Source organism: Zonotrichia leucophrys, chromosome 21 (assembly GCF_028769735.1).
Source record: "Zonotrichia leucophrys gambelii isolate GWCS_2022_RI chromosome 21, RI_Zleu_2.0, whole genome shotgun sequence".
NCBI lineage: Eukaryota > Metazoa > Chordata > Aves > Passeriformes > Passerellidae > Zonotrichia > Zonotrichia leucophrys.
Genome location: NC_088190.1, coordinates 2,096,873 through 2,160,229, shown reverse-complemented (window position 1 = coordinate 2,160,229; position 63,357 = coordinate 2,096,873). Strand labels below are relative to the sequence as shown.

At 46.9% G+C, this 63,357-nt stretch overlaps 3 protein-coding genes across 5 annotated transcripts in view; 2 read left to right on the top strand and 1 right to left on the bottom strand.

Annotated features, from left to right (window-relative positions):
• The window catches only part of GABRD (gamma-aminobutyric acid type A receptor subunit delta), a 14,348-nt gene extending 14,070 nt beyond the window's left edge, over positions 1-278 (bottom strand). The window contains exon 1 of one of the 2 annotated variants that reach the window (XM_064730576.1): positions 1-278. This exon is cut by the window's left edge and continues 135 nt beyond it. The gene's annotated coding sequence lies outside the window, so the exon portion shown is untranslated. The other variant, XM_064730577.1, reaches the window with a different exon arrangement.
• Positions 279-6,809: 6,531 nt separating this feature from the next.
• Positions 6,810-45,129, top strand: CFAP74 (cilia and flagella associated protein 74). Of its 2 annotated transcripts, XM_064730782.1 has the most exons (39): positions 7,046-7,129; positions 7,772-8,153; positions 8,539-8,629; positions 9,055-9,207; positions 9,401-9,499; positions 10,919-11,023; positions 12,639-12,812; positions 13,411-13,521; positions 14,671-14,773; positions 15,484-15,641; positions 16,141-16,348; positions 16,750-16,932; positions 17,576-17,746; positions 18,211-18,329; positions 21,005-21,071; positions 21,477-21,566; positions 21,686-21,859; positions 22,624-22,771; positions 23,656-23,768; positions 24,282-24,404; positions 26,066-26,187; positions 29,457-29,585; positions 32,471-32,558; positions 32,906-33,079; positions 34,241-34,374; positions 34,966-35,218; positions 36,708-36,815; positions 37,429-37,604; positions 38,748-38,882; positions 39,273-39,382; positions 39,729-39,784; positions 40,024-40,143; positions 40,289-40,441; positions 40,741-40,870; positions 41,412-41,566; positions 42,482-42,620; positions 43,381-43,502; positions 43,755-43,889; positions 44,607-45,129. In XM_064730782.1, exons 2-39 carry the CDS (start codon positions 7,799-7,801, stop codon positions 44,718-44,720), a joined length of 5,298 nt encoding a protein of 1,765 aa, XP_064586852.1. In that variant the 5' UTR covers positions 7,046-7,129; positions 7,772-7,798; the 3' UTR covers positions 44,721-45,129. The 2 variants fall into 2 exon arrangements, with proteins under 2 accessions (XP_064586853.1, XP_064586852.1); XM_064730783.1 differs by lacking the exons at positions 7,046-7,129; positions 36,708-36,815 and adding an exon at positions 6,810-6,844.
• Positions 45,130-49,317: 4,188 nt separating this feature from the next.
• Positions 49,318-53,021, top strand: TMEM52 (transmembrane protein 52). The gene is made up of 4 exons (XM_064730822.1): positions 49,318-49,587; positions 50,343-50,387; positions 51,575-51,744; positions 52,413-53,021. Exons 2-4 carry the CDS (start codon positions 50,356-50,358, stop codon positions 52,721-52,723), a joined length of 513 nt encoding a protein of 170 aa, XP_064586892.1. The 5' UTR covers positions 49,318-49,587; positions 50,343-50,355; the 3' UTR covers positions 52,724-53,021.
• Positions 53,022-63,357: the final 10,336 nt, after the last annotated feature.

Genomic DNA, 63,357 nt, shown 5'->3' with positions numbered 1-63,357 from the left:
GCTCCAGTGGCTTTGCCATTCTTGCCTGCTGCGCTAAGTTGAGGCTGAGTTTAAAGCGATGGATGGTTGCTCAGCAGCAGCAGCCCCCACAATCTCCACAGTGCCCGGGAGCCATGCAGGCAGCCCGGCACGGAGCAGGGAGCAGGGCAGCTCTCCCCTCCTCTCCTCTCTTCTCCTTCCCTCTCCTCCTCTCCTCTGCGGGTGGCTCAGTCCCGCCCGGCTCCGCTGCCCTGCTCCCGCATCCCTCCCCTGCCGCGGGCTCTTCCTCCGGCCGCTCTGCCCGCCTGCGAGGCTGCTTGCCGAAAATAACCTCCAAAAGGATGGATTAATCCCACGGAGCGGGGTGGGAGCAACTCAAAGTGCTCCGGAGCCACTAATGTCCTGCGCGCATCGTGCCGGGGAGGAGCGGAGGAGCTGCAGCCCGAGCCCAGGGCAGGGGCGGCCGGTCCCGGGGCGCTCGGGGGCGCGGAGCCGCCGTGCCCGCTCCGCACGGGGCATGTGAACCGCAGGCACCGCCGCCGCCGCCGCCCCCCGCCGCCCCCCCGAGCTCCCGGCAAATCCCGGCGGCACCGCAGCTGCAGCCCGGCTCCCGGCATCGCTCCGAGCGCCCCGCCGCTGGAGCCGGGGACCGTGCCCGGGGAAATGCCGCCTCTCCGCTGCTGCCTGCGCGCTGTCCCGGCCCGCCGGTACCACCGAGAGGGGCAGAGCCCGCTCACAAACTTCTGCCTCGCCGCTCTCGGGCTCCCGGGGGGCTGCTCTACAGTGAAACGCTCGGAGCAGTTCCCTGCTCCATCCCGGGCTGCCATCGTCCACCTTCCACCGCTTGTGCCTCGCGAACTCCCGGTCCCTCCGCCGGCTCCCGGGCACCGCCGCTCCCGGCACGGGGCCAGCGCGGCCCCGGCCACGGCGCTGCTCGGGACCTCGGGCTCATCTTGACTTGCAGGTCAAACTCGCTTTTCTCCTCCATATTCGCTCTTTCCTTCTCTCCTCCTCCGCCTCCTCGGCTTTTTGGTGCTGTTCAATCTCGAATGACAATTTTAAAACCAACCCACAAAGGAAACAGTGTGAAGGAGACATTTTCATAAAACAAAAATGATTGTGCAGGTACCTTAAGCTAATGGACGGAGGCACCTGGGGTACAGTGTTGGATTCATCTTTTTGTCTTCTTAGCTGTGTATCGTTATTTAGGAACAACATTTCAAATGGCTACTGAGGGATGGTGGGTGAGGGGAATAACAGCCCCATGAAATCCAGGGGACCAGATGTACACAACACACACACAAATGTAATACAACAAATACAGGCACGTCATAAACCTGTGAGAATAATGTAAGAGGTAATTTTCTTTCTGATCTTTTCCTCCCTCTGCCCATCTCAGTGGCAATCCTGCAGCTAACATCCAAAAAGGAGGAAAAGACACAAATTTAACTCTAGGAGTCAGATTATTGCATGATTTTTTTTTTTTAGGAGGTAGATTGAAAGATTTTTAATGGTATTTACCTGGTGACACAAAGAACAGAGTGACTTTGTCTCTCCATCAACACATTCACACTTTTGGGGATATTTTCAGCTGAGATTTTTCATATTTTTCATATTCTTAAGGCTGATGGTGCTGTGGGCTACGCACCTATGCTGAGAATTCCTCAGCGTTGCTCTCCTCTGGCTGGAGAGCTGTCACCTAATTTACCAGTAAAAAAGAACAGTTTTCTATATCTTCAGCATATAGCTGTAAAAATATCCCAAAAATCCACAGAGGCACTTTGGACATTTGGATTGTGTCTGAGTGGATTTTATGTGTGGATGACACGTGTAAGTGAGTGATGTGTGCATTTGTGTGTTGATATAAGCACACCATGTTCTGAAAGGACAGACCTTGCTACAAAAGTGACCACTGACACTAGTAAAAATACAATGGCAATCCTAAAAAACATGTGAGAGTTCTCTCAGATTAAAAATCACATTTTATCTACAAGGATCTTATTTTATCCTCATAAAGGATGAGGACAAATGTTTGGTGATTCAGTTGGTTTTACATACAATACATATTTAAAATAGATTGGTATATATATATATATATATATATATATATATATATATATGCACAACCCACAACCCACTCAAAATAAATAACTCCTATTGCCAAAGGGAAGAGAGGAGATAAAATAATAAAGGTCAACAATACATTTAATTTCCTATAGTTCTAGTTAAATATCCCAAACTCATTACAGTCAATGACAGATTAAAATTGCTGAGACATAGATTAAGAAACTATTAAAATTGCCATTTAAACATCAAAACAAAACAAAATAAATAAGCTCTCCAAATCTTTCTCATCTAATCCTCTTGAAAATAATTAAAGCTTTCCTTTAGCTTTAGCTCCCGGCTGGGAACTGTCAAATAGTCTTAAAAAGATGGCCCATGATACTCAATGTTTGCTAAGCCTTGTTTTCACTCTAACAAACTTCTCCTCGCTCCCTGTGGCTGCAGGCACCAGCTCCCATGGAAATGTTGGGGGCTTGCATGGGGGCTCAAGGACCCTTGGGGACTGTGTGGGGTCCCTGCAGCTCCAGCAGGACCAGGCTGCCAGCTCAGAGTTACACAGCTCAGGCAAACTTTGATCTGGGCTGTAGTAAAGCTGGAGTAGATCTGTGGAAGCAACACACACCCTTCAATCTGTTTCTGTAGTATTTGTCCGTGCCAGGTCTAATGCTAATGGGCTCCACCCACATCTGGATAATTTTACAATGACATTTAATGATTACTATTTATTAAATCATTAGTTATCACTACTATATCAACAATTACTAATTCTTGAAGTATCTACCCTACTCAAGCACTAATAAAGGTCACAACTTTGAAGTATATTTTACTACACTGAAGCCAGAAACCCACATTTCAGTATCTGTCAAGAATTTTTCTTCTGGAACGTGTAACAGGTATGAATTCTCCCTGATCACAGTCATCCATCCTTCTGTAACTGCTTCCATACAATCATTCTTTGGATGGTGTCATTTGATGGGATTGAGGAGAAGCATGCTCAGTGATTTGGGTCAAAAGATCCGTTTTCAGTCATTTATTACTCAGGATTTTGAGACTGTATCAGAAGGACATTATTTCATTTTATGGCTGCACTGCATTACCTGGTATTCTTACCAGATCATTTTCTAAATAGAACAGGTGGTTTTACTGCCAGAAAAATAAAGATATCATATTGTCACATATAATTTTAAGAGGCAAAAAATGTACCACAGGGATAATTAGTCTCACCCTCCCATGATTCCACCTAAGCAGCTCGTGAAAGACTGTTGTGGCAACATCGCCAAATGTCTCTAGATATATAAATTACACACATATGCCTATTTTTGTAAATGAGATTTGGGAATATCAGTAGCAATTGCATGGTGGAAATATTTAGCTCGTTTCAGAGGTTGTACTGTACTTGCACTGTCTGAACGTCCCCCAGCCCCAACACAAACGTGTCTGTATTTAATCAGTATCTGGATAACCACAATATTAATTTCCCTTTCTCCTTAAGTACTAGGAATATAGTTTTTATCTGTTTCTAAATGTTCTGTAGAACATCTAGTTCCTCCCTCAATCTGCATAATTTTTTTTATAATCATGAAGCACACACTGCAGCCAGACACTTTGCCCTCCTTTTCTTTTCTTTATGCAACAGATTTGGGATGAAATTTCCCCACTTTTCCCCCGAGGCAGAGCTAATTCCAGGACCAGGATGAAGTTTTACCCCAGCTCTCAGGGGTGCACTCCCAGCTGTGCCATCCCAGGCCATTCCTCCATCAAGTGCTCTGACAGCAAATGCCCCTCTCATTTTCTGTCCATGCATCTGTAGGGATGAGTCATTGGAAGATGCTCATCAATGTTTGCCATTATTTACAGTCCGACAAATCAATGTTTGCCATTGTTTACAGGCCAACATCGATCCCTATCAAACAACAGGGCAGACAAGTTGTGTTATGTAATTGATACGAACCACCCTGCCAAAATGCAGATTCCATTATTGGCATGTCTTCCTGCCTAAACGCCAGAAAGCTCCATAGATGAGCTCCTGTCACCTTGGAAACGTTCGGGAGGGAAATGCCAAGTGCCTGTGGAAGCGCAGCGTGCAGCCACACAGCGCAGGGAAGTGGCCAGCTCTGCTGCCTCCCCAGCTGATCCTGAGGTGCCACTGCAGGGACTCCACAGAAATGCCTCTGAACTGAACCCTGGCAGAAAACAGCAGGGATTTCATTTGCATCTGCTCACTCCATTTCCCAGGTTCTCCAGGATGGATCACTGTGGTCCAGAACCCACAAAATCTGGAAGAGCTGCATCAAGCAAAGCCTTTTTTGTACATTTCCAGGAGCTTAAACCCTAAAGATTCACTGGCTTCCAGTTGATAGACGTAAGTTGTAGATTGAGAGAGAAGAACTTGGCTGGGGAGCCATAATTTCCTTCAGAGGAACTGCAGATCTCTTCTTCCTTTCCTATCTATATCAGAGAGAAAAATCTACATTGTCTTTCCCTAAAAACACATTATTCACCTGACACAAAACCATGACCCTTGTTGATGTTGCTGTTATGAAATTGAAATAATTCAAACAGTTGTAAATTGGGACTGAAAAAATACCCTGAAGAAAAATATCACAAGAAACTGACAATCAGTGATATTTCCAGGTGTTCTTCTGAGTGTTTTCTTGAGGGGAAAATCCATGCTTGGATGTTTTTCATCCCAACTGGAGGAATGTGGGAACTGGCAGGTTCAGAGTTAACACAGTTATAACTATTCCAGATCTGCAGAGAGAGCTATACAGTTAATCACTGCATATTTTTAGCCTACATCTTGTAGCTTTAATCCTGCAAATGTCTGTATGTAATTTGTTTTATGTAATATGAATAGATGCCATAAAATCAAGATTCCACCATTTATAGAGCTAAGAATGTCTGTGTATTTCTCAAGATTGAGGACCTACAGCATAAATATGGGACAATGCACTGGTCACTGTGAGTAACTTACACTCCATGGTGTGTGTGCCAGTGGAAATAAATGCTCAGATTAGCAGCATGTGCTTGGGATCAAAACCTAGACCTTACTCTCATAGCAACGATAACAATTACAGAAATATTGCTTACAATTAAGGAACGTTTTCAACTAAATAAATCTGAGAATGCATCTGTCTCTGTGTACAGAGCAGGGTGTATTTTGGTGCAGATGATGTCTCAGTATTTTAATAACTGAATCCCTGGGAGTCTGTGAATAGCTGGGTTTCTCTGGCACGTCATCGAGGCCTAGTGCCAGGAGTGAGGGAGCTGCTGTGCTGTGGACCCAGCTGCACTGCTCCTTGACTTTGTCAAGGTAACACAAGGAGGAGAACAGAGAGGAAACCCAGTCAATCACCAGTTTAGATAGAATGGCCTGGGTTGGAAGGGAGCTCAAAGCTCACCCAGTGCCACCCCCTGCCATGGGCAGGGACACCTCCCACTACCCCAGGTGGCTCCAAGCCCTGTCCAAGCCAGCCTTGGACTCTTCAGGAATGGGGCAGCCCCAGCTGCTCTGGGCACCCTAAATCTGGTACTGAACACTTGATACCAAACACACAGGCTCAGGAGATTCCACCCCAGGACAGAATATTCAAACTGGTTCATTTTATGAACACAGACATTCACTATGAGTATGTAAATCACTGAAATAACATCTAAAGGCTTTTCATGTAGTGATTTTGTGCTTATTTATAACAATTACAGAAGTTCATACAGAACCTCTAGAGCTGCAGTTGCTGTTGAAGCCAGAGGACCTATTCAGAATGTGACATAATAAATGGGCAGCATGAGCAGTACATGATTTCTGCTGTAATAACCTTTAATTAGTAACTAGTGGGGAAATGCTTTTGTTAGGATAGTACAGGCTTACTTCTGAAAAGACATTTGAGACAGATTCCTTTTGGATTAAAACTTGGAAACCTTCAGTATTCTAACATAACTGCTCCAGCCCCAAATCCACAGGACTTCACATTGCAGCAAGATTAAAGGGTTTTAATCATAATGCCACCAACTTGCTTAAAATTTAAAAATGTATTTGAATAAGCATTAAGCTGAAAGTTCACTGAGAATGTCTCTGGCTTTGGTTACCTGAAACCACCTGAACCAGATATCCCAGACAGGCAGCACAGGTAGAGGTGCTCCCACCAGGGTAATTACTGACACTAATACGATGGAATTGTTAATGTCACTGTATTCCAAAGTGTAAATCATTCTTCTAAAGAACGTGCAAAAAGCGCATCAGTGTTTCATATTCTAATCTGCCTCTGAGAATAAATAATGTCAACAATCGTCAAGTAGGAAAACTCCCCAGAGAGCTGCTCAAGATGGGTCAAACCTCAAGAACTCAATGATCTGAACAACTGCGAGGACCCCAGGGACATCGGACCCACACCCAGGGACCCCCGGACACCGGACCTGGAACCAGGGACCCCGGCCCTCGGACACCGGACATCAGCCCAGGGACCCCGGCCCTCGGACACCGAACCCCGGCCCTCAGACACCGGACCTGGACCTAGGGACCCCGGCCCTCGGACACCGGACATCAGCCCAGGGACCCCGGCCCTCAGACACTGGACCCCAGCCCAGGGACCTCGGCCCGTCCCGGCCCGCACCACCCCGCGGCCGGGGGGGGGGACGCAGCGAGCCGCGCCGGCAGCGCCGCCCCGCGCCCGCGGCGGTTCGGGGGCGGATCGCGGCCGTGCGTGCGCGGCGCCCCCGCGCGCGGTGGTTGGCGCCGTTGCCGTGGCAGCGCGGGCGGCGCGGCGGGCCCGGGCCGTGAGGAGCCGGGCCGGGGGTGAGCGCGGTGAGCCCTGAGGGGACAGCGCCGTGAGGGATCAGCGCCGGGAACACCGACACTGCCCCGGGGTGTCCTGTGGGAGGGCTCGGGCCTGTGCTGTGCATCTCGGCCTAATTTACCCCAAACTTTGTTCTTTGGGAGTTGGAGCCACACAACCTCACAACGCAGGGGTTTGGCTGAAGGCGTTGGGGCCGCTGCTGCATTGGCTGCGTTTGATGTTTGTGCCACTTCTTAGTGCCACCAACATCCCTAAATCAGTAGCCAAGCGTAGGAATCCTACTTGGCTTTAAGGTGGTTTCTATCATTTACTCATTCTTCCATACTTCAAATCCTGGGGTTTGTTTTCTCTGCTCCTTAACTGGAGAAAATAGATGCTCTTTTGTTGTTGATTCTTCTTGAGTTCTGCAGAAGGATTTACATAAACGCACTCAAAGATGAGCCACCTTCGTTAAAATTAATCATATGTCCAAGTCCTTCTGTGGGTAAGATGTGAAATGCTCAACCATGTGGTAATAACTCATTCTAGATGACATGCAGAATTTACTGCATTCTAATAAATTGTAACAACATTTGGGAAGAGTTTGCTTTGCATTGGAGAACTCCACAAGGCTCAAGGACAAATAATGTTTGTTGGAGTTGTGCCCAAATAATCTGGGATAAAATCATGGTGTAAGTGGATAAAATACATTCAGAAAGTTTGTTTTATTAGTGAGCTGATTGTTAAAAGAAAAAAAAGGCAGAGTCCTTGCTTTTCACTAAGAGATTTATTATAGTTGATACTCAAAGTGTGTAACTAGCACAGAGATATTGTATCCAGTCATTTCACATGCATTAAATGCATACTGAATGCTGCGAATTCACTCCTGAGATAGTCACCACTACTGCAAGTTGTTGGATATTTAATGTGGAAAACATGTTCTTTTTTTTATTCAGCCTGGTCATTTGGAAATAACTGTCACCATGGAAGACCAGGAGATCAGTTTTAGTGAGGGAGAACAGCAAATGTCTCCTCTAGTGTTCCTAGAGGAGGAGGAAGAAAGACAAGAGGAGGAAGAAGAAAAGGAAGAGGAAAGCAAAGAAAGAGAAGAAGAGGAAGAAGAAAGAGAAAAAGAAAGGCTAGAAGAGGAAGAAGGAGAAAGACAAGAAGAGGAAGAAGGAGAAGAAGAGGAGGAAAAAGAAAGAGAAGAAGAGGAAGAAGAACAAGAAGAGGAAGAAGAGGAAGAAGAAAGAGAAGAAGAGGAAGAAGAACAAGAAGAGGGAGAAGAAGAGGAAGATGCAGCTGATCAGCTCTTTGACTTGGAAAAACACTGGGAAGGTGAAAATGAATTGTTTTGATAACTCACAAAAAACTGACATTAATGTAAACTTAATGTAAGATAAACATGTTAGATCATTGGCCAGAACCTGACAATACATTATCCTCCCTTGTGCCCCTCCCTATTCTTGTCTGGGATTTTCCCACATAAATGGGATTCTTGGTGACACTTCCACATGAAGGCAGAGAAGATTCTCCTGTTCTTTTGCAGGTGTATCATAGTCCTGTGTGTTTTGCCATATGAATTTTTTAATGTACACTGCAGTAATGCTATAAAATGTCACATCTGATTCTCCACACTGTGACTTGACAGCAAATATAGAAAGCTTTTAAAATTTTAAAATTCAAAGTCTCTTTATTAAGCTGTTGTTTCAATATCTGCTAGAATATGAGCTGGAAGAAGAGCTGGATGTTGGTGACAAGATGGAAAACAAGGACACTTTTGAAGAGGCTGGAGACCAGTCTGATTCTACCATGTAAATACTTTGTTCCAGTTCAAACAGAATTTCCTCAGTGGTGCTGAGTGATCAGCTGTGTATGACATGGCTTAAACTAGTTTAAAATGTTCCTGTTCAATTGTAAACTATTGTTCAGGAACACTGAAATTGCAAAGCCAAGGTGGGATTGAGAGGAGCCCCAGGCATTTTAAAACAAAGACACATCATTAGTGCTTTCAATGAGGGTATAAATGTTCAACTTTAGATATCCAATACTGAAAATCCTGGCTTAAGTCTATGCATTCAAACTTCCTGTGCTGTTTGTGTTCATTTTCTTCATTATTTATAATGTTCTTATTTATAAGTTCTGCTAGAATAAAACAAAAGCAGAAATGTAAGGATGTCAGACAAACTTCACATTACTACAGTTTCACATTGTTTCTTTCTTGGTTGTGTGTTCCAAGTCAAAGGCAAAGCTCAGAACACTCTTTGGGCAAAATTGGTACCATTCAGCCTCTGAAGTCTGCAGACAGAATTCACTTATCAGCCTCACTGAGAAGCCTCCAATTGTTCAATGACAAAGTCAAGGAAAAGAAACTGATGGTCCAAAAAACCAGGTTAGTGTTTAATAAACATAATCCATCAGCACAAATCCCCAGCCAATACTGAGATACTGTGTCCATCATAAATACTGGAGTTTATAGAACTATGTATCTGACAGGAGTCCTGGCTGTGAATCTTGCCCCCAGAAAAAGAGTTTTACTGAGAAAAGAACCTACAGAACATAACTGGTGTGTTTGTTTCTTGCAGTGACACGCTGAGTGCCTGTCGGCTGCGGAGCAAGATGCTGGCAAAGCAGCTGGATCATGTAGACATGGAAATAGAGAGAGAGGAGGAGGCTGGCAATGTGTAGGTAGAGAGTATTTCTGGATACCAAGGATTACAGGCATCCACTATCTTCATCTGTGTGTAATTAATGAGATAAGAGCAGGAAGAGGTGGAAACTTGGGAATGGGTAGGAAAGAGGCATATATTTTAAAATGTAACAACAGGTACTATGTCAGCCTAGCCCACTGCTGTCAATCGTGTCAATCTTCTATTCAGTCTGATGAATCAAGGTGCTGTGACACTCCTGGAGGTCATGGCTTTGCTTCTGGTGATTATTCAGTCAGGATTTCTATATATGTGTGCGTATTTATTTTTATAAATGCACACATACATGTGCCATTCCTTTCTTGTGTTGTTCTGGAATGCAGGAATGCCTTTCAGGAGTAGCTCTGCATACAGGAGCTGCTCTGAAACACTTGTGCTATCAAGTGGGAGGCAATTTACTGTACTCTTCACATTTGGTTTAAATAGAAAGCAGTGGGTGGCTTGTGTACCAGGAGCCAGAGGCTTGTGAACAAACTTTGCAGCTGCATTTCTAACCTGTGTTAATCTCCAGGTTAGAGCAGCAATGAATGAGAGAGGAAGGCAGGTTAACTGCCAGAATGGCAGAGCTGCTTAAACAAAACTGATGAGCTGATGCAAATGAGCCTCCTGAGGTGGTGCAAGTGGGATTTCAGAGACAGTAACAAATCCCAGCAAAGACAGAAAAGCAGTGCAGTGTTTATCCTTATGATGGGTCACATGGAGAGGTCTGGATATGGAAAAAATAGCAATTCTCCCAATCTCTTACATTTAGCAAGTGTCTAGTGGAGTGAGATAGATTGATAGATTCCTGGCCTCTCAAGTTCAAGAACTTTGTGTTTTAGCAATAATGCAAATCCTGGCTGCCATTAGCACTGCCAATGCCAATAGAGAAATGTTGAATTTAGAGTAGCTGCAGGTAGAAGATCCAATTTTCATTTAGAGGATGGGAGTTTATGTTGAGCATAGTCAGGCCACTGTGGATCCTGTAGCACACTGTCTGCTAGTTCTCCTGGGGAGAGAGGGAAAATAACTGTGTGGGAATGCTGCAGTTGTAGGCTAAGTGTATGGAATATTGTAGTACCATTTTAAAAGCGAACTCAGTCTAGGTTCTCTCGGTTCACCTACGCTTATCTTCATGAATAATACTACTTTTATCAGTTGGAGAAGTGAAGAGTTGCATTAAGCCACTGGTCAGTGCTTTTGAAATTCTCATCTGTTCCTTTCAACCGGTGTGTAAGAGTTTAAAGAAAGCTCTGCCTCAAGAATGGACACTTAGAAGGTTAAACAAGAGGCTGCATGAATTGCTGGCATTCTGCTGAATAAATCTGAGCCTTAGAGCTGTGCTTTATTCTTGCTGACCTTGCAAGGGGGGCTGTGTTCACATCTCTTCCTGACGGGCTCTGTCTGACTGTGCAGCGCAGCCGTGTCCCGCCTGCAGGCCGTCAGCAGCCGCCTGTGCGCCGAGCTGGAGAGAGAGAGGGAGCTGGAGCTGAGCCTTGCTCTGACACTCAAACAAAACCTGTAAGTGAGGCCATGAAGAAAGTGTGCAGGGAATCTTTATTACCTTCTTCATATGCTCTTGGATGGATTCAAAAGTTAATCAATAGAGAAATTGCTTGTAAATACTGAACTACATCAATCCAGATCTGTTGCGGTGTGTTGCAATGTCCTGTTTTACCTTCTCCCTTCCCCCTCGCCCCTCGCTGAGTGTGCCCTGTCAATCAGGCTAACATACCAGCAAGGCGTCGTGTGATAGGTGTCCCTCGTCCCTTGAGACCCTGCCCCTTCACCTGGTTGGTGGCTCACCTGTCCCCTCCCCTTCCCCTGCCCTGAGCTTAAAATGTTAATGAGACCATGCGGCCCTATTCTGTTGGAGGAATTGTCCCAGTGCAGACCTCTGCACCCATGGAATAAACATCTGGATATAACCCTCTAGCAGAATCCACTCCCTTTCTTATCTTCACCATCGCCAGAAGCTCTCTCTCCTGAGGTAAACGGAGTCCTGACAAGCCTGGACTTGCGTCTTGTGCCCCGCTGCACTCTCCAGCAGCCAAGGTATCTCTGGGGTAAAGCACCACAGTGCTGCCTTTGGCCCAGCAGCGAGGGTCAGAACTGGCCCAGGCACCATCTAACTGGTTATATTGGGATTCCTATTCCAATCCAGATCAACTTTTAGCCTGCATGGTTCATCCCTTACAAAGCTGGATGATGTGGCTCAGAACCCAAGTTAGCTTTGCACATGTAAATAAAGTTTTGATTTTATTATGAGAGGTGCATAAATTGTGACCTATACAGGTCTCATTTGAAATGTAAAATAAGATGGACTAAAGTAAATCTGTCTGTGCATGAGCATAAATACTTGTAATTTATGCCTCTTAGTGGTTTTATAGGGCATAAAGGAAAAGATAGGAAATGAGCATGATGGAGACATTGTAGCAATACTGTGTATTTTTATGCCAAGCTAATACTGCTGTTGTAATTGATTGTTCACACATAATAAATTACTTCTTTATATCAGACAGAGTAAAACTGCTTTTGCAGGAGGCAACAGGTGAGTGTGTTTATATTTTGGTACCACAGGTACATCAAAGGAGGAACACAGGCATGAGCTTCTAGCTGTGATTAGCCAAGTGGTTAAGCAGGATACAGTGTGTTCTGCTGCAGTGTTGTGTAATAGCTTTAAAATGCTTGACTTGTTTATTGTGTGATTAGCAATACACAGAACAGATTAATGTACTCAGCTCTATCATATCTGGTTCCTTCAGCAAAGCACAGAAGAATAAAAGCTGTGGCCTGTCTCTGAAGTTATTTATTGTTGAAGGAAAAGCTATTTTTAGAATTTTTCTTGATTTTCATATTTTCATCTAGGTAAATGAGAGAAACAAAAACTTGAGGTTTATTTTTTTACCTTTTTTTTGGACCAATATTTTTCATGTCTTTGAAAGGAATATTGTATTAGATATGAGCCTTAGTCTGTGTCAGTAAAAGAGTTTGATTCAAAATATGTTTGTAAATATTAAAAGAAAACATGGTTACATGTTTATTTCCCCCATAGAGCCTTCCCTACTCAATTTATCACCTTAAAGTGAAAGAATATCAGTATCCCAGTGAAAACAATTCACACTTCTTTTTAAAGGCTTGAGATGTGGCAGATAGAAACTGAACAGGAAAAACACGACATCCTCCATGAAAAACTTCAAAAAGATGAGGAGGAGCTACAGATGCAATACCAGGAGGAGAGAGAAGTGAGGATTTGGAAGGAAAAAATAACAGCCCTGCAAGCAGAAGGAACACGTCGGACTCGAGAGAAGTAAGAGCCTCAAAGTCAGAGCCTGCTGCCTTTCTTGTTTTATTTTCAGCCAGTTCTCTGCTGCAGGTGCTGAGTTTAGCTGGTTCAGATACTGCTGCTACTGTGTGTCTTAGCTGGGTGAGCTTCAGGAATATTTGATGAGGAAATGGAATTAAAATAAGAATTGGCCATAGCCTTGCAGTTATGCAAGTAAAGATTTCTGATCTATGGGAAAAAACTGAATGAAAATGAAAAAACTACAAATGCAGGGGGTTTTATCATAGGAAATGAGGTTTATTGGGTCAGACTAACTGCATGTGTCTGCAGTGCTGTTGGTCTCCAGGACCTTCTGGGCCTATGAGTCCATTGAGATTTCCTGGAGCAGAAGCAGACACCAAAAAGCACAAAAGTGCTCTCCAAAAGCAGAGCAGAAGTGTGTCAGTCTGTGGCTTTTGTGAAGTTTATCACTTTGTCTGTAATGTGGGGAATGTGGAGAGTGGACAAATGTCCTAATTTCAGCACATATTAATGAACTCCCCAACCCCACCCTGAGGTCTCATTGTGTTGGAATCAAATTTTCCTTAGTCCTGCTGCAACTGTTGGTTTGTCTGTTTTGCAGAAGAGAGAAGGAAGCCCAGAGGGAACGTGAAGAAAGAAATAAAAAACTCCTTGAGGATGCCAAAAGGAACCATGAGAAAGCAGTCTGCTTCCTGAGGCAAAGCATGGCCAGGTGGGGCTTCACTCCCTTCCTGTTGGGCATTCTCTGCTGGGCAAGGCTTTATCCCCCAGTCTTTGAAAAATAATGATTTTTCTCTAAATTGTATTTTCTGTTTCACCTGGAAATCTTGTGCCAGGTACAGTGTGGTGAGGCATTGAGATCTTTTAGGGCAAAAAGGATGTGGAAAGAAGAAAATCCACTCAGTGTCCTGTCATGGCCTCCACATTCCCTGGAGTCTCTGACCTTGGAGGCACTGATGATGATTTGAAGCATTTTATCTGTATATGTGCCATTAACTGAAGTAGTACAGCTAAAATCCAGGTTTGAAACCTGCCCTGTGCCATTCTATGTCCTCTCAGAAATGTGGTAAAAAAGCATCAATGGATTGATGGGCCATTTCCTTGTGCTGCTGCTCTGGTTGATTTTAAATTAGATGTTCCTTCATAGGTTGATGTTTGTGTTATTACTCTGGTGTTGAATTATTTTGCTGCTGAAGAAATGGAACATTCGTTACTTATTTTTATATATATGTAAATATATCTTAATATATAAATAATAGGACTTAATTGTAAAATGATTGAAATAATTGTACTGTTTCTAGGCTGTTTTATTTTTTATTAGATGGTGTGTACAAACTGATCATAATTAAGAAGAACAAAATCAAATTGTTTTTTTTTTCTTGACAAATATATCAAACATATCAATCCTAATTGTTTTTATGGTTTCCTATTCCCAGGTTTGACTCCTGCCCACATATTTCCAACTTGTAGAGTTCTCAGGGTTTATTTTTAGTGTGGGTACATGTGCTTGGCTTCTAAAAGTTTGCTACATAAGGTTTAGATACTGCTTATATGAGCAACACCTGAATTCTTTATTTTAGCAGCCAGTCATATGTCATAACATGAAACACATTCTTCATATCCAAAATTTTTTTTAAAATTAAAGTTGTTGAGCAAAATATTTGAAAACCTGTTGGCACTTGGAGCTCGAGCAGTGCCGTGTTTGGGGGAGCTGCAGCTGCTCCCTGTGCCCACAGCAGTGCCCACCAAGCAGGGCTGTGCAGCAGCAGTGGCTGCTGGCAATTACTCCCTGGCAGCTCAGCCATTCTATTACCCAGAGCTTTCCAGGATGAGAGCCTGAAGGATTTTACTTTGCTTACAGAATTCATGAACAAAATGCAAAGGAAGAAGCGAAAGCTCAGGAGCATATGGAGAGAAGGATCCAAGCTGTGCTTTCCCTGAAAACCAGCATCACTTCCAACAGGGTACTGCTGCTGGGCTGGGGTGGCAATGAAGTCACTGCCTCCTGATGCTCAGTTCTCCTTGCAGAGCTGTGTGGGGATTTTTGATCACATCACTGACCAAACCCCTTGAAACTGGGGGGAATTGAACCATGGCAGGGATCTGTGTGGGCAGGTTTTGACATTCTGCTGATGCAGTTTATTCTGTCAACAGTCTAGTTGTTCTGGGAGGGGAACTCTCTGGGAAATAATGCATGCTAAAAAAAGTTCTCTGGAAGTTCAGCCAGAAGGATTTCCAGTTATTTGGATCCCAATGCAGAAATATTCCACATGGAGAAAACATATGGAAGAAAAACAGTTATTTGAGAATTTAAATAGTATAAATTAGGAATTTCTGAGCTATGCTGCTTTGCTTTTCTATTTCTGTTCTGTAGGATATGAGGGAATGATCTTAATTTAAACCTGATTTGTTTAGAACTGTTATCTTTTCATATTCCTTCACTGAGCAGCATTCCAGGGGCAGGCTGGAAGGGTAGAGAAGTAGCTTGGACCCAGTCAGAGCTTTCTGCATCTCAGCACCCCATGGCTACAGAGAATATTACAGACAGTACCTTCTGCTTCAGAGGCATCCCCCACAAAGGGATACTTGGATAAGGGGACCAGCATTAGATCCTCTGTTTTATATTCTTTAATATGTGAATCAAACATGTAACTGGTTTGTGTGACTCTCATAGGAAAAGCTCCAAACTCTCCAGGTTTTGAACAAAGCAAAGGCCTTGGAGGCAAAGAAGGAGGAGATGAAGATGAGGGAGGCCATCCAAGCAGAAGGAGGCAATGTTATCAAGAAAATTTTTCTCCATAAACGACAGCAAGAACAGGAGAAAAGGAAAGAGTGAGTGTCATATCCACATCAAACTGTGCCTGCTCCCTGGAGCTCAGTCAGGTCCTGAGGGCAGAACATCTCTGATGGTGCTGGAGGGGGTGAGCTCCCTCTCCCACTCTGTGTGACACTGGCTCAGTCTGTTCCTGAGCCCTGAACTCTGCCCAGGGCTGCTCTGAGCTCCAGAGCCCCGTGGGTGTTCTGTGATCGACTCCTCCACGAGGGGAGTGCAGTGACCCCAAACTGGAAAGCTGAAGTAACTGTCCCTCTTCCTCCCCTGAACACTGTGAAAGTCTGTATCAGCCTTCTAAAACACTGTAGCTGAGTATATTTAGTCTGCAAAAATGTATAAACAGCCTCTGAATCACTTGGTGTCTTGGCAGAAATTACCACTGAACCCAACTTGCTATTTAGCTAAAAGGCTCCAAGGCACTGGGTTGTAGTTAATATTATTGTTAAATAACCATAGTTGGGTTAATGGGTTAATATTTCTTACAACTTTGGATTACAGAGCTTTTAGAGAACAGCAGAAGTCAAGAAAAATGGAGATTGTGTCTCGAATTTTGCAAGAAAGAGCTCCTCCTCACAAGCAGAGCAAAAGTCAGTCCCCTGCTAAGGCCATTAAGGCTCGTGGTAAACTTGAGGATCCTTTACTGCAGAGCAGGAAAGCCTGGCAAAGTGAGGAGACCTGCAAACGTGCAGATGGAGAAATATCAGAGGTAATCAAAGGCCTAGGAAACAACTCTCTTTAGATTGTCTTGTTTTGTTTTGTTAAACGTGCAGGTCATTGAATTCTGTTTAAAAATAGCACAGGCTACAACCAAACATGAGACAGTAGAGAACAAGTGGAGAGGAATTTCCCCATCAGATCTCTTAATATCTGTTAGTTTCCTTTTTCTTGAAGGAAATAAAGTGACTTTTAATGTAAAATTTTGTCTGTATTCAGTGTTTTAAGAGGGGATTGGCCTAAGTTGGCAGCTTTGACCTCTGAGCCAAAGGCCAAGAGGCAAAAAGCCAAAGACTGTAATTTTTGTGTTAAAAGATCTCCTCAGAAATTGATAACTGTTGAAGTAACTGTAATTTTTAACTGTATCTTCAAAACTTGTGTTCTTCCCCAAAGCTGGGGTGGCCTCCATTAGTTCATTCCTCGGCTGGGGAGGGAACTGCTTCCCAAGGAGAGAGTTCTGAGGACACAGCCCAGGATGTGCTCCAGGAAAGTGGTGATGAGGACACAGAGAGGGACAAGACCCTGCTGGTACCTGAGTTCCCAGGACTTTGGAATCTGGAATTTGACTTGCACAAGGTAAATGTTGTGGTGTCTCCTGTTAGAAACAGAAAAGAACCTTGCTTGAAACCAATAATTGTGTATTTTGCAGTTAAAATGCAGACATGATGTTATTACATAGATGCAGAAATTCAGATGTGAGAATATCATCAGTCATTGCTGTTTGACACTGTTCTGGAGGAGTTTGTGCTCTCAAAGAGAAAACAGTGCTTTAGGTTTAGTTCAGAAATCTGTGAAGACATAAATCACATTATGTTTACTTCTTTGAATTTAAAAAAACTTCAGAATCCATCAAAAAGAAATCATGTCAGTACATATTCCTAGACCAACAGAGAAGCACTGGACCATGACTGAAACATTCCAGTGAAGTCAGCTGATTTTTTTCTCAATGTTTAATAAGTTGAGAAGAAAATAAAACCCTTAAAGTGCAGAAAAGCTAATTCTGCCATGAAAAACATGATTTTCTAGTATTGGGTGATGAGAAACTGCAGAACAGACAGCTGAGAATCCATTAAATTCTTCATGTTGAGGTTGGGATGCTGAGTTTGACTGGAGAGAGCCAGACAGGTGCTGGAAGATTCCTTTTGCAGATTTTTCTACTGGAGCTGCAGATTCTGTGCTCACACACAGATCTGGTGGTTTTCTGCATGTTCCTTTTTAGGTGGCCAAAATTGAAGATCCAACACAGTTGGCTCTCAGGACAATAAGGACACAAATGGCTAAGAAAGAAAAGGAGAAACTCCAGACTGGAATTCTTTACAAGCAAAGTGTGCCTGCTCAGGAGCACAAGGGCTGTGCTTTCCACAGCAAACCCAGCTGCATTCATTTCAAGGTCAGTGGCCATTCTGCATGGAATTGTACAGAGCAATCTGCTGGAGCTACATCCCAATGTCTTCATCAAAAATCTGTTGCAACTTTCAATAGGTTTGTAGTGAAATTTGAAACTGCTCTTGCCTTTTTCTCTAACAATCTCTTTGTTAAGTGGTAGATTAAATAAATTACTTATTTTTACTATCTAAACTATAATTACTTCATTTTTTAGGGGAGTTTAAATACTGTCAGAAAGGTGAGCTGATTATCAAAGCTCCTGTTGGATTGTGTTGTCTTCTTTGAAGGGCAGCATGACTGTACTTGTATATTGTTTGTAAATACATTATTACTGTAAAATAATGTCCTTAAAGAAGTGGTGACTGCCATGCAGGTAAATCTCAGTTAGTTCACAGAACTGTCAATAACTCAGACCATGAATGTGACATCATGTCTCTGACACTCACCTGGTGTGTTTGGCTTCCCAAGGATTTTGATGTTGGTCAAATCTACAAAAAGAAGATAATTTTGACAAATGCATCCTACAGTGTTAATTACTGCAGGCTGGTGGGAATCAGTGAATGTCTCAAGGACTCCATCAGTGTTCAGTAAGTAAATTCACTGCAGATTTGTTTGACCTTTGTACCTAAAGAACCCAGTTCTGCAGCAACTGAAATTTCTGCTTGTCATGGGTTAACCCTGCAGGCAGAGAAACTCCACAGAGCAGCTCCTCACTCCCTCCTCAGTGGGATGGGGGGCAAAAAAGTCAAACTTGTGGCTTGAGATAAACACAGTTTAATTCAACAGAAAAGGAAGGGAAAAATTAATGAAATAAAGGAAATCAATCTCAGAGCAAAGAACACTTCAATTGCAATCCTGTGGTCTTTCCCATCAATCTATTCCTGTAATCCTGCTGCCAGGTTATGTAATGAAGCACTGTGTCTACTTGGGAGATTGCAAATTAGTCTCAGTTTAACTATATTGATAATTTTATCTCACTGTTTATAAATAAACAAAAGGAGGTATCCACAAAATGTTTCTTTTTAGGAATTCAGACTCCAGCTCTCTCTGGAGCTGGATTGAGCTTTTGAATATATAAAAGGCAAGTTGTGAAAAGTAGTATTTCTCTAAAAATTGAAGTAGTGAAAAGAATTTATTTAACTGGAATTCTATGAATTCTAAAAGTGAAAAAATGCTTAAGTTCCTGTGTGTGAGTGAAGCTTATGGACAAATAGGAGACATGGAGGTGAATTCCTTTGGCTTACAGAGAAGTTCAGGTTTCAACCCTTCTGCTGGCCTGGAGAAGGCTCCTGTGGGACAGTTTAGTGACACCCCAGGGAATAAATGAGTTGTTTCACCCCTGTAAATCATTTCATCTCCAGAGCTCCTCTCCCAGCTCACTGCCCACTGTCCTTGTGGGGATAAACCACCCCTGGAATTTCTGGATCATCTGATAAGGACAGGATGCCCCAAGGTGAAGCCATTCCTTGCCCACTTTGTCCCCACCAGAGTCCCCAGGAATGTGAACAGAGAGTTCCTGACTGAACATCATCCCTGGAGAGCTGGAAAGTCTGGGTCCAGCTGCTCCAGAGGTGTGGAGCTCTTCATTCCCAGCCTGTGGAGGTGGATGATTGAGCAGGACACAGCAGAGCCCTTCAGCTCCTAAACCTGCTCATGGTTGGTTCAAAATCACGTGTGGGGATTTAATTTTGACCCACTTACACGTGTCTAATTTCTGGGACAAAGCCTGAAGCTGCTAATCCGACAAAATGAGGGTTTCCTGCTCTCAAAGATTGATTTTTTTCTCTCATTTAGTATGTTGGACAATTGCATATGGTAATCAGCACCTCTGGTTTTTCACCAAAAATTAAACAATGCTTTTTGAAAGGCCTAAGTCTTTCCTTGCTGTAATTGCCTTTCAAAGTATTCTCCAAATATCAAGAGTTGTGAATGATTTTTCAATGTCTGATAAATTAATTAACTTTTTAAAATTCAATTGGTTACCCTTACATTTGCCAGCAGGACAGCTAGCAAAAATAATCTAAGATTTTATTCTCCATTTTCACGTTATTTATAATTTGATCAGCAGAGCACAGACCTGTGGACACTGATCTCTATAAAGCTTATCTCTGGTAGAACCAGACATAAATTGTTTGTTACAAAATAGTTTTGCCAAGTATTTTGAAAACACCCAGCAGATCTTGTCATGGTGTCACTGTCCTTGAAATCAGTGCCCAGGTATTTACAGACAGCACCTGGGAGCTGTTATCAGTGACAGGGCTGGATTTGCTGATAAAAAGCTTTATCCCAGTGCTTCAAATGAGCAGCATTCCACCCCAAGGAACCTCTCCTTAGCACAGTGGCTCTGTGTGGGTTTCTGTGTCTGATACTTTGTGCTCTAAATCAGAACTATTTTATCAAGGTAACATTTGAAATAAAGAACCATTCCTTCAAGTTCTCCTCAGGAGAAACAACCAGGATCTGTTCAGCAGGTCAGCATGCAGGTGCTTATTCCCTGTCTGCATTTTAAGCTCCTAAATTCTGAAGTGTTTCCCTTTCTGAAAAAGTTTCATTTTGCTTAGGTTTGAGTTGAATTTTGTTTTGATAAAGCTGTGAAGGGCGAGTGTGTTCCATGTCTCCCTTGGCTTAGGGGCTCCCATGGCTGACAGCACTTCCTTATCTCCTCTGGCTGCTCTGCCAGGCTCCAGGGGTGCCTCAATCATTTCATTTACAGTGCAGCTGGGAGATGTCTTGTCTTCTGCTGGGCATTTTCCCTGCCTCACACAGACCATGAAATGAGTGGCAGATTCTATTCAAGATAATTTTGATACAGCTGGCAACAAGCAGCACATTCTCTAATCATCTGCAGCTCCCTCCTTGGGTTTTTCCTCTTCATTTTGTGCTTGGACAGGGGAGATGTTACAGAGCAACATTAAAATGGATAATGGGAGAATTTGCTTCCTAATTGTCTGACTGGGCAGTTCCACCTCTTCTTGCTGATTTTGAGCCTCAGCTTCACCTCCTTGGCTGCAGTCCCTGTCTTGCCTTTTAAAAGCACTTGGAGTCGTTCTGAATAAAACCTTAATAAAGAATCAGCCTTTGTTGTTTCCCAGTTGCAGCAGGGTTCTGGAGCCTTTCATTAATCTGTCACTCATTCTGACTTTTCTAATAATTAGTCCAAGTGAGGGGGGGAAAAAAAGCAATCTGCCATTGTTACCAGAGCAGGAGCTGGGTGTTCCATCCACAGCTTTAATTTGGAGTTTTATTTTCATTATCTTCATAGTTTTGACCCACCTGGCAAAATGTCTTCTGGGATGTCCTGTGAATTCCTGGTAACATTTAAGCCAATGGTAAGTGCACAGTGAGGAGAATCCTAGTAAAGGCCACTAGTCTGATTAAAACCATTATTAACTGAATTTCTTAATGGTTAACAAGAAAAAAAAACCCTACATTTTTAGAAGAGCTACTGTTGCACAGGGACAGCTGTGTGCATGTTCAAGCTCTGATAAATTGTCATAAGGCAAATTCTGAGGACATGTTTGGAAAAATGCCTCCAAATGAGAGCAAGTTTCCAAATATTTATAATCTTGCCCAGCTCAAGTTAACCAAGCTGTCACAAAGACTGTTTTAAAGTGGAAACATGGAATCAGTAAAGATAAATTTTAATATGGTACTCAAAGAATGAGTGAAAATATTTTTCATCAGGCTAAATCTTCTGAAATTACTTAGGGGTTTTTTTCTGTTTTGTTTTCTAGATAAATAAAGGGCTGGAAGGAGCAATCATGTTTATGGCCCAGACAGGTTCTTTTTCTGTTCCACTGAAATGCACAGTCAAAACCTGCATGGTAAGAGACTTCTTTTGAGCATGTAGATAATATAATTATTATTATAAAAAGCTGATGCTCACTTAATTGACATTAGTGCTATGTAGGCCAGTGGTAATTAATGGTTTGTTTTCTCACAGCTGGCTCTGGATAAGGAGCTCATTGACTTTGGCAGCCTTGTGGTGGGAGAGACAATTTCACGGCCCATCACCCTGACAAACAGCGGCGCTCTGGGAGCCACATTCCGAGTCTGGGCGTCACCAGGTGCCACAAGTACCCTCAGAGCAGCAGCAAAAGCTGCTCCTGCTATCGTGGTGGGTTCAAAAGCACTTCCCTGAAGGAATAGAAATGTTCTGCTTTGGAAATGTGGTGCAGTTTGTGCAGTTTGTGCAGAGTCACAAAGCAGCTCAGGTCAGAAGGACTTGGGAAGTTCATCACGTCCAACCTTTAGTACATTTGGGTTGCTGTAAATATAATCTGTTAGACCCAAATATTGGAAGGTAAAAGCAATTCTCTTGTGAGGCATGGGGAAACCAGCAATGCTGATTTTTTAAAGTATTTTAGTAATTTATGTCACGATTCCCATTTTCTCCACATTCCTGACAATTAGGAGAAAATACTTCAGTTAAAAGAGGAGATTCTGACAGAGTCATTAAAAATCTCAACTCGTGGAAGGCAGAAACATGTGAACTGCTGCAAAACTAGCAATCAAGTGAGGGGTGTGATAAAGAGAGGGCTGGTTTCACCAGACTTAGTTTTGACATAAAACTGCCTGGGTTTCCACTAGAAAAATGTTGGTTTTGTTAATTGTAAAGTAACTGGCATTGCACTGCACTGCTCCTGTTCCATTATTTACCTGTTTGGGGCAGCCAGCAAAAAATCCAATCTGCTCATTGATAAAGGTCTGGTAGAATGTGCAGTTCTTGAAAAGTGCAACACATTTCTCCATTTATAACATGGAACTATTGCAAGAAAACACAAATCTGGTTTGCATAAAACTTTTGCTGGGTAGAACTGGAGCTGGTGCAAGGCAGAGGAGCAGCCATGGGAGAAAATCCATCTCTGTGTTTCCCAATAGGTCACTGAATATCCCAGTGACTCTGAAGAGGAAAAGGAAGGCAGCACAGGCCCTGTGGCAGCTGGGGATCCAAACCAGAGCTGTGCTGAGCCCAGGGAGGGAATGACCCCCAGTGCAGCCCAGGAGCCCAAGAGAAGCAGTGCCACAGGTGAGGTGATGCTGTGGAACCCAGCCCTGCCTTCCCCAGGCCAGGCTTTAGCCAGCTTAATCTCCTGGAAAGGACTGAGCAGTTCAGTTTGCAAAGTTACCCAGTAAATGGAGTAGCTCATCACTGCAGGAGTAATGTTAGATTTCTTTGTGTGCTGCCTCACGGAAAATGACTAAAAATAATGTTTGACACCATTATATCAAAAGCAGCAGAGAACCTCAGTGCTCATTAGTGATCAACAATTCAAACTCAGAAGAACACAGAACCCAACCAGCTTCAGAAATTGCAAAATTGTTAACATCATCCCTGTCTCAGCAACTGAATCCCCACTTCTCAGAATAGCAATCCACATGACAGGTTTATTTTTATAGTCTGTAATTCTAGGAACAAGGAAGCAGAAAGATGAACCTCCTCAGACATTTTCCATCTCATTCCTAATGTTTACTATGTGCTTAATAAAATCCAGTCTTGTAGATGAAAAACTTTCTTAATTTGCTTCTTATCTGTGTTCTTTAACATTTCTCCCCAATACTGATTCCAATTTCAGGAAGCTGAAGGTTCCATGGGAAGGCTGTGGGTGGTTTTTGCAGGTCCTTCTGGCTGCATTCCTTTATCCCACTGAAATTGCTCTTGAAGGCCATCCCCACTGCAGCTGAGTCTGTATTTTTGAACCATTCATGTTGTTACTCAGTGGAAGGCTCCAAATTAGACTAAAGCTGGATGGCCAAACAAATATTTCCTTGCAGACATTCAGATTTTGCCACCACAGCTATACATGCCTGGATTTGCAATATTGACTCAAATTAATGTACTTGTGCCTTGTTGGATATTGTTTGTCGGATATCCAGCATTTTATTTTGTTTTGTGTTTGTTTCTTTCCCCAGAACAACTTGGTCCAGGAGAATTAAATACCAGATCACATCTGGACAGAGACCATGAAGATAATTTAATGGAAGTTTCTCCTGAAGAAATACCAGTTGAAATTATGCTTGGAAAGGTAATGAACATCCTGAGATCCAGACAAGATCTCACTAGGCTGAGCCTGCATCAAATAAATTGCTCAAGTGCATGGTCATTCCAAGCCCACTGGACATCACTGTATCACAGTTAATTCTTAAAATGAAATCACAGCACTTTCCCCCTTTCTTTTGATCTATAGAGACAGAAGGTTTGATCTATAGAGACAGAAGGTTTAACTTTTTGTTCTAAAAAAGGTTAAGACCTTTTAACAGAACTTTTTGTGGCAATTCACATTTGCCACAATTAATTCTTTTTTTCTGCTATGTGGTTCTGTGGTTAAACAAAGTCTGGTGGCAACAGACAAGGAGGGGCAGGAAGAATTTCTGGGAAATGTCAGATTTGAGCCATTTTATTGCTCTGCTTCTGATTTTTCTTGTGCATAGAGAGTTCAGTTTAGTTCCAAAGCAGGTGTAGTGGAGTGTGTGTGCAGTGATTATGTACAGCCCCTTTATTTCTATGCAATTCCTTGAGTTTCACTGTTGTTGCTCAGGTGACTGAGGGTGAGATTGGACCCTTCAGCTCAGTGAAAATCCCAGTGCTGTTTGTCCCAGCTGTCCCTGGGGACGTGAGGGCAGAGTTTGTGATCCTGTTTGACAACCCAGACTGCAAACCAGTGAGTGACCTGCTTCAAACCATGTGGGAAATAGTTTAAAATCTACTCATTTATGTGCTTCTCAAGATTTATGTGTTAGGTGGTTTTATGGGAGTCATAGCTCTTATTTCTGATGCAGGATGTTTATTAAACCTGCTAATTCTCTTAATTTCTATGCAAATAATCCTGATATTCCCGTTTGATCAGACATCCTCTTGGAAAACATCTCATGTCCTGGAAATAAATGGGGAAATATTCTCCCTTATTCCCAACCCACCTAGTTTATTTTCTTTCTGATCTATCAGAATTGGAATTATTTAAGAGGCAGTAGTGAAGCTGATGTGTGAAAGCTGGAAGAGATGACAACTTTAGTTACCACTTCAGCATATTGTGATTCTCAATTTTATTGGGAGCCAAATTCTGCTTGGAACAGTTCACAGCAGCTTGCCAAAAATGAAAGACAAACTTCCCAGCAGCTCAGCAGCCACTCTTGGCTGTCCCTTGGGCTGCAGAAGGAGCTGCAGATCCTGCTGTGAGATCCTTCTGCAGGCCCAGCCTTGCAGGGCTGAGCTCTGTGGGCCCTGGTGCCAGACTGGGCACTGCAGGGAGCACAGCCCTGTGCTGCAATCCCTGCATGTCTGTGCTGCAATCCCTGCATGTGTGTGCTGCAATCCCTGCATTTCTGTGCTGCAATCCCTGCATGTGTGTGCTGCAATCCCTGCATTTCTGTGCTGCAATCCCTGCATGTCTGTGCTGCAATCCCTGCATTTCTGTGCTATAATCCCTGCATGTGTGTGCTGCAATCCCTGCATTTCTGTGCTATAATCCCTGCATGTCTGTGCTGCAATCCCTGCATTTCTGTGCTGCCTCTCCTGCATTTCTGTGCTGCAATCCCTGCATGTCTGTGCTGCAATCCCTGCATGTCTGTGCTGCAATCCCTGCATGTCTGTGCTATAATCCCTGCATGTCTGTGCTGCAATCCCTGCATGTCTGTGCTATAATCCCTGCATGTCTGTGCTGCCTCTCCTGCATTTCTGTGCTGCAATCCCTGCATGTGTGTGCTGCAATCCCTGCATGTCTGTGCTGCCTCTCCTGCATTTCTGTGCTGCAATCCCTGCATGTGTGTGCTGCAATCCCTGCATGTCTGTGCTGCAATCCCTGCATGTCTGTGCTATAATCCCTGCATGTCTGTGCTGCAATCCCTGCATGTCTGTGCTGCCTCTCCTGCATGTCTGTGCTGCAATACCTGCATGTCTGTGCTATAATCCCTGCATGTCTTGTGCTATAATCCCTGCATTTCTGTGCTGCAATCTCTGAATTTCTGTGCTGCCTGGAGGAGCTGCAGCCCCAGGGGAGCCTGGACTGGGGCCCATCCACTTCAGCTAAAGGCTCTTTAAATAATTCTTCTCAATGTCCTGGGCAGATGCTCTTCTTTCATGTTCCCTGTCCAGGAATCCAAAGTATAATATACCAAAGTATAATTGTGTTTCTCTGCTGGGGCACTGGAACATCCTGGGTTTACTTTGCAAATGATTTTCCTAGGTCTGCCTCCTTAAAGAACCTGTTGCACTACAAATAATAAAACATTTTACTCAGCTGAATTTACAGCAGAAATCCTTGCTGGAAGTCAGTAAGAATGTGAGACTGACACAACTAACCCCCTGCCATTGCTGCCCTGCCAGCTGAGCTTCAGTGCCATTGGAGTTTCTGTGGATGTGCCCATCTGGGTGCCCCAGCCCAACGTGGACCTCAAGATCTGCCTGTACGGGCGGCTGTACCAGGACAGCGTGGAGGTGCGCAGCAGGTGAGCTGCCCTGGTGCCCCTGGCACTGCCCCTGGCACTGCCCCTGGCACTGTGGGTGAGCTGCCATGGGCACCCCTGGCACTGCCCCTGGCACTGTGGGTGAGCTGCCATGGGTGCCCCTGGCACTGCCCCTGGCCCTGGCACTGCGGGTGAGCTGCCCTGGTGCCCCTGGCACTGCCCCTGGCACTGTGGGTGAGCTGCCCTGGGTGCCCCTGGCACTGCCCCTGGCACTGCGGGTGAGCTGCCATGGGCGCCCCTGGCACTGCCCCTGGCCCTGGCACTGTGGGTGAGCTGCCCTGGGTGCCCCTGGCACTGCCCCTGGCCCTGGCACTGTGGGTGGGCTGCCATGGGTGCCCCTGGCACTGGCACTGCGGGTGAGCTGCCCTGGTGCCCCTGGCACTGTAGGTGAGCTGCCATGGGCGCCTCTGGTACTGTGGGTGAGCTGCCATGGGTGCCCCTGGCACTGTGGGTGAGCTGCCCTGAGTGCCCCTGGCACTGGCACTGTGGGTGAGCTGCCCTGGTGCCCCTGGCACTGCCCCTGGCACTGCGGGTGAGCTGCCATGGGTGCCCCTGGCACTGGCACTGTGGATGTGCTGCCCTTGGTGCCCCTGGCACTGTGGGTGAGCTGCCATGGGTGCCCCTGGCATTGCCCCTGGCCCTGGCACTGCAGCTGAGCTGAGCTGCCATGGGTGCCCCTGGTGCTGTGGGTGAGCTGCCATGTGTGACCCTGGCATTGCCCCGGGCCCTGGCACTGTGGGTGAGCTGCCATGGGTTCCCCTGGCACTGCCCCTGGCACTGTGGGTGAGCTGCCGTGGGTGCCCCTGGCCCTGGCACTGCAGGGGCACATCCTCTGAGCCCTCTGAGCTCTGGGAATTTTGTGCATCCCGCTAAGGCAGACTCCCACCAGCAGCCCTGGCTATGGGGTAGCCCCACAGCTCCCCAGCCCTGCCACATTCCCAGGGATGCTCCTGTTCCTGGGGAGAGCTGGGAAGCCCCAGGGAGCAGCAAATCCACGATTTCCTCATGAGGAATCTGCACACTCAATGTTTAGGGAGATAAATGTATCTAAAATTAAGTGCACATTGGGCTGATTCAGCCAGGGAATTTTATGTAGGAATATTTTGTTGTTTCTCAGCTATTTTGCATTCAATTAAAGTCCTGGTGAGACTTAGGATATGGAAGCCAGTTTCATGAGAGTCTTTCCAGACCTGGAACTAGATGCTGGATAAATCATGTCAGTCCTTTTGCATTCACTCTAAAATGGGGAAGGTGCAGCTTTTCCTGACCCATTGAGGTCTCCCCTGGAAGGACAGATCCCTCTGGTCACACAGAGAGTGAGCAGCCAGTCAGTGACAGGGGAACATTTCTGGGTGTTTCAGAGTCCAAGTCAGTCACATCTGAGGGCTGGTTCTGTTTGCACTGGGATAGAAAGGGAATATTCCACTCCTTGGCTTCTGGAGATTTCCTGCTATTAAAAGTACTTATGGGAACATTTAATTGTCTTCAGGTGCTGGGTGTCTTCCCTCCACCTAATGCAGTCACTATGGAATTCTTATTTTAACAATTTGCATTTCTTAGAGTCTATTTCAATAGGATTGGGGTGGGTTTGTGGGAGGGTGGGGGAGAGATTGGTTCTATGGAAGGCATCCATTCTAAACCTCTTACCAGAATTACAGACTGCAGAGATTCTTCACAGTTGGAAAGAAATGAGTAAAGCTGTTATCTCAGAAATTCAGCTTACAGATATGACAAGCACAAGTTGTTATGTAAGTGATTTTACTTGGTCTAGATAACCCAGGGATAAAACTTATAAGTATAGAAACAGAATAACTCTCCTAATGAAACTTAAGAGTTCAAGGGGATCTCAAAGATAGAAGCTGTCAAATTGCTTAGGGCAAAACTTCTTAACTGAGGGAAAAATCCTGCTGATCCTTTGCCAAGTTGCACTAAATTAAGAGCACTTAATATGTAGTAGCCTGTCCTTAGCACCTTGGCAAGTCAAGGCTTTGATTTATCACCCAATTTCCATAATTAGCAAAAATTGCCTGTTACAGTCAGGTGGGCTGAAATTCAGTGTATTTCATGTGCAGGAATACCATGTGTCAATTTTTTATCCAAAAGTGGATTGATTCCATCCTTCTGTTGTGGCCTGAGCAGATTCTGCCTCCAGGAGCTCCTGCCCCTTCCCTTGGTGTGTCAGGAGGAGAATTCCTCCTGCAGCCTGCCTGTGACTTGCCTGTAGCACAAGGGGAAAATAAAGTTTCCAAGAGACCCAGAAACCTCTGGAACTGGAATGTAAAATATTGCTAATATTGGTTTTGTTCTGGGTTTTAATTTGTTTTTTTTTTTTTTCTGGTCAAGAAGACTGTGGCAATCAGGCAGCAAAAATAAGCAGCATGAAGGGTGAAAGTGTCTTATCAGAATTGTGTTCAATAGAAATAATTTTAAAAAGTCATTTCTTCAGCAGGTTATAATCTGCACTGATTTAATGAAGTAGTATATAATTCTCTTAGATTGTCAACAGTCAGAAATCATTGCAGCTCCCAGCCCCACTTGCTGTAGCTGTTGATTTAGAGGAGACCATCTGGCCTGACAGCTTGGAAACCAGTCCAGGGGAAGGAGAATGACAAGCTGAAATATTTGTAAATTGCTCGGCAATTTTGCACTTAGGCATAAAATTCCAAGGCAGGGGATGGTCCATGGCTGTTGCTGTGCTGTGATAGGGCCAGAATTCAGACAGGCAGAGCATTCCTGGTTCCCAGTGTGCCGTTCCCAGGGCAAATGGATCCCAAGGCTTAGCAGGGGAGCTGGCAGCACCAGCTCAGGCTCACTGTGACTGCCAGCCCTGCAGAATCTCTGCTGGTGGAGGACAGGTCACATCTGTTGAAGGAAATCACCAGGGTTCAGTCATCCTATTGATCCTGACAGAGCCAGTGTGTGTTAGGAGCCAATAATCAGCTGATATTTCACAATAGCTTGGCTGTGGCTGCCCCTGAGCTGGCTGAGCTGTGCTGAGCTCTGACACTTCTCTGTGGATCCCTTTGAGCCCTGTTTGCTGCGTTTGTTACAGAACTTCCAAGTCTTGTTTTCTGTACTTAAAAGAGAACACAACTGTGTGAGCTTGCTGTGGCACTTTTCCATGCCCATCACTTTCAAAGGAAGCTCAGGATTGTTCTGATTACAATGCAGGGCTGGGGGCAGGAGGGCTCAGACTCCAGAGTCACTGAAGTGGCCTCAAAGGCACCTGAGCCCCTCTGATGTGTTTGCAGAGCAACAACCACGCTGCGTTTGAAGTTTGAGGTGTGCAGAGAACTGAGCAAGCACATGGAGCTGCTTCCAAAAACAGGCTACATCCAGGCTCAGTCATCCCTCAGTGCCCAGCTCAAGTTCCTGCCCAGGTAACCAACACTAACCCAACTCCAATCTGTCAGGATTTCAGCCGTGGCAGTGGAAAAGCTGAGCGGGGTTGTTGTTCCCTCCTGCTGTCCCGGCTGGAGCTCACGGGGCTGCTGCAGTGCGGGTCTGCTGTCCCCTGGCCCCCTGGGAGCTGCCAGATGCTCCCGCAGGAAATGAGCTTGGCAGTGTCCCCCCGTGGCCGCAGCAGCGCTGTGGCACTGCGAGCCCTCGGCTCCTGCTGGGCTGCTCTGCTCTGCTCTGTGGGAAGCTGTTCCTGCCCAGGGGGAGGTTATTGAGGCAGGTGGCTGCTTCATGGATCACTGATTGAATAATTTCTGGACAAGAACTCCTGTGCTTGCTAATTAAGGTGAGAGTGCTTGGGCTTCCTGTCCATATCTCTCCTCCCCAGGTACATTTTTCTCCAAATGATGAAGGTATTGAATGAATTTCACATGGTGTTTTATGTGACATCTGATGCTAAAAGCTTTATCACAACAAGTTTTGTTTCTCCATTTTACAAAACAGCTACAAATACAAACATAGCTCAGGGATAGGAAACAATTCCAGTTTCTAAAAATTTAAATACCAGAGCTCCCATTGGCTGCTGTTCATTTTATTTTCCTCATCATTGCCCTCCTAAAGAATTTAGCAGGACATTTCTTTTTAAAAAAATAATTAATTACATATGGAATTCAGCGTCTTTGGCTTTGACTGCTGCTGCCAAGCTGCTGCTTCTTTGATGTGAGTTCTTAGTCCCAGGGATGTGTTTGGATTCTCACAGATGTGCTCAGCACCTCTGGATTCTATCCTGACTGCAACATTTTCACCAGGTTTGTATTCAAAGAACTCAGAGTATTTACAGTTGTTGCAGCATCTCAAATCCCATCAGATTACAGCAACAGTAACATGGTGACACATCCCAGTTCCTGAACCTCAGCTGCTGTGAGGCGCTGGTCCCTCTCTATACAGACAGAGCTTGGATTTAGAACCTTAATCTTCCTTTAAAAATGGGGAAGCTTCAGAAAGGAGATTTGATGAGATTAAGGCATTTCTGACACACCAAATAAGTATCTGGCTGTTTGAGGGTACAGATGATTTAAAGACCTGAAGCAGGGGAGTGCTGGGACCTGAGGGAAGCACTGAGCCAGTGACACATTTCCGTCAGGGCTGGCACGGAGCTGCCATTAGGAGCTCTATTAATAGAGCAGCTGTGCCACAAGTGACACAGAGGGAAGAGAAGCCCCCACTCAGCAGTGCTGAGGGAGCTGGGAGCTGCCTGAAGGCCTGGGAGGCTCTGCTGAGTGTTCTGTGCACAATTCTGTGCACACTGACATTCCTGGGCAGGTGCTCCCAAACCCAGCTCCTGGCAGCTCCAACATTTCCTGTTCTGTTGAAGGCAAGTTCTCTACTCTGCTGCCTTTCAGAATTCCCAAACACCACATCCTGTAGTTCCCTGCATTTGGAACTAGTCCTGGCAATCTAAATTTGATTTGTCTTCTGTGCTTCTCTTTAATTGTGCCATTTTCATAAAAATTTTTAGAGGATTCCACAACCTTTCCCCCAAGGTACAGCAGCTAATTTAGAGTCCATCCCTGTGTCCATACAGTTATAAGTATTTTCTTCCCCCTCTGGATTATTATGAATCAGGTTAATTTCTTCTGCTATTGACATGTCCTGTGACAAAGTAAAAGCTGTAAAAACTCCTCCCTTGCACTTAACCTCAGTTCAATGTGTAAAGAACTTCCCAACATCTTTGAACATCACCCTTATTGCAAAATAACAGCGAGATTTGGGATCACCATGGTGACTGAGTGGGTGTTATTTTTGTTCTTTAACAATACATTAAAGAGTTGCAGGCAATTCCATGAGTAGTAGTAGAACATGAGCACTGTGGAGACCCAAGAAGAGGAAGCAGCTCACTCTGGTGCTCTGAGATATAAATAGAGCAGCAGAGCTAAAAATGCTCCAGGTTTGTATTGTCTTGGCTTGAAGCTCTGCACTGGAGCTCGTGACAGCAAGATGTTCACCTACAGAAAACCTGAATATTCCTTATGAATTCTGAGGCTGGTGGGTGCTCAGGCACTGCTGGGCTCCAGGTTTGTTCATTTGATATCTCTGCTTTGGGGTACAAAGTGGTTCTGCCCCAGGCTGACCATTAACCTCAGAGGGAGCCCCTGCCTGGCCTGGGTTGGTGGTGTGCTGGGGCTGCAGCAAAGATCCACAGCGTTCATATTCTGATTAGAGTGTAAGCTTTTAATTTTTCAGAATTTTAATTGACTGGATGGCATTAAAAAAAAAAAAAAAGATAAATGGATGCTGACCTCTGTGACTGCCCTTCAAATCCTGTGTGTGTCCAAAATCCTGTCTTTAAAAACAAAAAAAATCCAATATAACTGTACAAGGTCAATCACTCTGACATCACTGCCGTGCAGCCCATGCCCTGCTGCTCAGAGCATTGCCTGGGGGTGCCAGGCTGGAGGAAATCTGGGACAAATCCAGAATATTCCTGACCTGACTGCATCTTCTTTCCCCTGGTCAGGAGGTGGAACCTCACAGGTCACTCATTTTTGATTGGCATTTTCTTCCACCATTCTTTTTCCATTTTCTCTAATATTTGAATTTATTGTACAAGCAGAATTTTAATGAGAATTCCCTTCAGTGAAGAACTGGAGTTGATGCTTAACCAGGTGAATCCTCCAATTTGAGGACAATTAAATGAAGACTAAAAGCTGTGAATAGTAAAACTTTCAGACCTTAAGTAACAGGATTCAGTTTGTTTTTCTTTCTGTTCATAAATAATCCATCCAAAATTCATTATTCCCCTCAGTGAGAAAATAGTCAGAATGTTTTCATGGCACTGACTGGATTTGTTCTTTTGGGTTTCCAGGCAGTCCCTTCCTGAAGATGCAGGGAGTTATTTCAATGCAGAGACAGGAATCCTGGAGGCCCCAGTGACAATCCTGATCGTGGACAAGGTCAGGGATTTTTGTGATGCTGATTATCAGACTGACAATTTATGTAAATTATTTTAGTGAATTTTCACTTAATGATACCTAATTTTAGATTAGTTCTTTACTAATTGAGGCTCTGTGGTAATAGTTAAAGATGCTTAAAGTGCTGATATAGATTTGATCATTTTTCTTGTCTCGTATTTGCAATCTAGGAAGTTTAATCCTTTCTCCTCAGTACTGATCTCATGTAACTGTCAAGGAACAGAGTAACTTTTTCTTGCACTTTTCCTTTTGGATGACATTTCATTTAAATCCTGTCCTCACAACCCACAGATGGAGGTTTTTATCCTGTTCTCTTGCATTTGTTTCAGGCTAAAAAAGTGAATTTTACTGTCCATGCCATTGTTACTACTTCTGATTTGGAAATCAGCCCAGCACAGATCAGCTTTGGGTACTGCACGATCTACGAAGCTGTGCAGGCAAATGTCACCCTAACAAACAAATCCATCTTGCCACAGGAGTTTGGATTTGTGGGACTGCCAGAGGTATGGACTGATCCCACACACACCCCCTCTGCTGTCAAAATAGATTTCAGTGTCATGGGAACGTGTTCAGTGTGAGTGTAAATAAATCATGACTGGTTCTTGCATGGGAATCCTGCTGGAGCTCTGTCCTGCAGTGTGTGACTCTCCCTCTGCATTTCCCACACAGTGCAAATCCCTGTGAGGAGATTTTCCTGTTCCTCACCTTCTCCTGTCAGAATTCCTGGGTTTTTACACCAAGAGATCTCCTAAAAGAACACCTGGGACACTTTTACCCCTAAATAAAACAGGCTTGGGGCTGTGGCTGTGGAATGTGCCCACTTTGCACCAAATGCCCAAAGGCTTCCCTTTAAAACACTCCTTGGAACCATCCCAAGCCATGCCTGGGCACTTTCCGAGTGTTAGAAGTTGATGTGGAAGCACAAATTTAATCACAGGAGCTGCTGGGTTCATGTGGGCTGGGTCTCTGAGTAATTTTTTGGAGAAAATTTGTTCTTCAAGCTCCATAGAGCAGGGTGAGGTGATCACAGTGTGAAATGTTGGGCATGTTGGCATCAGAGCTGGAGGACCCTGGCAGTTCACTGGGCATTGTCCTGTTCTCAGCTGCCTTAGGGATTAAAGTCAAGGAGTAGCTGAAAGGAATTGTTAACTTGAGCTTCAGGAAAGCTTTACTCCCCAGGATGTGTTTCCTGAGGAGCCTGAAGTGTGCTGGGGACACTTTCTAGAACCATCTTCAGCTCCAGCACAAAGCACTGCCCAGCTGTGGCTGTGGAACTGCTCCTGCCCCTGCCCCACACAGGAATCAGCCCTCAAAGGCTCAGGGCACCTGCTGCCATTTTCACCATATTTCATTCCGTTTTCTATGAAAAGTAAATAAACATTAGAGCAAGGTGATTTCCACAGGTGGGAAGAAGCTGGGGAAGGAATTCTCCTGAAATCTCAGTTAATGGATTTAATGCCTTTTGAGTTACTTTGAGATGAGAAATCTGCCCCTCAGACTCTGGGCACTGACTCAGACAAAAACTTCTCCCTGGAAGGTTTCTCTTTTCCTGACAGTTCCACATTTAATAACAATTTTTTTTAGATCTTGCTAATATTATCTTATTTTAATTTATTAGTAAACTGATAAATTAATTTATAATTTCTTATCCTGCCATTTTGAAGTTTGTTGAAGTTCAACCCAACGATGGATTTGGAATTATTCTTCCCCTGGAAAGCCTGACACTGGACATAATCTTTAAAGCCACCAAGGCAAAAGAGTACAGCTTTGAGCTCACCTGCAGGACAGAGATCAACAGGTGTGTTCATGGATGGACAGCAGGGAAGCTAAAATCTGAATTTCACTGCTATCCCAGCTCAGAGATTGAATCCCTGCCTGCCCTGGGGAGGCGAGGCTGGATCAGCACCTGGGGCAGGTGGGAATTCTCAGTTGCAGAAGTTGCTCAGTTCCTCTTGGTTTCATCCTTGCTTTTCACATCTGCCTTCACTGAGGTGACTTTTCCCACCCCTCCTGAAGTTTCTCCTTGTCCCACACCAAAGCTCCAGCCCCTCAACCTGCAGTGCTCTGCTGCTTTTTCAGCACAATTACTGAAGGAATTCTTTTTTGTAAAAATGCTCTGTGCTTTAAGCCATTGCTACTGCAATAATGATGGCATAAACTTTGATTTGACTGGATGTATTTCCAGAAGTTCACAGAGGAAGAATTCAAGCAGGGACTCTGGCCAATTGTGCATTAAAAATAGATAGTATTATTGTTCATCTTTAGGCAAAATTCCCATTGCAAGCTTGAAATTCTGCTTAAATAGGGACTACAGGATTAGCTCCCTATTTTCCGGGCTGATTAAGACACTATTTTATGCTGAGACAATTTATCATGTGTTTATTTTTAGACAATTCAAGCTGTCATGCAAAGCAGTTGGAGTCCACCCACCTCTTGAATTGTCTCATTCCTTGGTTCAGTTTGCTGCTACAGCCCTGAACTCGGAGTCTTCAGCCACGGTGGATGTGCTGAGCTCCCACCCTGTGCCACGGACGGGCACGGGCAGCCCTGGCCCAGCTGGCCCCGCTTCCTTTGAGTTCCACGTGCCCCAGGAGTGCCCTGTGGGCATCGCTCCCTCTGTGGGAACTGTGCTGCCCGGGCAGGTAAATGCACTTTCGGTGTTGGCTGTTGTGCCAAGGCTTTGATCATTGCATCCTCACAAAGCTGTCGCTTGTAAACACAGCTCCAAACAGCAGTTGTTGTTGGAATAGCTGGAATGTTTTGTATTGTTTCAAAGAATGTTTTAAATCAGACGGGAGGGCTGAGCACCAAATCTGGCTAATGCCTTATGGGAGTGTGTGGTGGATGTGACAGGGGTCCCAGGACCAGGGAGGAGAGGAGAATGTTGACTCCATGTTTCAGAAGGCTTGATTTATTATTTTATGATATATATATATATAATATTAAAAATATACTGAAGAAATAGAAGAAAAGATTTCATCAGAAAGCTAGCTAAGAATAGAAAAAGAATGATAACAAAGACTTGTGACTGACCAGACAGTCCAAGACAGCTGGACTGTGATTGGCCATTAATTAGAAACAACCACATGAGACCAATCACAGATGCACCTGTTGCATTCCACAGCAGCAGATAATCATTGTTTACATGTTGTTTCTGAGGCCTCTTGGCTTCTCAGGAGAAAAAATCCTAAAAAAAAAAGGATTTTTCATAAAATATATCTGTGACAGGAGTGTTGTCACTGTGATTTATGTGGAGAATGTTTAAATATCAAAAGTATTGCCCATGTAAACCCAGCCCACTGCAACATCCTGGACATCCAAGAGAGCAGCAGGTGCCCTTACCCTGAGGCTGCTGGGGCTCCCTCTGAGCAGGGGTGAACTGGGGGTGAACTGGGGGTGCTCCTGTGGGGCTCTGCAGGTGCCTGGGGCTGAGCTGTGCCCTCACTCCTTCTGAGAATCACTCCTCCTCCTCCTCACTCCTTCTCGGGATCCCTGCTGCTCACAGTGACCCCCAGATGTGTCAGAAAGTCTCTTTTCCCAGCCCAGTGGTTGAAGAAGGAGTCAAAACTCTTTATTTCTCACTCTCAAGGTTGTTTATTGTTTCTTATCTCTAAAATTCTTTCTCCTGACCTGCCAAGGTCCACTCAGCAGGTCAGACAGAGGCACACTGGTGTTATCATTCTATACTAAAATCTACAGGTACATTATTTACCATAACTTCCCAATACCCATCACCTATGTTAGTCAGTGAGCTTCTACTCTAAACCAACCCAAAAATGCCACCATCACCCAGAAGATGGAGGCCAAGAAGAAGAAGGAGAAAGGCTGGACACACCCAGATTCCTCCATTGTGCCCCCTGAACCCCCATGATAAAAACCCCAAAAATCTGTTTTTCACCCTGTGATAAATTCACTATCATCCTACTTAAACTTTCATGGCTTGTAATTCTAAGGTTGTAATTCTAATTCTAAGGTTGGTGATTGTTTTTTCCAAGGGCTCAATCACAGTCACAGGGCTCTGGGGCTCTGTGCCAGGGTCTCTGAGCCCCCTGGGCAGGGTCTGGAGCCCTGCAGGGCAGCCAGAGGCATTTCCTGGGCTCCAGCCCCTCCTGTGTGTGCTCTCCATGCCAGAAAAGCTCCGTCCGAGTGTCCTTCAGGCCGGCGCTGCCCGAGCAGCTCGTCAGGGAGGAGGCAGCGCGGAGGCTCAGCACAGCAGCTGTGCCACAGGCAGCAGCACAAGTAAGGAATGCTAAGAACAGCACATGCTGCTGGTCTGCCACTTCCAGAGATTTGTTGCTCTGGATGGTATTTTTATCATAAAATTATTTGCATATTAATGAAGCCCAAGCTTGTGGTCCATGGGGGACCTGCCCATGAAGGGTGAGGGATGCATCATGTGTGCACTCAGTGTGTGGCCTGTTCACTGAGCAATCATTTAATTTTGTGCTCACAATTATTCCTAGAGGGTTTTATTGGCAACTGAAATACTCTTAAAAAAAAAAGAAAAGAAAATAAAAAGCTTCTAAACTTGCTGAAGATTTACAGCATCCATGGAATTTATATGCAACCCCTAGTTCAGTTATGTGAGCAGCAGTGGTTGTCTTGGATTGGGAGATAAACAGGTAAAATTCCCATGAGAGACTCATCTGCTCCAAGAGGAGACCTCTTACTCTAAGAGGGAGTAAAATATGTCCATTTCAACCCAATTTTTAGACTTTATACTTTTGGAAATTTGTCTGTAGTAGCTACTGTGTGTGTGGGTACACACAGTACCCATCATCCTGCTGTCCCCTGTCCCCTGCTCTGTGTCACCTCCTTGCTCTGTGTCTTTGCTCACTCCTCTCTTGCTCAGATTCCCAGTGATCCCCCTCAGTCTCCAGTGGGCAAAAAGAAGAAAGATTCAAAGAAAGAACAAAAAGAACGAAATAAATCGAGTGTTTCCGTCTCCAGAGGAAGGGCTGGAAGCAGGAAAAGCCTGGCTTCTGTACATAGCCCTGAAGAGCCAAAACCAGAAGAGTTAAAGCCTGAGTAAGTCAACAGAAGCATCTTGTACTACACAGACAGCATTCTCTTTAGAAGTAGTTTAATAAATCTACTAAAACTGTAGGTAGACAAGAAAGCAAACTGGAGAGGGAACAGCTTCAGCTGTGTTGCAGAGGCTGTTTCCAAAATTAGTGCTGCTTGTGAGCCACACAGCTGTACCCTCTCATGTGAGGCAAAGAATCCCTTTATGCATCAGAAGGATTGAAGACTTCAAAGAATCTGTCAGGGAGCAGGAGCTGGGGCTGTGCGGGGGTGGGGCTGAGCCAACTCGGGTTTATGGAAGGGGCAACAGCAAAGCTCAGCTTGGGCACCAACAGAAACCCCTCAGAGAAACCTCTGTGAGCACATCTACAGAGGCAGCTGATGGCCCAAACCCATGGCTGAGAGGAATTTCTGTTTTTAATTAGAGGGCTTACACAGTCCAGCACATTAGTCATGGTCAGCATCAGTGCTGGCAGGGAAATGCTGCTGGAAATGTGCATGTGAGCCCTCCCTGTGCAGTGTGAGCACCTCAAACAGCATTGCTGCCTGCAGCCTGGGACACTCACATGCAAACTCTGATCCTTGAGGGCCCCTCTAGAGCAGGAGATTCAGCTTTCAGAGGCACACTTCTGCCCAGGCTCAGGAATTTGGAAGGATTTACAAGTAAATACATACTGAAGCAACAGGCACTTGGCTGTGCTGGATGTTTTGACATCTTTTACTACAATTCCATGTTCATTGCAATCCATTAATTATAATTTTTAAACACTTTCAGCAGAGATTGTGAAAAAATTCCCTATTTTAGAAGTATTGCCTACAGACTGCATTAGAGGAATGTGATCCTGTGTGTTTACATGTCATTGAGATGTAGAAGTACTGGAAGACACTGAAATACTTGAAGTATTCAACCAAAGAAAATTGTATGGAGGTTTTTGCAATCTTTGGTGTAACATTTGTTATCTGGGTTCTTCATTTTTATTCTCTTGTAGGGTGGGTCCATTACTGACAGTCATTTAATTTCACTGTTACATTCCATTTTGAATGTGTGACTAAGAAACAATAATCACAAATAGCTCAGCAGATATTTATTTGATGTTTTTTTGCTCTCTCACTCACTGAGATAATTCCTATTCCTGGATTCTCTAGTTCTGATGCTTATAGGGCAGCCCAGGCTTTCCTGACGAGGAGTTTCAGAGGGAGTTTTAACAAATACATCATCCCATGCTCTGTTGCAAGTGGCCATGCCAGTGGAGAGGAGGGCTCTGGGAGCTTGACCTGCAGGTGGGTGCATGGGATAACCCAGAGATGGGAGGGGGAAATGGTGCCCTTGCTGATTTATTCATTTGGGGGAGAAATTTGTTTTCTGCTCTTAATTACTTCATAGCTCAGTGGTGGAAACTCATGCTCCCAGCCCACCAGTTGGATAAGAATCAAACACATGAATATCAAAGCAGCTGAAGGAATAATTGTGTGAAAACTTTGAGGCAGCTGTAGCTCAGGCACAGTCAGTCACCCAGCCCTGTGCTGGGCTGGCACACCCTGGGCAGGAGCAGATCCCTGGCAGTTGTTGGTGTGTCTGTGCTCCCAGAGCTCTGCCCTCTTATTCCCAGCTCTGCCCTCTTATTCCCAGCTCTGCCCTTTTATTCCCCAGCTGCCTTTGCTCTCTTGCAGCCCTCACAACACCTTGTACCTGGAGCTGCACTGCCCTGCTGTGGCCCCTCCTGTGCTGATCATGTCAGACTCTGGGATCAACACAGCCAATTTTGGGGATGTTGCTGTAGGTATGGAGTTTGAATTCTGCTTTGGAGTTGTTTCTCTCTGACAGTGAGTTCTTGCCAGCAGTTTTGCATTTTCAAAAGTCAGGATAGAAATTAGCCCTTAGTGGTATTTAGGTGGAAAATAAGGAGCCTCTGGCCACTGAGGCCCATGGAAGAGCAGATCTGATCCCCAAACAGGGACCTGGAAGCTCCAGAAGTGACTGGCCCAGTCTGAAAGCATTTTGGTGAGCTTTGAGTGGTGCCTTAGCCATAGGCCTGGGTTGATCTGGCTCAGGCAGGAGCAGGAGTGAGGGGGAGGAATGGGAGGGATGAGCATCCTCCCTTTGGGAAGTGTTTTCATTCCTTGCAGGCCACAGGATGATGAAGAGAATTACAGTAGAAAACATCTCCCCAGGGAAGCTGGAGGTATCCTTGTCTGAGCACTGAGCTCAGCCTTCAGCCTCTGCTTCATCACACTCTGCCTCTGCAGGAGGAGCTGCTGCACACCAAAGCACCAGCTCACCTTCTCTCTTGAGTTATTGACCTCTCAAAGGCTTTTAGATGCTTAGTTCAGACCTAAGCCATGGAAACAATATGTAGAATCTATTCTCATATCTTTTTTCTCAATCTTTATGAATGTTTTTCCTTGAGTTGCACTGTTTTAGCTGGGATTCTCAGTTCTGAATCCCAATGGCCCCTTCCTGTTGGTCAGAGCAGTTGGAACACTTGAGCCAGGTGAAAACAAACCCCTGATCATCTCTTTTTGTCCAAGTGAGGATAAATGGGTGAGTAAAAGATACAAGAGCAGTGAAGAGAGGAGAGACAAAGTTCCCTGTCCACCATTTGGATCTTGTCTCAGTTCTGGGGTGGTCCCTTGGGAGGGGTGGGGGTCCCTGAGCAGATGCACTAACCCAGGCACCCTCTGGGCAGTTCTTGGAAACTCTGGACATCCAGGTGGCACAGAGCAACCTGAGCCTCCCCCTGTGTGGGCACGGGGTGGTGCCCAGCACTGAGTGCTCCGTGGGAGAGGTGCTGGACATGGGATACGTCATGGCCAGGGACACCGTGACTGCCACAGTGCAGGTAAGGCCTCTGAGCTGGGCTGCAGAGCACAGCAGAGCTCCTGTCAGGAGGAACACAACACAAACTCCCCCCAGATTCTGTCCAAGTGTGTGTGTCAATAACCAAAGCCCAGAATTGATGCGGGGGGGTTGGTGTGGCACGTTGTGGGCAGCACTGATTGTGCCTCTGGTGGCACCTGGGGACACAGAGCTGCACTAATGCAGCAAAATAAATTCAGCCCCTTTGCAAACTGTGGATCTTACAGGCCTGAGAGCCAATTTCCTTCATGCAAATGCTGTTGTGTGAATGAATGTCCCCAGATAAAGAACACTTCCAGCATGACCCTGCTGTTCTCTGTGCAACTGGAGTCGCTCTCACCAACGCGGGACAGAGACCGGCAGAAAATCCCCTCCTTTCTCACATCCTCTCTGCAGAGAACAGAGATTGTTGGTAAATTTCTTTTATTCTTTGCTCTTTTTCCTCTGCTAAAGACTCAGGAGGTGGAAAGCAGCATCACTGTGTCCTCTTAGGTGCACACAACTGTCAGACCTGGGGCATCACAGCCCTGAAATTAAAGACTTCATTTTGCTCCCCAGTAGGAGCTGTAATAATTCTTTCAATATGGGGAGCTGTAAATGTATGCAGCCTGAGCAAATACCCACAAGTAAGGAGATATTGGTGTTTAAATCTAAATAAACCCACACAGTAATTGCACATTAAAGATTCCATTTAAAGATGTCCAGATCTGTAAAAACACGTCAGAATATCGGAAGGGTTGGTGATGCTCTTCAGTTCCTCTGGAGATTAATGCATCAAACTGATGGATGGATGGATTTATCTGGTGTTCCTAACACCCTGTTTTGCTGCAAAGCCATGTATCAGCTCTTATTTATTTGCTGTTCCAACAAAAATTAAATGGGTTTAAAATTTATGAAGAAGTAAAATGGAGCTGTCCTCCTTTCTTATCTGTATCCTCATTTTTATTTACCAGGAACACAGAACTATAATGGCTTCAGTGTGTTCAGGGTCTCTCCAACAGAAGGAAAAATCGAGGCTGGGATGAGCCAGGATCTTGTGGTTACCTTCAGTCCTGATCACGAAAGTCTCTACTACTCCGACCGTCTCAAGGTTCTGCTCTTTGGCAAGGTGAGACAATCAGGATTATGAGAACAATCTAAATATTAGATGAACTGATGTAGGGAGGAAAGGGCACGTTTGGGGCCCTCTGACATTTTTCAGGATTAGATATTCAGTTATGAATTAATAAAAACAGTGACGTGGGGTCCATGCCGTGGCACAGTCAGGAGGGGACGGAGCTGAGCACACTCCAGGGGGCTCCTGCAGGGAGCCTTTGATGGCAGAGCAGGGGCAGAGGGAGCTCCCCCTGCCCAGCAGGAGCCGCAGCGCCAGGGAGCCGCTCCTGCCGCCGCTCGGTGCCCGGTGCCCGCTGCGGAGCTGCCCGCCAGCCCCGGTGCCCGGTGCCCGCTGCGGAGCTGCCCGCCAGCCCCGGTGCCCGGTGCCCGCTGCGGAGCTGCCCGCCAGCCCCGGTGCCCGGTGCGGAGCTGCCCGCCAGCCCCGGTGCCCGGTGCCCGCTGCGGAGCTGCCCGCCAGCCCCGGCCGGATGCGCAGGTGGCCGCGCCGCGGGCAGCGCTGGGCACGGCCAGGACACCGAAAGTTGGTGCAGAGTGACCGCTAAAGCCCAGCAGCAGCACTGCAGAGGGCTGGGCTGAGCGAGGGTGGGATTGCAGCTGGGAACGCACGGCGGGACGAGCTGAGCCTGAACGGACACTTGACCCAGTTTGGCAACAGAAAGGTTTTGTCTCTTTTAGTGGTTTGTGTATAAATCGTTTGTGCAGTGCCCTCCTGAGGCACATTTCCCTGGTTGTTCAAACAGAAATGCCAGAATGGGCAAACCAGGGGAGGTGCAGAGCTCCTGCATTGGAGCCCAGGATCACTGGCACCGTGATGCCACCTCCGTTCGCTGGTGCTGCTGGCTGCGGTGCCAGCGCCGTGCAGGGCACAGAGCTGTCCCCCGCAGCCAGGATTTGCTGTCTCACCCAGCACACAGCCCACGAGGTCCAGCTGAAGGGAGCAGCCCGGGATCACCTCATGTTTGTGGAGGGGGGAGAGCCCCTGGATGTGCCCGTGGAGTCCTTGGCTGTCACCCCGGCTGTGGCACCACAGGAAGCACTGGGAAAAGGTAAAGTGCCAGCACTGTTTGTTATGGACCAGGGAGGGATCAGACATGGGAATGTTCCTCTTTCTTTAAGAAAAAAGGAAATTTAAGGCAATTTTTCCAGAATCAGAAAAAATAAGCATTATGTTACAGCATATATCCATAATACACAGAAATACCACAAAAGTTTCTCTTAAGGAAAGTTTTTCTCTTCATTTGAATGCAGTTTTGTCTTAATGATGATCTTCTACCTCTGCAGCTTCTTTGAAAAAATGATTATAATGTAATACTACAGTGAAGAATTGAGATGCATTTGCTTTCTGCCACTTCTCTGAGGTGTATTAAATGTTTAAGAAATTATTTCATATATAATCACATATCCTGGATCCTCCTGTTTGTCCTGTTATGAAACTTCAGGGGGTTTGAAGTTACTCTTCCTTAATTTCATGGGACAGGATGCAAACAGCTCCTGACTCCTGAGCTGTAAATAAGTCCAGGCACACACACATAAGTAGGAATAAAGCACACAGAGCTGTGTGCCATGGGCTAGAAAACCAGCCTGGAACTTGATAAACAAGTAATAATTGCACTTTGCAATTGCAAATTATCCAAACCTTCCTTTTCTTTAATTCCTCACTAACTCTGTGAAAGGATCTCTTTGTCTGTGCCAGCTCCTGGGACACCACATCACTTTGTTTTGAACCTGCTGCAGTTTCTGTTGGTTCCCAAAGGCCAAAGGCTCCGTTTGCCTGTCTCAGAGCTGACCTGCTTGCTGTTTGTTCAGGGCCACAAGAAGCAGTGAGATCCCTTCTCCTGCTCCTGGAGTTTGTGGAGGGCTCAGCAGAGCCAGCCAGGGCAGAGATCACCGTGGGGGCCATTCAAAGTCCTCAGATGGCAGCCAGGAAGGTGAGGGAAATAAAACCTGCAGGTTTGTGCCAGGAGCTGGGTGGGATCCTGACAGTGTGCAAAGGGCTGCTCCTTCCTTCTCTCCAAAATTCAGAAACTCAAAAATTAAAAAAAAGCAGCTTTCAGAGTTTCTAATGAATTTGATATTATAAAAGCACATTGTTTGTAAGGCTTATTTTTCAGGGGCTACTATAAGGAATTAGCATGATCATACTAAGTCAGCAACAAATGGAATTTGTGTGTCCGTGCCAGAGCGTGGAGTTCAGCCTGGACAGCGGCCCCGAGCTGCGGCGGGCGGGCTTCGAGCTGGACGGAGCCAAGGGAGCGCTGGAGCGCGGGCAGCTCAGGCGCATCGGCGTCTCGTGGGTGCCACCTGCCGACCTGCAGGTGAGCCCGCGGCACCGCTGTGGCACACGGGGCTCCGGAGGGTGGCACACAACGTTCCTGGGGGGATGTCGCACAGGGCTCCTGTTGGGGTGTGGCACAAAGCTCCCGGTGCATGCCCCATTTCCCTTCTACTGCCCGGTATCTGCTACTTCTGCCTTGTACAGTTGGATGTGATGTCCCAGCAGCTCCATGGGGCCGTGGTTGCCTTGATTCACCTCCTCGGGCATTCATGGGGCATGGGGGCATTGAGTCCCCGTGTGTGGGATGGCACAATGAGTAGCTGGTTCCAAAATTAAAAGATTTCTGCCATCACAGCAGGAAGAGGCAGCAGAGTTCCTGGCAGGGTGAATCCAGCCTGCATCCTGCCCCTTGGTAACCCTGCTCTTGCTCAACCCTGAGCACTCACTGGGGGCTGACAGGATTTCCTTCCAGCCCTCCCTGGGAGCTCTGGGCTTGCTGCTGTGCCCGGCTGCCATGGCAGTGACGTGGGGACAGTCTCTGTGGGGACACGGGGCTGAGTCACTGGCACACCTCACTGGCTGCTGCATGAGCATCACCTGGGGACAGAGAGGAGCCAGCACAGTGGCTGTAGCTGTCACCTGTAGCTATACCTGGTACCTGAACACTGAGATGTGAAACACAGAGCTCAGAAGGTGATCAGCCCGTGTCTCCTGTGTCCACAAGACCAGGCTGGTTTCTGTGTGGTTCTCTCTGCAGACCAGTGACCCCCCTCTGGTGTCAGCCCTGCTGACTGTGAAAGGGGACATCACAGAATGCTACCGAGTCCTGCTCATGGCCAGAGTGGTGTCTGCAGCTGCTCCCACTGCCTGAGGCGTCAGGCAAATGGAAGAAGATGGAGGTTCCATTCCTGGGAGGTCTCTGCTGGAACATGGGAGGATTTTGAGGTTGTTGCAAATTAGTGAGGGCAGCAGGGACATGGGAAGGAAGGGCCATGTAACATTTCTGCTGTTTCACCCAAAGTTCTCTGTGAACTCCGGTGTCAGTAGCTTAATTTTCCAGCTGACTCTGTGACAATAATCTTGTGTTAGAGGGAAGAATTCCTGAGGGCCCCCAGCAGCTACAGCTGCTGTTAATCCCAAGTCTCCCAAAGTCATCCCACCAGGAGGAATATCTGCTTTACATCCACATCAGTGAGTTTCTATCTTTATCCAATTTCAGATGCTTTTTGTAGGATTTGGAAAGGCCTTGACTTTTTCTAAGACCAGAATAAAGTTTCTTATTCAAGCCTCCTCCAAATCATTTGGGGAGTCACTTTTACAATGTTCAGTCAAACGTGCCTGGTAACAGGAGGTCAAGGGGGAACATTCCTGTGCTGTTCCTGGATATGGGCAGACACTTGCCAGACATCCTGGCTGTCCAGGAACTTTGTATTTCTGTATTTGCCTTCTGCTGAATTCTGGGTGAGAGCAGAATCCTGCTGTTCTGGGGAAGCCAGAGTGCCCTGCAGGTGCAGCTTCTGTCAGGAAGCAGAGCTGGAGGATGGAGGGAGCAGGAAGGCAGCAGCCATCAGACACAGGATAATCCTGTGCATCTCTTATCACACCCTTCCTGAGTCACAGGCAGTCTGTGGCAAAGTTCCCTCCCCAGCACTCCGAGGGCGTGCTGCCCTTTGGCCCTGGCTGTCAGATCCCTGACTCAGATGATGCAATCAGAAAATAGAAACGTTATTTGTAATTATCCCTGTGGTAACGAGGAACCAGCAGGGGAGCAATTGTCACAAGGAACATTTAAACCAGGCTCCCCCTCTGACAGAGGAGGTTTGTGGGGGTGAAGAGGGGGTTCCTTGTTTTTCCAGCCAGGGTTTGATCCATTGAGATGTGTTCTCATTTAATAATGGCTCGAGTGCCCGTGGAGTCACTTAACTCCTCAGTCTAAAGACTGCAGATGCTGAAGCAGCCCCAGTGTCCTGGGCTGGCAGCACTGGGGGTGGCAGTGCCAGCCAGGGACAGCTCTGCCTTCCTTGGAGGCCCTGGGTGCTGCTGCTGGCACAGCTGGGCCTGAGCTGGGCACAAAGGGCTCTGTGTGCTGCCTCCCCTGCAGCCCCAGAAGGGTGAGCGAATGCCACCACAGGCACTGCCAGCCCTGCTCACAGCACTGCCACCCCACAGCCACAGCGGGCAAGGAAGGGCACAGCCTGTGGGACTGGAGGAGCTACTTCAGGCACTGCATTTGTGGGCATCCACTGTGTGAGGATCCTTCAGATTTCACTCCTGGAAACCAAAAAGGGATGGCTGACAACAAATCAGACTCCAGACTCTGGTTATGATAACCATACAGAGTGCTGAAAATAAGTGTAACATTTACCAGGAAACAACACCCCTGTCTTAGCAATCTTCCACTTCACAGAGGTCAGGTCCTGAGAAAAAGCATCCAGAGGATGAAAAGAAGCAAAAAATTAAAGAATGATGTGAAGACAGTGACCCTGGTGCCCTCACAGGGCTGGGCTGGGTAAGGAGCAGCTGCCACCAAGCAGCTGGTACCCAGGGGCGAGCAGGGATGTCACCCACTGTACCTGCATTCCTGGGACTGGAGAACTTGGATCAATATTTTCACAGGCCTGAAGTGAACAGAAGGTTCTGGGTTTCTTTGGTCAAAGTCTCCTCGTTTAAAATTCAGGATGTGTTTGTTGTCTCGGGGGAGGTTGGACCAGGATAACTGGAACAGGTGGTTATTTCTGGAGGACTGAAAATAAAGTAAACTCTCCCTGTAAACTCCAGCTGACGTTCTGTAAAGCACTTATGGAAATCTGAACAGGTTTTAGTCCCTTTCGTAAGAGAAAACCTGGTATTTTAACTTGTCCTTGAAAGTGATCATTCTTGGGAGCACAATGGCTGCTCAGGATTGGGGTTCCCTCTCCTGGATTTCTTTGTTCTTTGGGGACACAGAGGGTGAAGTGCCAGCTCTCACATGGGGCAGCGCTCAGCAATGAGACACAGGCTGATGTGAAAGGGAAAACAAATTGTCTGATGTGGAAAAGCCGAGCCATTGGAATGTGAGCAGACTGTGCTGCCTCACCTGGGACACCACTGCAGTTACTGTGTCTGCAAAATGTAACCCTGGATGTGCAAAATGTGTCTGCAAAGTGTAACCCTGGGTGTTTCACTGCCATTCCATTGAGGTACCACAGTAGAGTCATCATGATGCAAACCTGCAATGGTCAGAGATTCACACCTTCAGTTTACTGAAAATGTAGGAATTCTGTGAGGATGCTCCTGCCCACACAATTCCCATGTACAATGTGTGTTATGTGCAACAGCTTCTTGATATTTTTCCAGTGAACAGAAAATTGACTGGGACAGCTGAAGATGGAAACAATTCCCTGGTAACTCAGGCCCATGGAGCTGATCCAGGAGTAGTGAGTGGCTCTGCAGGGAATTCCCTGAGCACACAGAGAGTGCTGGTGTGTTCTCCTGGCGTGGATCAGTGCCAGTCCCAGTGCCCAGGAGAAGCTCAGCACAGCTCCTGCAAGTTCATCTCCTGGAAAGGCACCAGCCCTGTTCAATTTGTGCTTCCAGGGTGGGTTATCCACACTGGGCATTAAAGCTGCCAGGGGACTCTAGACATGGAACCTGGTGCTTCTGTTTCCATGTCACAGGACTCCAGTAGGAATGGAGCCGTTGTTGTGAGGGCAATATGGAAAATGTAACCTCAGAAGTATTTCTTCATTTCCTGGAAGCTGAAGTTTTCTGCTCCTCTAACTGCTCTTGTGACCATTCTGTATCAAAGTGAGTTTTGCAACTGTGACCACTCTTGGGTCCCTGGATACAAACTCGTGCTTCCAGATTTGGATCTAAAAGCAGACATGAACTTCATGGCACTGATGCAGTTCTGGTTTAATGAGCAATTCACACCCCCATGTATGATCTTATTAATGCTTAAGGGCAAACCCAGCTCATTTGTAAAGCAGAGTGAGAAAGCAAGCACTGGTGTCATTTATTAATTCATGTTCTTCTTCTCCAGAAGTGACTTCAGCTATTTCTCCACACGTATGAGCACAGGTTTCCCTAAATGAGCAATGGCCCCATGACCCTGAGCAGTGCTGGAGGAAAACACTGCAGTCACTTTGTCACATGCCATGGCTGAGCCTGGAAACAGCGGGCATCAGTTCTAGGGATCCAGAGCAGGGAACATCCCCTGGTGCTCCCCGGGCATTGTGTCCATTGGGGTCCCCATGGGGCGGCTGCCCCGGGACTGTGCTGGGCTGGCCCTGACGGGACCCCAGGGGCCACCAAAGCCACTCCAGCCCTGCCCTCTGCAGCTGGACAGGGAGAACAGCACAACAAAGGCTCATGGGTGGAGATGAGGAATTTCTACATTTGAAACGTTCGACACAGGGAAATAGCCTGGAGCACAGCAAGCCTAAAGAGCCGTCAGTACCTTTTCAGTCGTGTCCCATGTGCTTTAACAAGGCTGGGTTTACAAGGGGAAATTATCTGCTCTTCTAAACATTTATTTCTGACTCGTATATTTCATACCAGGTTTCTCATTCCTTTATTTCTCCTTCAAGTCCCTCTGACACAGCAGAGGCTCAGGGTGTGTTCAGGGGCTGCACATCAATGGGTTCTGGTTTGGGGAGAGCAACGAGTGCAGTCCCGAAGTGCTGCGGGGAAATCTCTGCAAGCGGAGCTCTGTCCTCTGTACCCCCTCCTGCCATCCCGGGCTGGGCAGGGACGGGGACAGGGGATGGGGCAGGGACAGGGGCAGGGGCAGGGGCAGGGGCAGGGGCAGGGGCAGGGGCAGGGAAAGGGATAGGGATAGGGACAGGGAGGGGACAGGGATGGGGCAGGGACAGGCACAGGGACAGGGGCAGGGGCAGGGGACAGGGACAGGGACAGGGGATGGGGCAGGGACATAGGGATAGGGATAATGGGGATAGGAACAGGGATAGGGATAGGGATAGGGATGGGGAAATAAGGGAAGGGATAGGGAGGGAAGGGATAGGGATGGGATAGGGATAGGGATAGGGAAGGGATAGGGAGATAGGGACAGGGCAGGGACAGGGGATGGGGCAGGGACAGGGACAGGGACAGGGACAGGGATAGGGCAGGGATAGGGACAGGACAGAACAGGGACAGAACAGGGCGGGCGCGGTGTAGGGGATAGGGCTGGGGCGGGGACAGGTGCAGAGACAGAGACAGGGAAGGGAAGGGATAGGGAACAGGGATAGGGTGGGCAGGGACTGGGCGGGACAGGGACAGGGACAGGGACAGGGACAGGGACAGGACAGGGGCTGGGGCTGGGGCTGGGGCTGGTGCAGGGATGGGGCTGGGCGGGCACAGGTGCACAGCCAGGGGCACTCGGGCTGTCCGGGCCGCGCTGCCCCGGCCCCTCCCGCGGGCGGGCGGATCAGTCGGGGCCGCGGGGCCCGGGGGGCGGCGCTGCCCGGTCCCGCCGTGCCCTGCCCGGGCTCTGCCCCCCCGGACGGCCCCGGTTATTTATTGCGCTGCCCAGCCCGGGCCGGCCCAGGGCTCGGTGTCCCCTTTCAGCGCCGGCCGCGTGTCCTTGAAGCAGCAGCGGTGGCTCCCGGGGCTCTCGGACGCTCGCCCCAGCCGGAGCCTCGGGGCACGGGCAGCAGCAGGGACCGGGAACCTCTCCTGTGGGCACCTGCTGGTCCAAGGCGGGCTGCCCCTCCCCGGGCACCGCTCTGCTCCGGGAACAACTGGGACAGCTCTGCCCGGTGAGTAACCACTGCCTGCTCCCGAACCTTCCCACCGGGACCAAGTGACATTCCCACAGCAGAACGGTGACTTGCTCATGGCCATCCCTTACAGCTTCTTTGCTTATCTCTAAGGCAGTCAGCGACTTTTAAATTCACTTGGCTGCCCCTGCTCTGTGGACTGAAGTTTTCTCCCAAGACGACTCCCAGGTGTCACTGGTGCCCAGTTTGCAGAGGCTGTGCTGTGGTCACAGCCACTGTTCTGGCACAGGAAATCCCACAGGAGGTTCAGCACACACAACCCTGCTGAAATGGCACAGGAGCTGTTCTCCTCCTTTGTGCTGCACCAGAGCTGAAAAAAGCCATTTCTGGCTGCACTGGAGCTATGGAAAAAATAACTTTAAAATATCTGGGAGACACAGGCAGTTGTCCAGACCAGCATTTTCAGACAGGCCTCTGGTATGAGGCACCCCATCTCAGTTACCTTTAAATAACACTGATTTGGTTTTTTGGGAATCCTGCACAAGCCATTCTCTCTCCCAAGCCAGAGTAAAGCACCGCTCAATAAAAACATTTATTGATTCAGAAGCATCTTTTACAGTGGGAGGGATTGTTTGCATGCTCTCATCTGGAGTAATGGTACAACCATGAAGAACAATCTAAGGTGGTTTTGCTCCATACTCTCACTGAGTGCTTTCCCTTTTCCACCCCAGGGAAGTGCATTCCCTGTCGTACATGCACTGTTTAATCAGTGAATCATCTGCCTTCCTTCACAGATGCCCTCAGAACATGTCTGATTGGACAAGTCTGTGGTATGTCTGGTAAGTTGGCTTTTAATCTTCCTAACCCAGAGCCCTTTGGAGGTTTTTATGAGCAGCCCTTGGAGCAGGGCAGTGGAAAGGCTTCTCTGAGGCAGGATCAGGGAAGGGTTTCTCTGTTTTCAGAGGAATGGACTGGACGAGGCCAGGGGAGATTGGGTGTCAGGTGGGGACCAGCATTCACCGAGGGCTGTGTCATCTTTCCCTTCTGAGTGCTCTGCAGTTGAACTCCAGGGCTTGTTTGTTCTTCCTAAATAGCCAGAGCCCTGCTGGCCATTGGCTGCTCCCACAGGGCAGCTCCAGCAGGGATTTGCTGGGCCCTGGCCCTGCCCCATCCCCGGCTCACTCCCTTCTATGGGACAGGGACAGGGACTGGCACCTCTGCGGGGCACAGAGCTGAGCACAACCTGCTGGGAGGGGCAAACTGGGACCAGAGAGAGGATTCCCAACAGGATTCATCTCCCACCTGGTACAGGTGCCTGACATTGTTTGCATGGCTGGCATTCTGTCCATACATTGGCTCTGAGCACACAGAGGGAGTTGATTCCTTCACCTCCTTCAGTCTGGAGCAGTTTTGGTTGATACACAGAGCTGTTTAAAAATACACAGTTACCAAAAATAGATTGAGAAGGCTTCTGAAAGCCTCCAGGAAAAGAGGGAGTTGGATTGAGAAACGGAGAGGTGGGCAGGTGGAGTTTTAGTGGAGAACCTGAAACACAGGTATATCAGTCTAGGTACATTGTAAATTGTTAAATTATAAACTTCCTTAAGCAATAGCTACAGATAGAATTGTGTTTTCAAGGCATAAATATAATTTAATATAATATCATTTCCATGCTCATTTATAAAGAGAGGCCCTAGACTTGTGAAAGTTCATGCTTGTGCTTCCCTCCAAGTACAAACCCTCTCTTGCTGTGGAAAGCAGAGCCATTCTCCCTGCACAGAAGTAGAAAATAACCCAAAATAGTGAATGTTTCAGCACCTGTGAGCCAGAAGGGGTTGTACTGCTGGGCAGTAATTCTTCAGCTCATGACTGAGTGTTTGTGATCCAACTTTCTAACCCAGGATCCAGCCCCCATTCAGAACTAAAGGAGGCTTGGCCTGTGTTCTGACCATGTTGAAATGATATTCTGGTTGAGAAGCAGTAAAACAGAAGCAGTGCACTGGAGGTTTTCCCCTCCCTGTTTCAGGCTGATCTTGCTGCTGGTGTTCCTGCTCCTGCTCTGCGGGGTCTCAGCGAGCTGTGTCAGGTTCTGCTGCAGGAAGAAAAGAATCCCAGTGGAGCCCTTCCCTCGGCACCCCTGCGACCTGGCCGTGATCGGCATTGACAGTGACAGCACTGCCCACAGCACAGTGACCTGTGAGTATCCCAGGAGTAACCTGCTCCTCACCCTGCGCTCCTCACCCTGCGCTCCTCGGCCTGAGCTCCTCAGCCTGCGCTCCTCACCCTGCGCTCCTCACCCTGCGCTCCTCACCCTGCGCTCCTCACCCTGAGCTCCTCACCCTGCGCTCCTCACCCTGCGCTCCTCACCCTGCGCTCCTCAGCCTGCGCTCCTCAGCCTGCGCTCCTCAGCCTGCGCTCCTCACCCTGCGCTCCTCAGCCTGAGCTCCTCACCCTGAGCTCCTCACCCTGAGCTCCTCACCCTGCGCTCCTCACCCTGCGCTCCTCACCCTGCGCTCCTCGGCCTGAGCTCCTCACCCTGCGCTCCTCAGCCTGCGCTCCTCAGCCTGAGCTCCTCACCCTGTGCCTGGGGCTCTGTCCAGCCCTGCAGGAACAGCAATTCCCAGTGAGCTCCCAGAACAATTCCAGCCCCACAGGGGTGGCACAAGAGGTGAAGGGAGGGATCAGGGTGACAGGGTGACACTGAAGATCAGGAGTGACTCTGTATGGACAGCTTTAGTATTCAGTGCATTCATTCTAAAAATACAAAAGTCTGTAATTTCCTGGTAAAAAGCAGGATTAGCCTTTCATTCATCAGTGTCCCATGCAGGTGTTTAATTTTTATTTGAAATTCTTTTTCTTCCCAGCATACAGCTCATGGCAGTACCCCCCAAGTGTCCAGATTCCCTTGGTGTTTGTGGATATGGATAAGAACACTGTGTCCCCTCCAGCTTACAGCCTCTATGCCATGGACCTGCCACCTTCCTATGATGAAGCTGTTCAAATGGGAAAGCAAGTGGCAAGGACAAACCAGAAACTTGATGACATCCCTGAACAGGTGACACCACGTGGGCTGAACCCCAGCCAGTCCCCACCTGACACAATCAGCAGAGATCCAGCAACACAGGCAAATTCAGAAGATTCAGAAGATGCCATGAAAGAACAGCCACAGGTCTGACTCAGTTCAGATGGGGAGCAAAGTAAGGAAGGACTGTAAGAGTTAAAGAAGACATGAAGAGTTTGGGTTTCTAAGTAGGTTATGATGGAAAGATATTTCTTCTCATGCCCTTGTAATGATCTGTCAGAAGAAATGTTTTCTGTGACTGCTCTAATCCCCTGGTAAAGCTTCTTCAAGGATATGAAATGAGGTAAAAGGGCAGCAGTTTAAAAATGCCTGTAAAAGTGGGACATGAATGAGTGTTCATCCTCTGATAAAAAATTGTTCCTTGTGTCCAGCAATAAAAAAGGTTAGGAGAGTTTTGCCGCCTTGGGAATCCACTCAGAGCAGCACAAACAGGAAGCTGTTGTACTGGAACTGAAGGGGAGTCCCACAAGTGACACTGAGCAGCCTCTGTGGTTTCTCTTCCTTTGGGAACACCGAGTGCCCAGGAAGCTGCTGAGGACAAAGAGCTGCTCGTGTTCCTCCAGGGGCAGGAAGATGCCAGGACAGGAGAGCATGGAGGGAAATGCTCTGTGTTGTTCCACAGCTGCACCAAGGGAATGAGGCAGATGAGACACAGACACTTCTGTGCTGCTGGTGGTCATGAGACCCCAAGGGATTGGTTTTGAGTTTCTATAAATCTTTCCATTTCTATTCTCAAGATGTGTTGCCTTGTGGGTGGTTCCCTTTGCTATTTCTTTTTTCCAGATAAAGTACACGTGAATTCCAAAGAGACACCTGCACACATGGTTCAGTATTATTGAAGTGTTTCAAATATTCATCAAATATTTCAAAGATGCCTTTATATTTTGTGATCTGCTCAGGTGTCAGGGTCTCAGGCAGCACAGGAAAGAGAAATCCCAGGTTCCTGGCAGCTTTTACCAGTTCAGCACATGGACAAGCTCAGGGATGAGCAGGGTGACACAAAACATGCCTGTGCTGAGCCACCCAGAGATACAAATACCACAGAACAGGCTGGGCAAAAGCTCAAAGAAAATATTCTTAGGGACGGTTCTTTGTGAAGTACTGATAGAGGGATAACTGCTGAGCATCATTTTAGAGCTGGGAGCTTGGAGCTGATTACAGCAGTGGCAGCCCAGACAAAAATATGGGCTCCAGAGGCAGGGTTTTAATGCCAGCCTTCTCCCTTGCTCTTCCATATTCCAAATGGTCCAAATTTTGTCCACTCCTGAGCAGTGATTTTCTTTGAATCCACTTCAGCAAGGTGCTAATCTGGCTGCTTTAGGAACATGAGCAATTGCCAGGGTGGCTCATGGCTCTGGGTAAGAGCACTCGCTGCTATTAGTGAATGTAGCATAAATTTAGGTGTCTGTCATTAACAGGCAGGAGAAGTGGTGGGCACAAAAGCCTGCACAGCTTTCAGAACACTGTTATTCTCTGACAACCATTACTGCAAGAACTGCCCTGGAAATGAGCACTAATGATTTAAAGATGAAGATCTCTGGCAGCCACAGGCCCAGGATGCTGCTGCAGAGTCATGTGTGAGCTGTCCATGAGTCTGGCTCCCCAGGGAAGGGTCAGTTCTATTTTTAACTTGCATGTAACTTACTATGAGGGTTGAGTGGTGCAACAAATCTGCTTCTCTTGTGTCTCCTCTCTGTCATCCTTCATTACATTTCTGCTGTTTTGTTCTTTCCTCTGCTTTCCTTATCTGTGTCAAGATGGAGGCTGGGCATAACCAGGGTAACTGTTTGGATGTGCCTGGAAGGGCAATGGATGCCCAGCTCTGGATGTCTCCAAGTCATAAACGCAGCAGATGTATTTTTATTTATTGAACTTTTCCACAGCTCTCAGAACGAAGCCTCTGCCCTTCCGAAGAAGGAATTAGTGCTGGAGGGAAATGGCTGAGCGCTCACTCACAAACAGACGGGAATGCAAAGCCAGGCGAGTGAGAGAACCGTGACTGACACAAGAGGGCAGTCCCTGCCTGCTCCTGTGCCTGCAGGGAAGGGACCGGGCTGGATGGAGCAGGGGAATCGCCAGGCTCCAAATCCCTGCCCTGGTGCTCGCTGTGCCCGCAGGGGAATCGCCGGGCTCCAAATCCCGGCCCTGGTGCTCGCTGTGCCTGCAGGGGAATCGCCAGGCTCCAAATCCTGCCCTGGTGCTCGCTGTGCCCGCAGGGGAATCGCCAGGCTCCAAATCCCTGCCCGGGTGCTCGCTGTGCCCGCAGGGGAATCGCCAGGCTCCAAATCCTGCCCTGGTGCTCGCTGTGCCCGCAGGGGAATCGCCAGGCTCCAAATCCCGGCCCTGGTGCTGTGCCCGCAGGGGAATCGCCAGGCTCCAAATCCTGCCCTGGTGCTCGCTGTGCCCGCAAGGGAATCGCCAGGCTCCAAATCCCTGCCCTGGTGCCCGCTGTGCCTGCAGGGGAATCGCCAGGCTCCAAATCCTGCCCTGGTGCTCGCTGTGCCCGCAGGAAGGGAGCGGGGCTGGATGGAGCAGAGCAGGGGAATCTCCAGGCTCCGATTCCCTGCCCTGCCCGTGGTGCCCTGGCAGCGCTGGCACGGGACCTGCCCGGCTGGCAGCTCCGTTCTCTTGGTCACAGGAGATGCAAAACCCCAGGAAAACCCCAAATGCCTGTGAGTTCCTAGGAATAGCGGCATAATCTGGTGGGAAAATCTCGTGGTTTGCCCAGGCTCTTGCCTTGTAACATGGGTCATTAATTCAGAAATTGTTAACAGCAGCTGCTGCCCCATCAGCCCTCAGGAACACGGATTTCCCTCTGCACACAAAAGCAGCTCAGTTTGCTGTGTCACCTTCAAAGTCAGGGAATTATTAAGGTCTTTCTTGAGACTGGCCTTCTCCAGGGTGGTGCCATGCTGGAGTCCTTGCAATGGAGGGTTGAGCAGATCCCTCATCACAGCTTCCCTTTCATGGAACAGGCAGAACTTCACATTTTTGGAACCTACAATTCTTTATCGCTTTGTTTGGAATTGTTCAGTGGGTTCAGAAGTTGTTAGCTGGGTGTGCAGAGTGGAAGCAGGGGAAGCAGGACATGATTGGGAATTTGTGATTCCAAAGCCTCACTTGCAGAAGAAAGCAGCTCTAAAAAGAACACCAGGGGCAGGTTGGTCCCACAGCAGGGCACAGGCTTGGCCTGATGCAGGATCTCAGAATTCTGATTTCTCACCATCACTGCATCTATTCAAGCCTGATTATATCCACACAAGCTTTGTGACATCTCTAAGGGAAAAGCCCCTCTCTGTAATTACCCAAAGTGCAGTTTTAATTGTGATTTCAGTTTGGCACTGTTCAGCATGCAATTTTTCTTCTCCCATTTGTTCAGAATGATCATTTTGTCAGTTATTTTCTGCTGTTCTTTGCTGGCTGTGTGAAAGAGCCTGTGCTGGGGAGAGATGGACTCTGAGGCCGAGCCTCCATCACTGTCTCTGCTCTCACACACGCACTCAGCACGAGCACTTGTGCTCAGAGAGAAAATGCAGCCATGGAAGTAAATTTTCTCAATAATTCATGGCCTTTATAGCCCAGAGCAAATTATACCTTGGCTCTGTCATGAAACTCAGGCTGCAAATCCCTTTATAGCCAAGCTCGTTAACAATATCAGTAAAGTGGTACCTCTGGATGCCTTTGATAATTGATGCATTATAATCTTTGGAGAGTGTTTAGTGGTAAACCTGCAGCACCCAGCCTGAGCCATCAGTGGGGTCTGGATAGAGGAAAAACATTTCTTTGTTTGCCTTGGAGCTGCCTTTGTGTGCCTCGAACAGCCCAGGTTTGGTTGCTTTGTTTTCTAACTCATTTTGTCTCCATCAGCTGCAGTTTTTTGAGGGAAAAGGATCACTGCTGCTGCCAGCATGGATGAGAGGGACACTGCAAAACTGCTCATTTATGGAACTGAACATCTCTGCCACAGCCACTCTTCACACTCCTGCTTCTGTTCCTCATCCTCTTTACCTCTTTCTTACACTCCCTAATTTGCTGCAGAGGTTCCTTCCTTCACCCACAATTAAAATTCAAACTGTGAGAGAAGCCTTGGAATCCTTCTCAGAGCAGATGATGAAAACAAAGTATCACAGGGGAATTGTGCTCTAAAAACTGGAGAAGACAATAAATGTTTTATGAAATTCTACATCCTAAGGTCAAACTCAATGCAAAAAAAAGGTTTAGGTGCAAACCCACATTGCTGGAAAAACATTTTGTTCTGGTCAGTCAAAATTTAGAATATAAAATGCCAGAATATAAAATGCTCTTTTTTATCTTACTGGAAGGAAAAAGGGGCCTGTAGAAAAGAATGCAGACTTTCAAATATATTTCAATTTTTTTAAAAATAACAAAGCTCACCTTGGACACTCCGTGAAAGGAGAAAATCAATTTCTATTTCAAACCTAGAAATGAATCTGCAAACTTGAATCTGTATTAAAGTGCTTAATTTTTACTCTTTTTCTTTTTTCCTGCTTTCCCAAGTAGCTCAAAAATGAAACAAAGGAGAAGAGCCTGATGATGAAAAAAATTGGTTTTTTTTCTTTCCATGCCAGGAGTTTATGGCATAACTACTTCCTCCAGCAAGTGAGGAAGTGCAGTCCCAAGGTCCAAGCACTGAGCTGGGGACCCACTTTGGTGACTTTTCTGCCACAGAAAAGTGGCACCTTCTCCTCCCCCTGACCCTGTCTGTGGAACGGGGACTCAGCTCTGCCTTTTCTTGCACAGGATCTGGAGGATGAATGCACCGAGCGTGGGCTGTGCTGTCACAGTGAAATACAGGCACAGTCAGAGCATGATGAACTTTGTGTGGGACATGAAGTGCAGGAAAAATCCTCCAATCCCACTCCCTCCCCCTCTTAAGGGGCGAATCTGGAGCAGGAACTCGGGCAAAGGGTGAGATTTAGAAACAGCCCCTGGACTTCAGGTGCCCCATGCCAGCATTCCCAACTGCGGGAGAGGCGAGGTTTGCTCGGCCCACGGGGCTGGAAAGGTTTCTGTCCCCAAACCCTCGCAGAGGGCCGGGCTGGGAGAAGCTGCTGTGCCCTCACGAAAGTCACCTGGAGGCAATGGAGCTGTGATCAGCCAGCAAAGCAGACGGCCATAAAAATAACCCAAATAACCACTCCGTGCGTGTTTGGAGAGTTTCCCCCGGCCTCGGCTGCGCTGCTGCTCCCAGCAGATGGGGGCAGTGAGCCGGAGCGGCCCGGGGAAGGTCGGCTGGGCAGCCTGCGAGGCCAACACACACAGCAATTACATTTACTGCCATCATTTGGAGGGAAAAACCGGGCTGTGGTTTTATTCCTTGCTTATTTCGCATATAGACTTTTCCACAGTACCTGCTGTAAAACACGGAAATTCAAATGGCTTGGGCATCTGGGAAATAAAAAATTGTATGTTGGGTTATTTTCTACTGTAATAATGAGGAAAAAAACGGTGATAATGAGTAGGGGTATCTCTCAATCAAGAAACATCCTGGAGTGGGACAGACTCCAGCTCTCCCACAGATATCCTGGGCATCCCGACAGGTTTCAATGTGTCTGCCTCTGTTTTCCATGGGTAAACAATTCCAGGATCAGAGGCTGGAAGGGACCTTTGGACATCCCCTGGTCCAGCCCCGCTGCTCCCTGGGCCCTGCCCACTGTGGCTCTCAATTCCCCAAGGATGCAGAACTCCGTGCCCCTCTGGGCAACCTGCTCTACTGTCTGACCCCCCTCACAGTGAAACCAGAGAATTTTGGACTGTTGGAGTGGAATTTCCTGGATTTGGGATTGTTCTTATTGCTTCTTACCGTGCAAGCTGGTGCCCAGGGAGAAAAGCCTGCCTGTGTGTTCTTTATCCTTTCCCCCAGGTGTTTGTACACATTTATAGATCCCTCCTGCACCACCTCATCCTGAGGCCAAAGACTCCCAGCTTGCTCATCCTCCCCTCACACGTCAGCCTCGATGCCTTAATCATCCAAATATTTAACTCCATCTTTTCTCCAGCTTGTCCAAATCACCCAGGAGTTTCCCCTGGATGCCAGTGTGATGTTTAAGGGGTTTCTGCTGCCCGTGCAAGGAGGAGCTGCAGAGAGCAGAGGGTGACGTCCCCGTGGGTGCTGCCCCTGTCCCTGTCCCTGTCCCTGTCCCTGTCCCTGCCCCTGTCCCTGTCCCTGTCCCTGTCCCTGTGTCCCTGTCCCTGTCCCTGTCCCTGTGTCTCTGTCCCTGCCCCTGTCCCTGTGTCCCTGTCCCCTGTCCCTGTCCCTGTCCCTGTCCCTGTCCCTGTGTCCCAGCCCCTGTCCCAGTCAGTGCCTGTCCCTGTCCCTGCCGCTGTCCCTGTGCCTGTGTCCCTGTCCCTGTCCCTGTCCCTGTCCCTGTCCCTGTCCCTGTCCCTGTCCCTGTGTCTCTGTCCCTGTCCCTGCCCCTGTCCCTGTCCCTGTCCCTGTGTCCCTGTCCCTGTCCCTGTCCCTGTCCCTGTCCCTGCCCCTGTCCCTGTGTCCCTGCCCCTGTCCCTGTCCCTGTCCAGTCCTGTCCCTGTCCCTGTCCTGTCCCAGTCCTGTCCCTGTCCCTGTGCCTGTGCCCCTGTCCCTGTCCCTGTGTCCCTGTCCCTGTCCCTGTCCCTGTCCCATGTCCCTGTCCCTGTCCCTGTCCCTGTCCCTGTCCCCTGTCCCTGTCCCTGTGTCCCTGTCCCTGTCCCTGTCCCTGTCCCTGTCCCTGTCCCTGTGCCCTGGCTGGCAGCGGTGCCCCCTGGGCACAGGGGACAGCAGGGCTGGCACTGCCATGGCACCAGCTCCCCCAGCAGGAGGGAGGCTGTGGCACCACGGCTGTGACACCTCCGTGGCCACCCCATTGCGGCCCCACGGGAAGGGAGAGCCAAGGTGAAATCACAGCGAGATCAATCTCCCCTCTCTCCCCTCGCTGCTCTGCACCAACTGTTTAATCAGAAAATAATGGATGAGCTGCTGGAACAGGGCAATAAATGCAACATTCCTCCTGCTTTGGGGTGGAGGGTGCTACAGCAATGCCCCTCCTGTGGGAGCCCAAGCTTTAGCAGCACAGGAAATTGCCTGGATTTAAAAAAGGAACACAAGGAATAATGCTTTTCCAGGCCAGAGAAGGAAGAGAGATTTCCCTTCCTTTCTCTAGTTTATCACATTGTCACCAACAACAAAACCATGTTTCATCAGAGCTTGGCCTTGCTCCCCCAGGTTTTAATCAAAGTGGTTATTGATGAAAAATCTGAAGGGAATTGCAGCTAGAGATGCTGCAAACCCACTGCTCAGTGCTGTGCCAGAATCATTGTCATGAACATTCAAAGTTTCTCGTTGATTCCCAACATATCCCACCATTTTAGGTACAAAACCTACACCCCAAAATCTCCAAGATTTAATCAATGTTCATTATACCAGGTAACACACATTAATGCAATTAGCACAACAAAATCAGGATAATTAGAGCATCTATGGCATTAGTTTGGTGACTTCTTCATCCATTTATAATTACAGATCATGAAAGTGCAAGTGTGTACACGTGTCCAATCAACTGATGGCTGTCACACACAGCCCTTCTCCTGTCCCCTCCCGTTTTTGTCATCAGGCCTGCTCCTTTTGGCTCCTTGGTGCCTCTCCCCTTTGTGCAGCCATTTACCCACGGATCTGTGGTTAATCCTGACACCCAAACTGGCTCCTCTGAGTCTGAACCAGCATTCAGAGAAATGAAACTAAAATAAAAGGAGTTTCTCATCCATCTGGAGATGGGGTGGGGGATGGAAGAGGCAATGCCAGGTCCAAAAATCAGTCAGATTGTTCTTTAGGAGCCCCAAACCACAGGTGTGGATGTGGAAAGGTCTTTCTTCAAATCTGCATGTCTGAGTTTGAGTGATTCACATCTAAAGCTGTGCCTGCACATTCTTGAATTCAGGGAAGGCTCCAGTAGAAAATCTCTGGCACAGGAAGTTCAGCTTCCTCTCCAGATTTCCTTCCTCCACCCCCTTCTATGCAGAACAGCAGGAACTCGCTCTGGCCTGGCCTGTGCAAACTCTCAGGAGGGCAGGGCTGGAGTTTGTGGCCAACACCTCCAGCCCAAGGGCTCAGGGCAGCCAGCACAGCCCAGCGGCTCTGGGGGACAGCACAGCCCCAAAATACCCCCAATGGCTGAGCTGGGTTTGGTACCTGCCCGTGAGGCTGCAGCCAGGCCCTCAGCAAACAGGACCCACGAGGGTGACACCCCCAGTGACACTGAAACCACCTCTGTCACAGACATTTTTTCATAAAAATCCTTTCTTTCACATTTGTCCATCTTCTGGGAAGCAGAGCCCCAGAAGAAGAATGTAAACAATTGTTATCAGCTGCTGTGAAATGCAGCAGGTGTCCCTGTGATTGGCTCATCTTCCATGTGTACCATTAAAGGCCAATCACAGGAGCAGCTCAGGGACAGATTCCCTGCACACAGAACTTTGTTATTTTTTCCTTCTATTCTATTCTTAGCTTAGCAGCTCTCTGCAACTTCTCTTCTTATTCTTTTTAGTCTAGTTATAATGTATTATATATCTTATATCAATAAATCAAGCCTTCTGATCAAGGAACAAGATTCTCGTCCTTCTCTCACCACAGTGCCCGTCTAAGGCCACTGCAACACACCTGCACAGCCAAACCCCTGCTGCTGACACCGAGCACCAACCAAAGGCAGAAATTCAGCCATCGTGGACCTTTGCTACAAGGACAAAGGAAGAAAATCTGTGGAAAAGGAGGTTAGGATCCAGTCAATGCCTAAATGATCACAAATTATAACAGGCTAATTCCACTTTCTAGATTTTTATCTAGGCTCTAGATACACTTAAACAGCACACTGGCATCCAGGGGAAACTCCTGGGTGATTTGGAGTGTCCTTTAAAAACAGATTTGGTGTCCTTCAAAAACAGCCTGCTAGACTTCAGGCCAAGGCTCAGGCAGTTCAATTGCCCAGTCTGAGCCTCAAACTAAGGCAGGAAAAACGTGACCAGCATCACACCTGGGAGCTGATGTGAAGTTTGCAGCCTGGGCAGCAGAAGGGGTTAAATCCCATCACTCACCTGCATTTTCATCCCAGCAAATAGAAAAGAGTTCTTGGGTTTCAGTCCCTCAAAGTGAGAGATTAATAAATAATAAATAGGAGCAGCATCAGTTACAAATGCCAAAGGGGGATGATGCCTCTGGATGCATTTCTGCTGACTGCTGCACATCAGGAAACCACAGAGTGCTTTTAGCTTTGACTCCAACATTCATTTTGGCACTGGAAAGAGGTTTTATTAAAAGTACTGAAAATGTCATTCATCTTTATTCCTATTACATTTGTTACAAGGATTTAAACCCCAATATGGAACTATAGGGAGAAGAAAAAATTGAGATTGACTCATCTGATCATAAAAATAAATGGAACTCTAAACATGTTTTAAATAGTAAGAAGTGCATTTGGGTATTATATTTCTAATACTGGAAGGTGGTACTGATATGAACTGTTTTTCATGGTTTGTTTTTTCTCTAAGGGGTTCTTTTTGAACCCCTTTATAAACTAAATTATTTGTAGGTATGCTGTGATGGTAGCCCATAATCCATAGGGGAAAAATAAATAAAAGGTGGAAATGTGAAGAATTGAAACCATTCCATTATTTTGAAATATTAAATTCAAAGGAAACAAAACTATTCTTTGAAGTACTCTAAGTAATCTAAGAGATTTGAAATCCTGCTGTAAGTCCATTTACTCAAAATTGTCTTTTTGCTTATTTCAGTTAATGCTGAATAGTACACTGATAATGCTGGGTCTTTTCTAGGATGTTCCCAAGCTGAGGTAAGAGGGGAATTTAAGTTACTTGCAGTCCTGGACTCCTAACCTGAAATCCAGATTTTCTGCTGCAAATGCAAAATTTACAAAAGAAATAAATTTTAAAAATTCTGCTGCAAATCCCTGCTGGCAGCAGTGTGGCAGAAATCCCAGCAGCCCAAAGGCCTTTGTGTGTTATGGGATTGGCACAACGGCCCCAGCAATGGAAGAGCTGAATTCCAGCTGTGCCACTTCCTGAGTGGAAATGTCTTTAATCAGGCATCACCTCTCAACACACAATAATCACCCACAAGTCGGTTTTATTCCAGGTCTGACACTGGATTGTTCAGTGAGGGAAAAGTTAAAGGTTTTTAGAGAACACTGGGTTTTTATGGGTTTTCTTCCTTGTTCATGATAATGTTATCATTAGGGAAAGGGGTTGGTTTATTTTACTTGAGTATCTATTTTTTAAGGTCTCTTTGCAACTTCTTAGTCCAGACTTGTTTGTGTTTTAAGGTTTATAAAAATATTTCCCATCAAAACTATTTCTTCAATAAATATTTTGGCTTGACTAGCAAAACTATACATGTAGAGGGGCTTATTTTTTTCCACTATATGTTATTGTCTTTGTATAAAAACTAAATTTCATGTGCTGTTTATTTACTAAAACCTCCATTCATTCAGCCTCTGACAATCCAAATGTGTTGGCTGTTTGTACTTTGTCAGCTCTCCTGAGCAGTGATAGAGAGATGTCACAATTTATGTATAAATTTTAGTTTTGCTGATTTGAAACATGAATTTTATAGGCATGTTCTCTGTAACAGGTCCTCCCAAGGAAGGGTTTCACAGAATTGCTGACAAATGGTTTGAGATTTGGGATATTTACTGTGACAGATCCCAGAGGTCACAGGAAAA

Excerpts from the sequence above, each read along its gene's own strand:
- TMEM52 (XM_064730822.1), top strand. The coding sequence starts at position 50,356 with ATGTCTGATTGGACAAGTCTGTGGTATGTCTG. Across the intron at positions 50,388-51,574 it reads ACAAGTCTGTGGTATGTCTG|GCTGATCTTGCTGCTGGTGT; the intron begins GTAAGTTGGCTT and ends TCCCTGTTTCAG. Across the intron at positions 51,745-52,412 it reads TGCCCACAGCACAGTGACCT|CATACAGCTCATGGCAGTAC; the intron begins GTGAGTATCCCA and ends TTTTCTTCCCAG.
- CFAP74 (XM_064730782.1), top strand. The coding sequence starts at position 7,799 with ATGGAAGACCAGGAGATCAGTTTTAGTGAGGGAGAACAGCAAATGTCT. Across the intron at positions 23,769-24,281 it reads TTGAAATTATGCTTGGAAAG|GTGACTGAGGGTGAGATTGG; the intron begins GTAATGAACATC and ends GTTGTTGCTCAG. Across the intron at positions 40,442-40,740 it reads CCGTGACTGCCACAGTGCAG|ATAAAGAACACTTCCAGCAT; the intron begins GTAAGGCCTCTG and ends GAATGTCCCCAG.